The sequence below is a fragment of the Salvelinus fontinalis genome, chromosome 33, assembly GCF_029448725.1.
Source record: "Salvelinus fontinalis isolate EN_2023a chromosome 33, ASM2944872v1, whole genome shotgun sequence".
NCBI lineage: Eukaryota > Metazoa > Chordata > Actinopteri > Salmoniformes > Salmonidae > Salvelinus > Salvelinus fontinalis.
The window spans coordinates 40,140,644-40,202,828 of NC_074697.1; the positions used below are offsets into that span (position 1 = coordinate 40,140,644).

Here is a 62,185-nt window from a genome sequence, read left to right on the forward strand (position 1 = left end):
ATATCTAATATAACCCCTTTTCTTTAATTAAAGCTTTTCTAATGTCAAACATGTAACGTGTGGTGTACCGCAGGGCAGCTCTCTAGGCCCTCTACTCTTTTCTATTTTTACCAATGACCTGCCACTGGCATTAAACATTATTCAACCATACTGTATATACCCATCAGCAACCACAGCTAATGAAGGCACTGAAACCCTTAACAAAGAGTTGCAGTCAGTTTTCGAATGGGGTGGCCAGTAATAAACTGGTCCTGAATATCTTTAAAACTAAGATAATTGCATTTGGTACAAATCATTCCATAAGTTCTAGAACTCAGCTGAATCTGGCAATGAATGGTGTGGCTGTTGAACAAGTTGAAGGGACTAAATGACTTGGTGTTACCTTAGATTGTAAACTGTCATGGTCAAAACATAAGGATTCAATGGTTGTAATGATGTGGAGAAGTCTGTCCGTCATAAAGAGATGCTCTGCTTTATTGAAACCACACTCCACAAAGCAGGTCCTGCAGGCTCAAGTTGTATCTTATCTTGATTATTGTCCAGTCATATGGTCAAATGCTGCAAAGAAAGACCTACAGTAGTTAAGCTGCAGCTGACCCAGAACAGAGCGGCACGTCTTGCTCTTCATTGTAATCAGAGGGTTAATATTAATACTATGCATGCCAGTCTCTCTTGGCTAAGAGATGAGGAAAGACTGACGGCATCACTTCTTGTTTAAAAAAACAACATTAATGTGTTGGAAATTCCAAATTGTTTGCATAATCAACTTATACACAGCACTGACACACACACTTACTCAACCAGACATGCCACCAGGGGTCTTTTCACAGTCCCCAGGTCCAGAACAAATTCAAGGAAATGTACAATACTATACAGAGCCATGATTGCATGGAAATACCTTATATCTCATATTGCGCAAGTGAACAGCAAACTTGATTTAAAAAAACAAATAAAGCAACACCTCACGGCACAACGCCTCTCCCCCACGTGACCTACTTGTTGTGTGTATGTACTGACATGTATGTGTAACTGATAGATGGACACACACACACTACATGTTACTGTTTTTAAATGCATTTTTTGTTATTTGTCGGACCTCAGCAAAACTAGCAGTCGCCATTGGTGTCGGCTAATGAGGATCCTAATAAATCAATCAAATCTAAAGTATACTCAATTTTCTACATTTCATATACATTAACACTTTGTTTCTATGGGGTATTTGGGTATTTAGACATGGCCAATTCCATGAGGAATTTCATCAGTGCAGTGCCCTTAAGACTAAATGGATGAATTTCCTGTATTTAGTCCTTATGTTTGTCTTTCTCCATCTGTGTTGCACTGTCACATTGAAATCCCACAGGGAAAAGTATGTTTATTGTTGACTTCAACACTGTTGTTGGCTAAATCCAACAAGTTGAAGGACCAATCGATATGGCCTGTCACTTGAAATTATATCAACAAATTTGACATCCAAATGTCATGACACCTTGGGACCACAACTTGTCACATAGTTCATAGAACTGCAGAGTCTAATGTGGTGCATTCCTAATCTACATAGCTACAGCTGCTAACATAAATTCATGGTCATTCGTGTTCCAGGCTGTATCACAACCGGCTGTCATTGGGAGTCCCATAGGGTGGCGCACAATTGGCCCAGCTTCGTCAGGGTTTGGCCGGTGTAGGCCGTCATTGTAAATAAGAATTTGTTCTTAACTGACTTGCCTAGTTAAATAAAGGTTACATTTAAACATGTAAAAATTAAAACTCCATCAACAAAGAACAACCAATATTTGCATTGTTTTTCAGTAAGAGGTTATTTAACAGTACAATGGCATTTTGACTTGGTAAAACCTGACAATAAATCAATTTAGGATCTTTGTTTCCATTCGCAGGTATTATATAATGGTGTTTGTTTGCTTTATCCATGGTTTCTTCCAGGGGACGACATGAGAAATGTAAACCATTCTTTACTGTACAAACACAGCTTAATCACCATGAACACTTGAGATTCAGGGTCTAGGAAGGTGCTATAGTTCAATTTCTTTGAATATGAGGCATGAAGGGTAGACATGGCTGGGGAGGCACACAGCACTGCCACTTTATTTGTTTCATGCAGTTGTCCCCCCTGCTTAAGATTTATCACTGTTACTCTGCTCACTGGCTGGTTCCTATAATGGAAACCTCAGGCTCCTCAGTGAGAGGGAAAAGAGAAAGGAAAGGGGATACCTAGTCAGTTGTACAACTGAATGCATTCAAATCAAATCAAATCAAAATCAAATCAAATTTTATTAGTCACATACACATGGTTAGCAGATGTTAATGCGAGTGTAGCGAAATGCTTGTGCTTCTAGTTCCGACAATGCAGTAATAACAACAAGTAATCTAACCTAACAATTCCGCAACTACTACCTTATACACGCAAGTGTAAAGGGATAAAGAATATGTACATAAAGATATATGAATGAGTGATGGTACAGAACGGCATAGGCAATGGTGCAGTACATGGTATAGAGTACGGTATATACCTATGAGATGAGTACTGTAGGGTATGTAAACATAAAGTGGCATAGTTTAAAGTGGCTAGTGGTCCATGTATTACATAAGATGGCAAGATGCAGTAGATGATATAGAGTACAGTATATACATATACATAAGAGATGTGTAATGTAGGGTATGTAAACATTATATTAGGTGGCATTGTTTAAAGTGGCTGGTGGTACATTTTTACATAATTTCCATCAATTCCCATTTTTAAAGTGGCTGGAGTTGAGTCAGTATGTTGGCAGCGGCCGCTAAATGTTAGTGGTGGCTGTTTAACAGTCTGATGGCCTTGAGATAGAAGCTGTTTTTCAGTCTCTCGGTCCCTGCTTGGATGCACCTGTACTGACCTCGCCTTCTGGATGATAGCGGGGTGAACAGGCAGTGGCTTGGGTGGTTGTTGTCCTTGATGATCTTTATGGCCTTCCTGTGACATCGGGTGGTGTAGGTGTCCTGGAGGGCAGGTAGTTTGCCCCGGGTGATGCGTTCTGCCGACCTCACTACCCTCTGGAGAGCCTTACGGTTGTGTGCGGAGCAGTTGCCGTACCAGGCGGTGATACAGCCCGACAGGATGCTCTCGATTGTGCATCTGTAGAAGTTTGTGAGTGCTTTTGGTGACAAGCCGAATTTCTTCAGCCTCCTGAGGTTGAAGAGGCGCTGCTGCGCCTTCTTCACAACGCTGTCTGTGTGGGTGGACCAATTCAGTTTGTCCGTGATGTGTACACCGAGGAACTTAAAACTTTCCACCTTCTCCACTACTGACCCGTCGATGTGGATAGGGGGGTGCTCCCTCTGCTGTTTCCTGAAGTCCACAATCATCTCCTTTGTTTTGTTGACGTTGAGTGTGAGGTTATTTTCCTGACACCACACTCCGAGGGCCCTCACCTCCTCCCTGTAGGCCGTCTCGTCGTTGTTGGTAATCAAGCCTACCACTGTAGTGTCGTCCGCAAACTTGATGATTGAGTTGGAGGCGTGCATGGCCACGCAGTCGTGGGTGAACAGGGAGTACAGGAGAGGGCTCAGAACGCACCCTTGTGGGGCCCCAGTGTTGAGGATCAGCGGGGTGGAGATGTTGTTGCCTACCCTCACCACCTGGGGGCGGCCCGTCAGGAAGTCCAGGACCCAGTTGCACAGGGTGGGGTCGAGACCCAGGGTCTCGAGCTTGATGACGAGTTTGGAGGGTACTATGGTGTTAAATGCTGAGCTGTAGTCGATGAACAGCATTCTCACATAGGTATTCCTCTTGTCCAGATGGGTTAGGGCAGTGTGCAGTGTGGTTGCGATTGCGTCGTCTGTGGACCTATTGGGTCGGTAAGCAAATTGGAGTGGGTCTAGGGTGTCCGGTAGGGTGGAGGTGATATGGTCCTTGACTAGTCTCTCAAAGCACTTCATGATGACGGAAGTGAGTGCTACGGGGCGGTAGTCATTTAGCTCAGTTACCTTAGCTTTCTTGGGAACAGGAACAATGGTGGCCCTCTTGAAGCATGTGGGAACAGCAGACTGGGATAAGGATTGATTGAATATGTCCGTAAACACACCAGCCAGCTGGTCTGCGCATGCTCTGAGGACGCGGCTGGGAATGCCGTCTGGGCCTGCAGCCTTGCGAGGGTTAACACGTTTAAATGTTTTACTCACCTCGGCTGCAGTGAAGGAGAGCCCGCAGGTTTTGGTAGCGGGCCGTGTCAGTGGCACTGTATTGTCCTCAAAGCGGGCAAAAAAGGTATTTAGCCTGTCTGGGAGCCTGTCTTCATTCCTGTCTGGAATGAAATGTGTCTGCCGCATTTAACCCAAGAGGGAGATGCTTTAGTAGTTTTATCTCTGTTGTTAAAGGCAGTCAATCGTCTGGATTCTGAGGATCCAAACAAGAGAAGTACCATATGTCTAATTGGAGAAGAATTGGTTTGTCTTTTTATTTGTCTGAGTTCGACACATGGTTAAGACTTTGAACAAACAGCAGAGAGCGACAGTATGTTCTCATGGGTAATTCATAGATTGTGCTTTGTCTTACATTAGGGGTATTGTATGCCATCGCAATGAATAAGGGATGCACTACACTGGATTGCCATTAGTGTGGCAACGAGACTCATTGGAAAAATGCCTCCCCTGCTGTGTTCTTACAGCAGGGGAGGCAACGAGACCGACTGTATGCTAATGAGGTCATTGTCACCATCTGTTGTGTGCCAGGTAGGATGGGCAGCACTTGTACAAGAGACCCTGAGAGGAGCTTTCCTATCCAATTTCCTTGAATGGATCTGAATCTCGAACATCTAGAGTCCATTTGAATGTATGGCACTCAATCTCATTTCAAATGAGGCAGAAATGGGAGCGGCTGCTGCTGTGTGCTCTTACACTTGCCTCGGAGCCCAAACGCTGTGCAGCCAGCAGTGTGTTTAATCATCTGCAGCCGACATGCTGTTTTATGGGCGAACAGGGGTCAATTGCCCTATCTTTCCCTTGACTATTAAGCATGAGCACTCCTGTACTTCGTTTTGGGACATTTATGAGACAATGTCATTGTAGAACCTTGAATAGAGTCAGTGAGGATAACATACACTTTGTCATGTAGCCATGTCACATAGACAGGATGTCATTTATTCATTAGGTATGATAAATAGATATTCCCTGGATATCTCATGAGCCAGTGGAATAATCAAGTGAAACATTTCTCAAAGAAAACATCAGAAGAACTATAACCACACACCATAAAAGTTGTGTCAACTCCATGACATGTATGATTATGGAGCTGAATATCCCTCTTTGTGTGGTGCATCTAAAAATAACAGTGACTTAACCCTGGCACTTTAAATAGTGGTGACCTCAATTAATCTCATCATAACTCAGTTTAAATACACTTGATTAACAGCTGTATTTATTTTCCTACGAGGCACTGTTGACGGCATAATCTTAAGCAACGCAGTTGCCTCGTTAAGAAAATACTGAAAAGAAAGCGTGAAAAATGTCCGTGTTAAAGGTTTCTTTTAAAACCTCTGATCAAAACACAACTATCCTACTGTCTTTTCCTAGAGCGGGGCTGTCCAACCCTGTTCCTGGAGAGCTACCCTCCTGCAGGTTTTCACTCTAACCCCAGTTGTAACCAGCCTGATTCAGCTTTTCAACCAGCTAATTATTAGAATCAGGTGCGCTAGATGAGGGATGAAGTGAAAACCTACAGGACGATAGCTCTCCGGGAACAAGGTTGGACAACCCTGTCCTAGAGCATTTATCTCCTGCGGCAGAGGTCAAATTCCAGAAAAAGTCTGAGGCATTTTATTTAAGATTGCAATCAATGACAAATGCCACATTTCCCTGTGACAGTACAATCCTGGATTTGCGCGAAACATAAACATTTTGGTCTTCACACAGAGGCATGGTTTATGTTTGGGTTTTCACCTCTCTACCTGTTCCTCCATGAAACACTCTCCATATGATGCTAACTTGGTGATTTTCCCCTCAAATATCAACCAGGCAGTAAATGATGGACCACTCATTAATGTCTGAGCCCTATTTACGAGATATCTGAAGTATGTACTGTGTACATGTACCACGTTGACCTGTGAGTACTGCATTTTCTCACACAGCAATCAATGGTACACATTCCCATCTCCTGCAGGTTTAAAACTTTCCGGAAAGCTGTTATCATACAAGCACTTTACATTTAAATATTCCAGCCATCCACGGTTCAATATGGTTGGGTTGATTACCATTTCTGATAATACCTGACTGCTTTTCCTGATAAAAGTCGATATAATTTCCCCAACACTGACGTCAGTACATTAGTAGAGTCACTGTATTGACGTAAGGTTAGGATTCAAGCTGGTTTAATGCCAGAAAGCGCTTGACAAAAAGGATGGCTATCAGCCAACACATTCATAATCCACCCAACAATCCCCCTGTAGCCAGCTCAAGGACAGCCTTCCAATGATTCCTGATCTGCTGGACTTTACTGCGCTTCAGTGCCTTATTGATTAAGTTGATAATTTACTGAATGTGGTAAAAAGTCACCCTTTAGGACAGGGATCATCCACTAGATTCAGCCACGGGCCAATTTTATTCTTGGGGGCATGGTCAGGGAGCCAGAAAGAACATCATTACCTATAATTAGTAGACTGCAAATTGAAGCCCAAACAGATATAATGTTTGACTAAAACATAATAATTTCAAAACATTCCTACATTTTTATACGATCACGTGTCTCTCTATTATGGTTGGGAATACTTGGGAACGGATTTCGTGAAATTAAAATCACGAGCTGATGTGTTTTTACAGTCTTTCATGTCCAACAACGAAAACTTACTCAGAAAACTTGGGGGGCCAAAAAACTCAGTCCGAGGTCCGCCATTGGTTAACCCTGCTTTAGTTATCCAGGAATGGAACAAGTTCGTCTCAGTCAGGAGGGTGTGAGTTCCTGGAGACAAGAGAAAAACACATGCCGCAAGCCTCAATTCTTTCATTCCAATCACTCATTGAATCATTTGTCTCATGATGGTTGGAGTGGGCCAGATCAGCTTCCTCTCTTGTACTGAGCGTCAGAGGTGTGAATCTGACATACAGTATGCTGGTCTTCCAGCACCTGAGATGGGCATCAGAGCTCCAAAAAAATCTGCTGCTATGAAGCTCATGCATGCAGCAGCTGCCAGACTGCCACTTGCCAGTTGGAGGACTTTGGCCTGCAGCCACACAGCAACATTCAGCCTGCATCCCTAATGATCCCTGACAAATGATCCCGCCCAGCATTGGGACGTTTCCACTTCTGATGTCTGACATGGTTCTATGTTTCTCATGTGTTTCCCTGCATATCCTGATCTTGTCATCTTTCCAGCCAGAGGATATGATATCCTTCTATTACTATGTCTCCCAGTTTGTAATACTGGATCACTCTCAAGGCAACATTTATCGAAGCTTAGTGAGTTATTCAGCTGTCTCCTGTGCTAATTTATAACGTGCTTTCTTGACAAACACTATGACTGGTGTCATGTCAGCTGTCAGCAGCACCAGCCTCAGCAGCAGGAGTAACAAGACACATCTTGTGAAATGCTTGAACCTGAGCATTGTGCCAAGAGGGCTTCTGTGGGCTGCCGTTGTTACAGTGTGTTCAGGCAGAGATTTAGCCACCAAAGTCTCTCCAACTACTGTCGCAGGTCTTGTTTCTTAAACATGCATACTCCACTCGATGTCACAGTATCCAACTCTATGTGTACATAATATCATAATCCTCTCATTATTTCTCTCTTGCTATTTCTCTCTAGCTACCTGCCGCTATTCCCTTCCTTGCACCCCGCCTTCTCTCCCCCTTTCCTTTCTCCTCTAATCTGCAAAGTAAGAACTTGGCAGATCTCTTCTGACCTGGGTGAACCCTCTAAATTGTGATGCACTGGTTCCCTTGGATTGTTGTGCAGACATCTGTGAGGCTCTGTAAATCAGGTCTGACTCATTTTCCCTTGTACTGCTGCAGGATGTGATACTGTAGGTTCCTTTTGCCATGTGATGGTTATGGTGCTGGGAATTGCTACAATGGTTTGTTTCTGTTTATCCTGATACACCCCAAGGTTGCTATTGTTCGAAATTAGAGATGGTGGCTGAATGAGGATTTGGGAAGTAAGCCATGCTGCTTTTGTGCCATCCATAACATTAATTCCCGCACCCCAGCACTGAAAATGATATTTTGAGAGTGTTTCCTCTCTCCTTTCCTCTCCTGACATAGCTATGCTGCTCTTATGTCTCATATTTTAAATATATGGTTTTACACATATAGCATGTTTAACCTTTTATGTGGAGGCTGCTTGTGGGTTTTGATGTATAGGACAGGAATTGGGGGAAAATGCATGGGTAATGAATTCCCAAAGTCTTGACATACATAGTCCTTGATCGATATGCCTGGAGATTAAACAGTGGAGTTACCACTTCACAGTCCTCCCCCCCCCCACCCACCTCTGACCCTTGGGATAATCTGTTTGGGAATGAGTGGGAGTCCCCATCAGATCTGTTTATTTACGATGAATGGACTCGTGCTAAGGGTGAATGATGGCTATTGAAACAAAGCTCAGTCTTTCATTCATCCCCACGAGGAAAAACAAACCAAGAACCAACAGTAGGCTAAGCTTGCAGGGTGGTTAACCGTAATTGACTCGGGGTCCCTTCTCTCCCATACATCCCAATCAGCGTTGGAGCCCCAGAGCAGTGCTGGAACCTGCAGCTGCAATCCATCACTTAACGAAGCGCACTGTATAAACAACAGCAGAGGCCGCTTATCAGAGAATCACCCAGAGGTGTGCTGAGACAAATAATGGCTGTCAGAGATAATGGTGGTCACACACAAAGCATGTTTCCTGGTAGAGGGCTATAGACAGAATACAGGGCAATAGGTTGAATGGATAGATAATGATCTCATTGATAAAGAGAGGGAGTTACTCATATTACTCAGAATACCTGTTGGTAGCTTTTGCTAGTTGGGAGTGTTATGACAACAATTGTGTGCTGGCAAAACAAGCAAGGTTCATGGACTAATTAGTCACTTCTTTACCATGAGGGGTGGAGGGCCAACTTCACAATAAATATCATTCCTTGGCAATACACGGAGGTATCCCTGTATGCCCAAGAATGTGAGGGTGGAAAGTCACCCAACTGTCCATTGTAACCCTGAACGAGTTTGTTGCTGGTATGTTGGGTCTAGTGTGGGCGGTCATGTGGGATTGGAGAGATAGGTTTGGATGTGTAAACAGTCACATTACCTTTGTGTGGTCAAGTGTGCATGAGAACATGAACAAACATCGAAACAATAGGTTGCGAAACAAACAGTGTGATTCTGGCACAGTTAATATTCACTGAATTATGGTTTGTTTAGTAAGACAGTAAAGATTCAAGTATTCTTGATTTTTGACCTCTGAATATCCTTAATCCAGGGTCATTCTCTGATCAATTTAGAATATAAAATACTTCATATAAATGTTTGGTCTTTCCAATTTGTTTTGCTTTGGAAATGAATACTGTAGACCAATCGCTGTACCTTTTAAAGGGGCAATCTGCAGTTACTACATCCATTTTTGGTTAAAATTGTTAAAATGGTTAAAACTATCATTTTCATATCATGGATGGTCAGTCCTTGCATCCATAGCTCGGGCTGTGCATTTGAGTGTGGTTACATTTCTACAGCCAAATATCTTATCCTTTTACCAAAACAGTGAATTGTGAAAATGCTTTGTTATGGTTTCAACTGCGTGAGCGACATAATGTTCCAACTGTATAGTGTTTCGTGCATTTCTGAGCGCCCAGCGCAGTCGATAGGGAGTGGGCGAGCCGTGTGCTAATTTGGTTCAATTCCCTGCAGAGTGGTTTTAAGCTTCACAAGTATTTCAGCGCTACGGGTGGAGGCGCCTCTGTCTCACAAACCTTATTGATTCCTTTACATACCTGTAATTTTGAAATACGCTCTGTATTTGCCGTTTAAAGGCCATTTCACATGCGCACGGGATCTAGACAAGTAACCTTCACTGAAAAAAATGATTCCCAGAACGGTAAGATAATGCTTTCATTATGAATTTCAGTGATAGTGTTTATTAATGGTCTAAATTACATTGGCTGCAACTTTGTAGTCTGCATTGAAAGATGCACTTTTGCGCATAAATGATCTATAATAGATATATTTTTAATGTGGTTTAGCTCAGTGTGAGGCACATGAGCCACTTGCTAATAATTGTACATAATTTGTCCAATTATATGTAACATGATTGTCGTTCAGCGACATCAGGCGTCCAGGATTATGCAATGCTATTTAACATGATCAGAAAGCAGACTTGCGCCTGGAGAAATGTATATTCGGCCTAAATAAAACAATGATTTGATCATTGTCACAGTAACAATTGATTAGAAATAGTAGGCTATATCATTAGTATTATTATTTGTAGTAGTAGTAGCTGTAGTAGTAGTAGTAAACCGAGTGATATTTATATGGTTATTATCCTATTATGTAGAGTAGACTTTATATTTATATGTTATACTTTATATTTTACGCTGCTGCATGTTATTGGTTTTCCTATTAGTCCTTTTCGTTTTGCTTTCCATTAGGCCTATATTTATCTGATATGGTATGGTTACATGTTTGTTTAATTTTCAAACGGACAAGTTTGCAAACGCCAGTAGGCCTGTTGTCACATCAATATTATGATAAGTGCTCGAAAGTTACTACGTTGGAAATAACAAGTCATGGTTGTGCGTGCAGACTGCGGGTGTGTTTCACGTCTGTGCCTTGCGCACAACTAGCGCTCTCTACCCATGACTTTGCTCTTGACAGCTGTAGAGCAGCATGAGGGCGCGCTTCCTGAAAAGAAAATGGAAAGGAAAGGGAAAGGGGGATACCTAGCCAATGGAAGGCGCTAATCTAATGTATTGATAGTTGGGCAAACAGCTGAAATCTTGTTGGTTTGAGGATTAACCTATTTGCTAGGATGCACCTATTTGCTGTCATAGACTGTACAACTATTTGTGTGGCGTGGTAAACAATATTTGAATATGGAGGTCTTTCATCCCATAAAGAACGGAAACCTCCTTTTACGAGAAAGCATATAAAACAATATTGCTCTTCTGAGGTTTGAGGTGAGTTCTGGGGTTATTGAACACAGGACCTCATCAAAAAAACAAATAAGAGTTAATTACAGATGTATTTATGTGATGTGTTCAAAACTGGTTGGTCAAGTTCTCATAGCAAGTAGTCCTATCTACAGGTGAATTATTCTTCAAGAGGCAATGGTGAATTCCTGACAAAAGACAACTGGACACTGACTTGGATCATTTTGATTAGATTAGTTGTTATAAGGCAGCTCCAAAATGCAGGTGTTTCAGCCTAGCTCGGTGCTTTCTGTGGTGGTGGTGGGGCAGCCATCTGAAAATACGGAGCATAGGGGTTGGTAATGTTCTCTAGTTGTGCCGTGTTTGGCTCAGTGTTCTGTCACTCATGGGGACACTATCACCGCAAAATCTACACGGAGAGCAAAAAAATTCAAGCCCCTTGGGAGCTGCCATGGAGTTAAATTAGAAGTGCCCATCCAAGAAGGCTCAAGGTCATTGGCCACAGATAAAATGTCAAATCACGTTATATCTAGAGTAATTTTGATTGGACTGACTTTCAAAATTTTAGCTAGCAAGCTAGTGTAACGGATGTGAAATGGCTAGCTAGTTAGCGGGTACGCGCTGATAGCGTTTCAATCGGTTACGTCACTTGCTCTGAGACTTGAAGTAGGGTTTCCCCTTGCCCTGCAAGGGCCGCGGATTTTGTGGAGCGATGGGTAACAACGCTTCGTGGGTGTCAGTTGTTGATGTGTGCAGAGGGTTCCTGGTTCGCGCCCGTGTCGGGGCGAGGGGACGCTGTAAAGTTATACTGTTACACTAGCAGTCATCATCATGAATCAAGTCGACAATCTACTTGTAGATTATTTTCAACCCTTGTCATATGAAGTGAAATTATTGATAAAACGTATCGGTGCTCATCGGCCTTTGAACATAAACATTGCACAACGAGTTGGAAAGCGCAAATTCAACAATGGAAGGAGGGAATCAGGAATCAGTGGCTAACTGCAAGCATTGCAAAGCAATCACTAGCTTGCTATTCAGTGGAGTGGATGTGTGGTCCAAGTCTGGGTTTAAGGGTCTTTTTTACAAGCTTGGAAGGATAAACATTCAACAATGGCCATGCTGTCAATCCAGCATGACTTCTGTCGCTTTCAAAACAACTGAAAACTCAGAACTGGGAAATCTCAGACCTCAGTGAGTTCAAGACAACAGGGAACTCTGGAAAAAAAAGTGCTCCGACTGGGAAAATCGCTTGTATGCTGCTGCATAAATTATGTAATATGCCAGGGATGTGTGTATACCATAGCTAAGAAAGTAATACTAAGTGTAGCTTGTGTAGTAAGCTGTTAGTAGCCATTTCCCCCTCATACTTTAGCCTACTGTTCTGACTTGGTGGTGCACATGTAGCCTATAGCCTGTTATAGAGAAATGTCATCATTGAATATTGTAAGAGCTTTCATTGTATGCCCTCTTTATTTATCCTACAGTTCTGACTTGGTGTACAGGGAGAATACTGTAAGAATGGCCCATGTTCTAAATTTTGGCGCTGTACATTTCAAAAGTGCTGAACAAATAGTTATATTGACTACGTCCGTCCTAGCTCACTCATTAATGTCTTCATCGAAATTGCCTCTAATCTGCTCGTAGTCCCCTTATGCCATAGTTTGTGACAGACCGCCTTGATCCGGTCTTACGTTGCAACATTTTAAATTTTCTTTTTTTACATTGGATAAAAGCAGAGACACAGAGCTACAAAATGGTATATCATACACTGCATTTGAGGAACAATAATTCTGCTTTGAAAGTTGATAAACTTTTAACCTCACTTTTGAGAAAATGGCCTTTGAATGTTTTGGTGCCTACTTGTCTACACCCATTCAGCATCATTCACACCCTCTTAAGCATTAGTTCACCCAACTCTTTAAGGGTTGATCCGAGCATTCTGTCCTATCAACAACAGTCAAACACCCAAGCTAACTGGCTAACATTGGCTAGCTTGCTAGCTACTTCCAGACACAAATGAAAAAAACGACTCACTGACCATTTTACTCCCCCTAGCAGCTGGTTAGGCTGTTTTTATGTTATCCAGAGCGTTGGTGACTGCAACTGTGCTGCTGGCAACAATGAAAACATTTTTGCCAATGTTTACTGACAAGACACCGGCCATATTCAACGGATGTCAGGCGTTCATAAATTCATCAGTTATTCTGCGCTCTGGCACACTCAGACGAGATTTCTCTGAAATCAGAGTAGATAGCCAGAGCGAATTTACCAGCTACGTCTATCAACAGTTGTGGCAGTGACATTCTATTGAAATGGTTACTTGCATAGTATTTTGTTAAGAAGTGTAGCTAGCTAGCTAGCTAGCTAGGGAAACAATGAATCATAATTCCAACTCATGACGTTACTACCCTGCATGAATCTGCAGGTAGCAAACCAACCAGGTTCAATGTTAGCTAGCTAACATTGGGCTATATCTAGCAAAGCAAATGGCTCTGAGATACAAATAATAAGATCATACACGTAACGTTAGCTAGCGAGCCAGACAGCCATCTAATGTTAGCTAGCTAGCTAACAGTACACTATAACTTGAAATGAAAACGACTTTCTGTCAAAATTAGAAATGGGTAATATCTGAAAATGTAGCTAGCTAGACTGTCTTACACATATACATAATGGATGGACGCATATCCCTGTCACGGATGCCATGGTTGCCCTTAGTTTGAAACAGGTGTCCTCTCCATCTCCTTAGCTATCATACTCTTCCACTGATTTCAAAACTCAGTCCTACAGAAAGTGGAGCAACAATTATGCAGTTCTACTACATGATACATAAAAAAAGCCATGTTAGACAGGATTACCTACACATACCAGCTCCAAACTCATCTCTCGGCATGTCCAGCCCACTCATTATCTCAGCCAATCATGGCTAGCATGGCTAGCGGAAAGGTTGCTGGCTTTTTCTGTGGCTAAACCAACTAAGCTCGTAATTTAACAATTTTATTTGTATATACAGATTGCATACAAGTCTGTTATTAAGGCACATGGAAGTTCACATGTTCCAGAAGGCATTTCTGACAAAAACGCATTTTGATTTAAAAAATGTTTCCGTTCAAACGGCTCTGCTGTGAAGTAGTGACCCGCGACATACGCCTAGTTTCCTGAAACGAGTCACATTTGTTTAAGCAAGTCAGCCATATCAGCTATGGTTTTTAAAAGGCAGTAAATGTTGCTGAATGAACTGTTTCGCTGCCAGACAAGGCTCCGCTGATAGCCAGTTGTAACAGTGGTAAGGTTTTGGAACTGCTGTTGGGACTCTGCTGTTGTGACAGCTTTATGTAGGCCCTAACAGTTTGTGGGCACCGTTTGTCACTGGTATAGTCCAATTAATGTACTATTCAGTGTTGTGTTGTGTAGTGGCTTTGCTGGCATGCATCTAAAAAAAAATGTGAGTTTGCCCCATGAAGATTTACATGCTAAAATTACAACTGATGATCCCTATGATTTATGTTTAGAGATGTTAGTTCGGAGTAAAGTGCCCGTACAGTACTGAGGGCTGATAGGCACTCACAGATTTGGCTGAATGATAATACTGATGGACTGTTACATGTGTTTCCCTTCGCCCTCTGCTCTCCACCCTCCTGTTAGTGGTAGGGGCTTATGCAAACAAAAACCTTGGCTTCCATTGTCACGCTGTACAAAATGATGAACAGTACTGTTCATCATTTTTTTTAGACCCGCGCTGTTTCCTAAACATCATCCCCAATCACCCCACTACCGTTGCCTTCTACTGGTAAAGCATGCAAGCAAGATGACAGTTCTTTTACTTTTTGAACTTGTGAGAAAAAAGCACTGGGTAAGTTCAGCATGGCTTATTGCTTCTTATTTCGTAGCAGGGGCTGTCAGAAAGTTACATGCAGTGCATAGTATACACATATTTGGTACTTGGACATCAAGATGTATTCATATTCACAGAGATTCACCACAGGCTACTCAGACACACATCAGCTTAGCAACTCACACACACATATACTGACTCTCTCTCTCTCTTTCTCTCTCTGTCTCCCTGAGAGACGTGATCACGGAGGCCAGCTGTAGTAACAGACCCGTTACGTAAAATGAGAGCTCTTTCTGCCGGGTGTGTCAGTGTTAATTGGGCCGGCACCTAATGGCTCTGTGTGCTCCTCTGTTAGAGACACAGACAGTTGTGTCGTGTGTCTGTCAATGCACTGGCCCACGCACCTGACACCACTCAGAATGACAGGGGTGTGACATCAGGCACTCCAGGGATGTGGTGCTAATGGGTTCAGTAATCACTGTTTAGAGCAAAGGAATTTTATACCAGCAGGGGCGTCTGGTTGCTGGGATATGCCAAAACTCCTATACTTTACAAGGAGTCCAGGAGTGCATTGCTGTAATGCTTTGGTTGGCTTGGTAAACATCAGTGGCTTGCAATTTGTGTAAAGAGAATCCGCCGCAATACATGCAGACGGACACAGAATGGATGTCGTGTGCAAGTAAAACAGTGTTATCTGAAGTACAAAGTAAAGTGTGTGTGGGCGTTGCCCTAAATGCCCTGAATGAAATAGATTACTGCCTTATTGTGTCCTGACCTATTTGTGCTAACAGTGAGCCAAAAGCCCAATATGTCTTATTTGATTTAATGGATTGTATTAAAATATGTGCACGTAAATTCTTGGAAGATTGGTCAACGCTTGATCAAGGTGTTCTACTTTTGAAGATTATAAAATGTATCTGTCCTTGAATATTATCAATGATCTTCCAAACACGTTTTTCAGGATTTGTTTGTGATTTTCCGTAATGGATAGTGTTTATGTACCGATATGAAGACGGGGATTTTCCTTTTTATCTGTTTGCCGTCTTGAAAATATAAGTAAACAACACAAACATCTTGAAGGTTGTTAATTGATTACTTTCCTATTTTCAATTACACATGCAGTATAACTTTCCATTCAGTCATACCCATAATCTGATCAAGCACTCAGATTTAAAAAATCTCATTTGGTCAATGAGGTCAGCATGAATGGGCAGAAGTCTATGGAGTCCCTAAGTTGTACAGAAAGTTGATCATGGCAGGATAAAGGCCAGTAACACCAACTCTCAGTCACACAGGCATACATAAAGCATCTATGACCATCTTATGAGACACCACCCGGCATAGACAACAAAAAAACAACCCGACAGCAGACAACAGACAACAACAAAAAACAGAAAAGTTGCTTTAAACATCCTATCCTGTCATTCACTATGGGACGTTCGCGTCTCGATTTGAAGGGAATACCTACCATGGCACTTCTACAGTACATGGGAACCCCACGAACAGTTCTCCCCTCATTTCCTTCACCCTCTAACTTAGGTAGACTTCTAAATTGCCTGAGGGGTTTAATTTGTTTCTAATCCTCCTCTATGGGGATGTGCCAAGGCATAGCCCCACTGTAGCTGGGCTGAAGATAGACAGCACATAGAGCTTTTCTTATCTGCTTTGTGTAGAGAGGGACTCTATGAGGACTCTATGAGGTGCAAATATGATATCTGAATCTCTTGACCATTTTAAGGACGATATTGAGATGTGAAGCAACTCGCAAAGGTCCAGAAGTCCAACCTTGGGTTTATTCTTATAAGCTACAGAGTTCTCATGAATGTACTGGGTCTTTTACAACCTATTTTCTTGGGGCACCAATTGTTCATGTTAGATTCTTCTTTGCTATGAGTCTTTGGTCTTGACAGAGTAGGTGAAGTCCTATTTGTTCTGTTTACAGTAAGCAGGCTATTGCATTTATAAGGAAACATTTCTTCTCGTGTTTACTCAGTCCTCCATATTTCACCTTTGAACTTACTGACCTATGATTTTGACAGCCTAAGTTACTTCCAGGGAATGTCTGCTTAATGACTGATTAACTGTCTTGCCAAATCACGGCTGTCATGTCATGTGTTTAATTACTAATTAAAAGGACTAAGGCGCCACTTATGAGGAAATGGGAAAAAATGTGCCTATCATCAAGCATTCACGACAGAGAAAAATAAACTGGGGAATTTAATGACGCCTTCTTCTTTTATTTGGCAATGTTGTTGCCTCGTGATTTATCAGGGAAAGATCGTAACGTAACCTATCTGTTATGAGATGTCAGACATGGCTATTGTTTGTTTTAGCATTATTTTGTGTGTGTGTGTGCGTGTGTGTGTGTGTGTGTGTGTGTGTGTGTGTGTGTGTGTGTGTGTGTGTGTGTGTGTGTGTGTGTGTGTGTGTGTGCATAATAATAATACATGTAATTTGTATAGCGCTTTTAATTACAGAGTTAAGCTCTACTGAGGATATTTTTTACAATTATATAATAAAAACAACATTTAGAATCAAGGCAAGTTAAATAGCGATAGTGGGCTGGGTGCTAAATACATTTTAGATAGGGACAAGGACTATCAAAAATACATAGGCACGGGAGCAGAAGGCTCGGTCCCCCATAGTTCGGAGATGTGTCTTGGGGACTTGAAGCCTTAGGGGAGTGGCTGGAGTGGAGAGTGCGAGGTGGCTCGCTGATTGAGATGAGGTCGTTGATTTAGGTGGGGCTCAATCCACCAAGGCTTTAAATGCAAGCATGAGGATTTTATAGTTGATCCTGTAGTTGACCGGTAGCCAGTGGAATTGTGCCAGGATTGGGGTGATGTGGTCTGACTAGGGCTGTTGCGGTGACCATATTACCGCCACACCGCTGGTCACGAGTCATGAATACAGTCAAATTCCACGTGACCGTTTAGTCACTGTAATTAGCTTCTCCAAGCTCTGATGCTCCTGGCGGTCATTAGTAGCCGACCAAACATTCTAATTACCTAGTACTCAGCACTCTATTGTCCCTCTAATCACTCTGACATCAATGCAAATTGCAAATCTAATCAAACACTTCATGAGAGCCCATGAGCTCTGATGGAGGGTCCCATCAGCTTTCTATAGGCTAGGCCTACTATATTTATTTCTCAACTTTCTGAATATTGAGCACATTGCTTCTCTTTAAAACTGGAGTATAGCCTACCTGGCTGGTATGAAAATTAACCACGGGAAAAGCATCCTCTATTTAAGTGCATTGATGACATTTTCCCGCTGACCCTGTTTCGAGACAGGTACATGATAATGTTCCATTCTAAATCAAAACAAATTTCACACATATATTATTTAGTATATGTAAAGACAAGATTAAGTCAAGAATAGTTTGATGGGTGAAAATATTAGCCTATCACTTGTGAAAGATATATTATCACTTTTTTTTATTTTTTTTAAATATTTTTTTTAAAATACATTTTAGCCCCTTTTTCTCCCCAATTTTCGTGGTATCCAATCGCTAGTAATTACTATCTTGTCTCATCGCTACAACTCCCGTACGTGCTCGGGAGAGACGAAGGTCGAAAGCCATGCGTCCTCCGAGGCACAACCCAACCAAGCCGCACTGCTTCTTTAACACAGCGCGCCTCCAACCCGGAAGCCAGCCGCACCAAATGTGTCGGAGGAAACACCGTGCACCTGGCCCCCTTGGTTAGCGCGCACTGGGCCCAGCCCGCCACAGGAGTCGCTGGAGCGCGATGAGACAAGGAAATCCCTACCGGCCAAACCCTCCCTAACCCAGACGACGCTATCCCAATTGTGCGTCGCCCCACGGACCTCCCGGTCACGGCCGGCTGCGACAGAGCCTGGGGGCGAACCCAGAGACTCTGGTGGCGCAGTTAGCACTGCGATGCAGTGCCCTAGACCACTGCGCCACCCGGGAGGCCCGATATATTATCACTTGATGCCCAGCATAAGGCAAGAAACAATGTCTTTTTTTTGCAACTTTTTTCGAATCATAGTCACACACCTCATGTGGCCTAACCCACAGGCCTATAGGCTTTGATAAGGTTTGTATCACAGCTAAAGTGGTCAAATAACTTCTTAAAATGAAGCACATTAATCTGCTTTACAAGGGGTGTAGAGCATAACTGGCATACATGCATAAGCCGCGCGTGTGTTTCAAGTTTGGGAAAGATAATTTTCCTAATAAAAATGCACCTTTAGCCTCCCGAGTTGCGCAGCAGTCTAGGGCACATCGCAATTGGTGCACAATTGGCCCAGCGTCGTCCAGGTTAGGGGTTGGCTGGCTGTGATTTCCTTGTCCCATGGCACTCTAGTGACTCCTTGTGGCGGCCCGGGTGCCTGCAAGCTGACTCCGGTCACCAGCTGGACGGTGTTTCCTCCACACATTGGTGCGGCTGGCTTCCGGGTTAAGCGAGCAGTGCGGTCGTGGTTTTTGGGGGGGATGCATGGCTCTCGACCTTTGCCTCTCCTGAGTCCGTAGGGGAGCTTCAGCGATGGGCCAAGGCTGTAACTACCAATTGGATATCACGAAAAAGGGGTACAAGTTTTGTATTTTTTATAATGCAACTTGTGGCGAATTCCTGCATGGAGCCTTCACCGTGCGCTGCGACTTTAAGAGCGCATCAGCATTCCGAAAGTAGGAAATAAAGATGGCTCTCCCGGCTCTCTGGGAGGTAGTTTGATTGGGGTGAGCAATGCTGCAGAAGTATTCTCTATTTTCAGCGTGCTGAGTTTGTAAAGTGTTTAACTCATCGGTATTACCTCTCTAGATCGGGGGTGTAATCTTTTGGGAACGCACCAGTTATTGATCGCATGGATTAGTAGTAACATTGTTGCGAAGCTTTGACCTACAAACAAACAAACCATCAGACGGACAGACAGTGCAACTACAAGCCTGTAGTCAACAGCTAAGACCACTCTCTCTCTCTATCTTCCCTCTATCATTCCAGTGCTTTACACTGCAGCAGACTTTCTATTTTTTCAATGTTCTTCGCTTTGATGTTCAGTGTCGCTGGACTATTATTGCCAGAAGTATTTGGGTTTACATTGTAGTTAAAAGGGAGGTTGTGTAAGGCGTCTAGGTGTAGCAGGTAAGGCGGAGTCAGGCGCAGGACTCAGAGATGAGTAATTCACGTAACTTTACTCAAAACAACAAATATTCCAATGAGGAAAATGATCACGCTCACAAATACAGACCAACTTACAACAAACAAACACGCACAAAACCATGGGGGAACCAGAGGGTTAAATAGGGAACATATAATTATGGGAATGGAAACCAGGTGTGTACAATGAAGACAAAACAAATGGATAGTGAAAAGTGGATTGGTGGCGGCTAGAAAACCAGTGACGTAGACCGCCAAATGCCGCCCGAACAAGGAGAAGGACCAACTTCGGCGGAAGTCGTGACAGGTTGCTTGCAAGTTTATGGTGTATTGCGGTTTGAACTGTAGTGATGTGGAGTGATACTATTGACATGTGGCCAAGAAGATTTTGGACATTTTAAGGCCTTTGTTTTGTCTATGAACACCCCCCCCCCCCCCCCCCCCCCCCATTCATACCCTCTGCACTCCTCTATGTTGATTATTGCAAATCCTCTATGTTGATGACTGGGTTCTTTCTTGTAAATTGTTTCTATGAAGTTGCTGTTAAATTGCTCTGCCATTCTTATTGTATTATTGGTTGGGTTACCCCTGTGCTGTGATGTTTGTTTTATATGGTGTGTCTTATCTTTCCTCTCCACTGGCCAACTGGTAAACAGGCTACACTCTAGGCAGTCTCTTCTGCTGATGTGTGTGGGTCTGGTAGTGGTACTCTCTCTATCCTACTCTTTTCCTTTCGGCAGGATTAATACCTGCCTGGCGCAGGTATTTTTACCCCTCTCTATCAATACCGCTACAACCTTTATAATAAGCATTACATGCATAATCGCATGTGTGGTCACTTTTGATAATGGTGTTTTCCCACTAATGTACCATTCGCGCTTATAGCCTACTGCCATGTGCAACATTGCTGCGCTTATAATGTGAAGAAATAGCCTAATACTTTATCAACATTGAAAGCTAAACGTGTTGATCTGTTGTGTCAGCCACATTGCGTAAAACCTTTTTTTTATGGTAGTGTTTGTATTAATTTGGGATCTATCGCATCCCACAACTCTCCCAGACTATGTTTGGAATATTTCTTTCTCACACAGAATAGAATAGGTCAACTTTTATACTATGGGGGATAGTAGATTGACAGGCTAGTGCTTTTCGTGTTTGTTAGGCCTACTCATCTTGTTGGCTTGACGAAAAGTAAATGTGGACAGTTCTTCCAATATCTTCAATATGTACCTTGGAATTGGTTAAGGAAATGCGCAGTTGCGTCCCCAATGTGTCTGTCTTTACTTGTAGCCTGTGAGAAAGAACTGATCACCTTTTGGAGAGCCATTTGAGTGACAGGTGCTTCGGACAGTGCAGCACTCAGGGAGAAGGGCACAAAGCAGCTCTCCGGGCCAAGGGCACAATGGCCACTGGCCGCAAAAGGCATGGATTTTTTTACGGTGCATTACGGCCACACAAAGGGTATGCCGCTGTGAAATTCGAGGGATTATCAAGTGATTGTCAAATTGTGAATGAAAGACTGATGAAGTGTGTACAGCCTGCACAAGAAACAAAGCAGAGATCATGCCTTTCAAGAGCCTTTTTTCAAGTCATCATTAGAGTCGCATCATGCAGCGTTACAAAGTATTAAAAATCAAAACATATAATCCAACGTTTGTAGAACAACTAAAGTTACATTAATAACTCTAAATTAAGCATATAGGAGTACCCATTTCTTTGTTAACCACTCAACAAAGAATAGCCACATGTGCACACTTCCCTCAAATCATTTGGAGAAAATATCCTTTCTATTTTATTAATCTTTGTTCAATTGAATTCTTCAAACTATAGAATAAAATAATGCCAAGGAATTCTAAGCAAATCTTGCCTGCTAAATTATCTAGTGTAGCCCACAGCCATATGGCAAAGCCAGATCAGGGTATGCTATTCTGTTCTTCTGAAATTGACTATTTAAACCTGTCTAAAATAAATCATGGTTTATTGTGAAGGTGTAGGTTATATTTAAATGTAGATGTTCCAAAGGTCTGCATCAGTGGCTTGTAGGTCAGGAGATGCTAAATGTGTTTGTTAATTAACGCTCAATTACCGTGAGACCAACAGTTATTTGCTTGACAATCACTGTCTAATGAAATTTCATGCCCTAGGTCTGACTTTTTGGTCCTGGTCAGGACATTGGCAGCACTCTTCTGGATTAGTTGAATCCTCTGGAGTGATTTGGCTTGGAGGCCCCCAAACAGCGCATTGCCGTAGTCAATCTGAGAGAAGATGAAGGTGTGGATGAGTTTCTCAGCATCTGGCTGGGAGAGTGATGGTATGACCAGGGCAAAAAAACATGTTTTACATTTTGTTGGCATCGAAGGACAGAGAAGGATCAAACTTGACTCCTAAACTGAAGATGACAGAGGACAAGTGGATGGCCTGGCCACTGATTGTAGGGCAGATGTTTCCAGCACTGCTTGGGTGTCCCAATTAGCATAGCCTCAGTCTTGCTACTGTTCAACTGAAGGAAGTTTTGACTTATCCCCAGTGGAGGCTGCTGAGGGCAGGACGGCTCATAAAAATGTCTGGAACGGAGCAAATGGAATGGCATCAAACACATGGTAACCATGCGTTTAATGTATTTGATTCCACTCATTCATTTCCAGCAGTTACCACAAGCCCGTCCTCCCCTATTAAGGTGCCACTAACATCCTGTGATCCATACCCATGCGTGTGTGTGCTTTTGTATGTGTGCCCACATAGCCGCCTATGCGTGTGTGTGTCTACAGTATGTGCGTGGGTGCTTAGCAGCCTACTGTTTGGGTGTGCACAGGACCTCCATGAGATGTAAGGAGAGTTGCATCTTTAGCCATCTTTGTATACATTCTCTTGGAATGTTATCAGCCCTGGTGAACTTTGTGTGGAGACAAGTTTTACAAAAGCAGACAGAGAGGAATCTGTATATGTTACGGCTGTCTAATTCCTCCTCCTCGGATGAGGAGAAGGAGTAAGGGTCGGACCAAAACGCAGCGTTGAATGAAGACATAATGAATATTTATTAACGACAAGACGAACACGAAAAAACACTTGGAAAATACAAAACAACAAAACGACGTAGACAGACCTGCACTTGAGAACTTACATATACACGAAGAATGCACGAACAGGTACAGACTACACAAACGAACGAAAACACGAAACAGTCCCGTGTGGTAGACACAGACACAGGAACAATCACCCACAAACAAACAGTGAGAACAGCCTACCTTAATATGGTTCTCAATCAGAGGAAACGTCAAACACCTGCCTCTAATTGAGAACCATATCAGGCAACACATTTAACCCAACTTAGAAACACATAACATAGAATGCCCACCCCAACTCACGCCCTGACCAACTAAACACGTACAAAAACAAGGAAAACAGGTCAGGAACGTGACAGTATATCACAGTCCAGTTCTTTTTAGCCTACAACCTCTGATGTCTTGCCATCCAGTATAGTTGAAATTGTAATTTAACCACACATTCCTCTTTGGCATTGGGTTGTCTTGTGATTTATCTGGAAAATAATGTAAAGTAGCTTTAATCTATTATGTATGCACAGACACAATAATGATCTCATAATTAGGGCCAGGAGTTTTGGGGCACTTTTTGAGGCACTATGCTTTTACTGGTAATTCCAGCATTGTCCACTAGTGTTGCTGGTTGTGCGTGTACAGTATGTTCGGTAGGAGGGATTGTCTAAGCCAGGGGAAGGCATAGCTCTGCAAACCTTAATCCCACAAAACCTATTATTTGTCAGGGAATACTATTTGTAGATCAGTGATTCTACTTCTCAGTTTGCTCAAGCTGATCCTATCCAACAGACTCAGAAGTTGTAGCTAAAAAATAGGTCAGTTTTGGGCAGTTAAAAAAGATATTAATATATATATTTTTTTATTATAATTATTTTTACCTTTATTTAACTAGGCAAGTCAGTTAAGACCAATTTCTTATTTTCAATGACGGCCTAGGAACAGTGGGTAATTACCTTGTTCAGGGGCAGAAAGACAGATTTTTACCTTGTCAGCTCAGAGATTCGATCTTGCAACCTTTCGGTTACTAGTCCAATGCTCTAACCACTAGGCTACCTGCCGCCCACAGTTAAAGAGGAGAGTCATTGAAACTAACCATGGAAGTACATTGGAGCGAATTCAAGGGGGTAGCCCCGACCGGGACTCGAACCGATGTCCAGTAACTGTCAAGCCAACACCTTAACCATTACAGAACATTTCCTAGGATTTCCTACTAGCAGCTACACGAGTGGACAATGCTGGAAATACCAGTAATAGCACAATGCCTCAAAAGTGGCCCCAAACTTTTTTATGGATGTCAGACACTGTCTTTTATCATTATTGTGTGCCTGTGTGGGTGTGTGCTTGCGTGCCGGTGCATATCTGCATGCATGTCTTTGCCCATTTCTGTGTACTTTGCCATATAGTATACCGGTATGTGTGCGTAAACATGTGGAAATTACAGTGGTTACTATGTGGATCCCCCCCATCCCTCCCTCCCCTCCTCTACACAACAACATGATTGAAGATGGATGTCACACAAGGAGAAGGGCCAACGGGTCCACAGCTTCCTGTAACTTTCCTCTACTCATCAGAGCTCTGATCTGCCTCAGAGATACTACAACAGCAGGAATTCAACAACAATTCCTCTCCTCTTCCCTTGCAAGCTATAGTACTGAATCTGACCCCAGCTTCTGAGTTTCAATGTCTGAATTTTAAAAGGCATGAATTATTCTTATCTCTGTAGCTTACGCCATTCATGCACCACATATTTCATTTTTGAAATATGCTGCCGGCGTGTCAAAGTGCTAATGCATGGAGACCGTTTATTTCCCCCCCCGCTGACTGTGTCTACAGCAGTGGGGACCCCACTGGTTTTTGAGCCCCACCTGTTTAGCTAAATATATATATACAGTACCGGTCAAAAGATTGGACACCTACCCATTCCACGTTTTTTCTTTATTTTATCATTTTCTATGTTGTAGAATAATAGTGAAGACACCACAACTATGAAATAAAACATATGTAATCATGTAGTAACCAAAAAAGTGTTAAACAAATCAAAATATATTTTCTATTTTAGATTCTTCAAAGTAGCCACCCTTTGCCTTGATGATAGCGTTGGAAACTCTTGGCATTCTCTCAACCAGCTTCTCGAGGAATGCTTTTCCAAATGTCTTGAAGGAGTTCCCACATATGCTAAGCACTTGTTTGCTGCTTTTCCTTCACTATGCGGTCCAACTCATCCCAAACCATCTCATTTTGGATGTGGTCATGTGATTGTGGAGGCCAGGTCATCTGATGCAGCACTCCATCACTCTCCTTGGTCAAATAGCCCATACACAGCCTGGATGTGTGTTTTGGGTCATTGTCCTGTTGAAAAATAATTATAGTCCCACTAAGAGCAAACCAGATGGGATGGCGTATTGCTGCAGAATACTGTGGTAGCCATGCTGGTTAAGTGTGTCTTGAATTCTAAGTAAATCACAGACAGCGTCACCAGTAAAGCACCCCCACACCTCCATGCTTCACGGTGGGAACCACACTTGCGGAGATCATCCGTTCACCTACTCTGCGTCTCACAAAGACACGCTGGTTGGAACCAAAAAGCTCAAATTTGGACTCATCAGACCAAAGCACAGATTTCCACCAGTCTAATGTCCATTACTTGTGTTTCTTGGCCCAAGCAAGTCTCTTCTTCTTATCTGTGTCCTTTAATAGGGATTTCTTTGCAGCAATTCGACCATGAAGGCCTGATTCACGCAGTCTTCTCTGAACAGTTGATGTTGAGATGTGTCTGTTATTTGAACTCTTGAAAGCATTTATTTGGACTGCAATTTCTGAGGCTGGTAACTCTAATGAACTTATCTTCTGCAGCAGAGGTAACTCTGGGTCTTCCTTTCATGTGTCGGTCCTCATGAGAACCAGTTTCATCATAGTGCTTCATGATTTTTGCGACTGCACTTGAAGTTCTTGAAATTTTCCGCATTGACTGACCTAGGGGCAATCTTCTATATACCACCTCTACCTTGTCACAACACAACTGATTGGCTCAAACACATTAAGAAGGAAAGAAATTCTGCCAATTAACTTTTAACAAGGCACACATGTCAATTGAAATGCATTCCAGGTGACCACCTCATGAAGCTGTATGCGAGAATGCCAAGAGTGTGCAAAGCTGTCATCAAGGCAAAGGGTGGCTACTTTCAAGAATCTAAAATCTAAAATATATTTTGATTTCTTTAACACTTTTTTGGTTACTATATGATTCCATATGTGTTATTTCAAAGTTGTGATATCTTCACTATTATTCTACAATGTAGAAAATAGTAAAAATAAAGAAAAACCCTTGAATGAGTAGGTGTGTCCAAACTTTTGACTGGTACTGTATATGTCATGCCTGCTCCCGCTCCCCCTCTCTGGCGCTCATTACGCACACCTGTCACCATCGTTTTGCGCATCAACGCTTCATTGGACTCACCTGGACTCCTTCACGTTTTTGATTGCCTCCCCTATATCTGTCTATTCCTGTTTCATCCCTGTGTCAGCAGGTCGTTTTGTTTCCCCTGTTCTGTTTCATGTCCGTTGTTTACTAAATGTTCACTCCCTGTACATGCTTCTCCTCTCCCAGTGTCTGTCCCCACAATATATACAGTGGGGAGAACAAGTATTTGATACACTGCCGATTTTGCAGGTTTTCCTACTTACAAAGCATGTAGAGGTCTGTAATTTTTATCATAGGTACACTTCAACTGTGAGAGACAGAATCTAAAACAAAAATCCAGAAAATCACATTGTATGATTTTTAAGTAATGAATTTGCATACATTATGTAATATGCCAGGGAGATATGTATACTGTAGCTGAGAAAGTAATACTAAGTGTATGTTGTGTAGTAAGCGGTTAGTAGCCCATGTGCCTCACCCTAATAATTTGGTCCCTTTCCTCCTCATAACTTAGCCTACTGTTCCGACTTGGTGGTGCACATGTAGCCTATAGTCTGTTTTAGAGAGATGTCATCATTGAATATTGTCAGAGCTTTCATTATCTGCTTATATGCCCTCTTTTTATCCTATGGTTCTGACTTGGTGTACAGGGAGAATATTGTAAGAATGGCCCATGTTCTGAATTCTATCGCTGTACATTTCAAAAGTACTGAACAAATAGTTTGACTACGTCCGTCTTAGCTCGCTCATTAATGTCTTAATCGCAATTACGGATTGCCTCTTATCCACTCATTGTTCCCTTATGTCATAGCTTGAACAGCTCAACAGTCAGTAGAAACCACATTTGTTAATCAAGTCAGCCATATCAGCTATGTTTTTTAAAAAGGCAGTAAATGAGGCTGAATTAACTGTTTTGTTGCCAGACAAGGCTCTGCTCATAGCCAGGTGTAGCAGTGGTAAGGATTCACTCCATGGAGCTGAAAAGAAAGCCCTGGACAGCATTATGTAGGCCCTAACAGTTTGTGGGCACCGTTTGTCACAGTTATAGTGCAATTAATGTATTGTTTAGTGTTGTGTTGTGTTCTGTAGTGGCTTTGCTGACATGCATCAACCCCCAAAAATTGGGAGTTTGCCCCACCAATATTTACATGCTAAAATTGCCACTGGTCTACAGCACTATAAAGTGAGCAGTGGGTTATGCTGGCTTGCCCCAGCTTGCCGTATAGACGGCCTCTGTCTGTCTAAAACTGGTCGGGTCAGGTCGCACCCGTCCATTGCCCTAATTATGCACATAAACTCAAATGCCCAGTTCTAATCTTTCCCCTGTTTGAAGCTGCCGCACTTCCAGGCCTTAGTGTTATTACCTTAGTCACAGATGATGAGTTGGAGGGGTCACCGAGGGCCGCTGGACTGACCTGAAATAGCCCTGGTGTTAAGGAGATCCAGTAGCCTAGCTCTGATCCTCTTACACCCTCTGTCGAAACAGTTTCCCGTTTGACCAGGGTGGAGAGGGTCACACATCATCCACCCTGTTTTAAAAGCATGTCTGCCCTTGATGACAGAAAAACTGTGACAGCACTGGTCAGAGACAGTCCCTTTACTGCAAGTTACACGCAACCAGAAGCCCTGGCTCATGTGCTTCCTATTACTGTTTGTGATCGGTGAGAGATGCCAGCTTCCATGGACACAAGATTAACTGTGTTGTAGAAGCTTGGGAAATAGGAAAAACACAACCTGAAAAATTGTGGCGCAGTTTAGATAACACAACTGACTAGATATCCTTAAACCTTGTGTTTGGTTGGTGAATTACTTGCAGTTCTCTCTTGTTTTCATTCTCAAAAGACTGTGACTCTACTCTATATCACAAGGTTGGCATTGATACATGAAGTCATTGACATGGTAAGTAGACCTGAAATACAATAAATAAATAACCGTCTAGATCTGTGCACTATAGACACTATATCAGCCAACTCCAGGCTGTCATTGGTGAATATTACTCCACTTCTTGACAGTCCCATTTTACGTCTTTCTTCTTCATCTTCTTCATCTGCTTATATTTTTGTATTTGATTCCAGACGAAGTGCCATTCTGTCCCGAAGCGATATTCTGTTTTTCATGGTCATAGTAATTTGAGCTTAAAATGCGGTGTAGTCTAAGCCTTTTATCATTACAGGGTGACGGAGGTTTGCCAAAGACACATGAATAGAATCCGTTTTCTCCTTCAAAGCGTATCGTCAGTTAAAACCTGAGCCAATGTTTTGAGGGAAGCATAGATGGAGGACATTTCTCACATCATTTCATCTGGTGGATTGAAGCATGTATGTGTTCCTTCACTGGGCCAAGCTTGTCACTGCCGACACGGTACAGGGATGGATTAAACCTACTTAACCTACACACAAATGTCAAAACATTGCTACCTTATCACCCCTCATGAAAGGAGGCATGATGAACATACCATTAATTATTTAAAATACTCTAGATTATATCCCTTTTTGAAAATCACATGTGGTACCTTGATGAATAGTGTCTGTACTGTAGCTTGGTTTTGAAAAGTAATTTCTTTCTTGACATAAGTCATCCGTGCTATGTTGCCTTTCTCCCTATTCCTCATGTCTCACAAACTTTGGCCAAATCTGTTACGGCAGCCCAGGTTGTCTCATGATGCTGCCTCTTACCTGTCTACATTCTGGCGTCAGATAGGTTTGAGTTTGAGTGGTTTACTGCCAGGTATGACTGGCATTGAGGCAGGTAATCCTCATCATCACTCCCAGCTCATGCCAAGAGAGCTCTTTGTATAGATACAGTCTATGTGCATACTGTAGCTGTACATTCCACTGAGAGCCTACAGAAAATACCTCTTTTTCAGATAAGTCTGTAATTGTTTGCCTAAAACCCCAGCAGCTTTAACGGTAGGATCCCCTGGATGTTTTGTGAGATGAATTCCAATAATGAGAATTCAACCCTGAATATTCTGGCAGAACGTAAACTCTCGTGAAAAGTATTGTTTTATTCACCGTGGTGCACTGGAATTGCCTGAGGCCCAAGGCCTCACTAACGAGTTGGGTTTTCATTAGCATTCATTACTGTGCAAATATGACCCACCACATAATGAGCAGGCTCTCACCCAGCAGATGTGCAATCCTTTCCTCATATGTTATAATGTAACGTATTGTCTGTTGGATAATATGGATCTTCCTTTTCTGTTTTGCACGGCCATAGTACGTGTAAGGGGTGGATTAGGGTTCAGTAGCTTGACTGACATGTTGACTGAAACGAAGATATGTTTTTTATGATGAGATGACATGGTAATAATGGCCTGTCGGGCTGTTATATGTCAGTTCTTGGTTTTAGTCCAATACCTTCACGGGTCAAGAAAACCCTCACAGTTCGTCTGCTTGTTCAAGAGTTACTGAATAAATTAATCCAGTGGCATCTCCAGCTTTGAACCTTAATTGTTTTTTTCCCCCAGAGCGTTCTTCTGAAGTGAAGTCGAGGCTTTTCGGGGTGTTTTGAAATGGCTGCTCATAGTTTGTGAAGGAATAAAGTACCGACAGTGTACTTTGGATCACAATCTGTGTTTTGAGTAGCTGCTCTTGATCTTGTGTGTATGCTACAATGTTTGACTGCAGACTTACTGGATTTTCTTTTGTACAGAGGAACAACATGGAGACACCTGCTGGGAATTGGCCCCTGAAAAGAAAAACAAGCTAGATGAAGGCAGGATACTGTGCAACTCCCCCTCAACTCTCTTATGCCCTAAAACTCAAACATGTCATGTTCGATAAATGTACACAGTTGGGGTTATTTTTGTAGATGTAGAACGTTTTTCAAATCATGACATCACAAGAAAAATTGAATTCAGAGAACAATAAGTCTTGTCAATGTGACTGATGTTATGCATACAATTTCCAAATCCCTTGTGCAGGAAACATTCTCCGTCTAAAAAGGATCCTCTGTGTGCATGAAGCATGAACTCTTTGTAAACAAAAGCCCAAACTCTTTGTATAAAATGTTTGATCCCCAACAATGAGGTTAGTACAGTACAACAAATGTACAACAAATGTACATTGAGGGAGTTGCTGTGTAGACCAATTGTGTTCCAGCTCTTTAAGTAACATAGCAGGCACAATGGGAACAATATTTTATGTTCAGTTTTTGTATTATTTTATAAAAAATCCCCCAAAAATCCCCAATTTCGTGGTTTCCACCTGGTAGTTACAGTCTTGTCTCATCGCTGCAACTCCTGTACGGACTCTGGAGAGAAGAAAGTCGAGAGCCAGCCGCAGGAAGGAAACACAGTGTCGGAGGAAACATCGTGGCGTTCGTGTCAGCGTGCATTACGCCCGGCCCGCCACAGGAGTCGCTAGTGCGCGATGGGACAAGAACATCCCTACAGGCCAAACCCTCCCCTAACCTGGACGACGCTGGGCCAATTGTACACCGCCGCATGGGTCTCCCGGCCAGCTGCAACAGAGCCTGGACTCGAACCAGGATCTCTAGTTGCACAGCTAGTGCTGTGATGCAGTACCTTAGACCTCAAAACCACTCGGGAGGCCGTGTTTGTATTTTTATAGATAATTCACACAGTTTTCCACACTGTTTAGCACAACACCCCCCACAAAACATTTTTTAATAATTGACCACAACCCGGTCATACATGACTGAACAGAACACTTTGTCTCTAGATACAGGCATGCAGCTTCCTCAGAGCTATATTTAGAGTTAGGCCAACTTTTAGAATTTTGAGTATTGATCTAATTCTAGACATTCAGTTACATAGCATTATACCATGGCATTGTTGGATGCTCGTTTTTGATTGGCTTGAAGGGAATTCTAGATTGTGCATTATTTTCCCATAACAGTGTATTTGCACGGTAGAATTCAACGGCTATAGTTCCTTCTTACTAGTTTGAGCTACTTTTGAAAGCAGAATTGAAAACGTTATTGGCATTGTTGAATTCAATTTTCTTAATAGCAAGCTAGGACTGATGGTTTGGTTAGCTAAACTAGCAAGTGTGTTTGTTTGGTTACCAAGGCAACTACTGTAGCTATCTAGTAAACTTGCTAGTTACTACAGCAGCCCCTCGTTGATTATCTGTTTCTTGTTTAAAGTTTCCCCATGTAATATTAATGGGGAGCTAACATGGCTGGCATAATTATGTTGTAGTGACATGTAAATGCATCATAATGCAGAAACCTCAATGTCCTAACTCTCTAAATACAGTATATGGCTCTGGACTTCTTTATGTAGATGTTTCTAAGATTACAACGATTGGCCCTCCCATCAGATTGTTAGATAGCACTCTGGTTAGATTTCATTGAGATGTCTTTGGGAGACTTGGATGTGGACATGATTTCAATGCTCAAATTAGCCTACACTTCAGTAGCAACAAAATGGGTGTCTTGTTGTCACAGTGTCATTGGGAAATAGTGGGCCGAAACCTCACATCCTCTAATCAGCTACATGGCCTCATTGGCCTTCATGGATTCATTAATGATTACATGTTGATTGGGCTCATTAACATTTGAACTAAGTGGCTACATCACTTGACGAAAATATACATTTTCATCTGCCACAATTATTGGGCCGGCATCGTTGATCCCGTGCCATTACGTTTTTACTTCCTTTCCACAAATCAAATGCCAAATCCTATTCCCATTGTGGACCACAAGCTTGTTTTAGCGTAATATGTGATAAGAATTGTAACCCAAACCCATATTGTGTGATTGCTCTGTTCTGTACACGGTAGGTCTAACTGATTGTGTGTGTTGTTTTGCAGGGTGTGGGCTATGGGGTGGGGGTCTGAGGCAATGCCTGGTTCTGACCCCCCTGGGTCAAAAACACCCAGCAGCCCTGAGATGATGAGTAGCCCTCCACCCTGGCACTCCTCTAAGTGATGAAGACCCCTGCCATCCTCATCCTGTTTGTCCTGTGCAGAACTGTGGTAGGCACATTTAACTTTGTTTCTGCTCATTACGGCAGTAGTGATTGTACTTCACATTACTTTCCACCTTCAATCCATCCATAGAAGTGTGTCGTGTCATTGGACGCTTCCGTCGTGAGTTTATTTGATTGTCCTCAGGAGCTGTTATGAAATGTAAGTCATGTGAAGATGATTCACCGTTCTGAATCACTGCAGGTAATAATGATCTGTGTGCTTTATAGAACACAATCAGAGTGCTGGGAAGCTGCTCTTAACACCAGTGTCAGTTTAATGTGCTTTGCATCCTCAATCAATGCAGCTGGTTTAGTGAATGTATGTGTCAGCTTTTATGGAGAATTTAAGTTACAACACTACACTAAGCCAAGGTATTAGTGCTTTATATCCAGTCAGGTTTTAAACCCAGTTAGGTATTGTAGGGCTTACCCAGAAGAACCCGCTGGGGTTGACCCCTGACCCTCAATCTTGTGAATTATGACCGGCAGCTTGTGTCAACGAAGACGGTGAAGCACACGGTGGAGGAATGGAACAGATACAGGAACGAGTGCCTGCTGAGAATGAGCACGGACCCCACTCCCCCAGGTAAGACTCAAAAACAGATGCCTGTCCTAATCAGACACACCCCATTATGGGTTTATAAATCGAATAACATCTAAAAACGTTATCGTCTAGAGTAGACAGTAGAATTATGCAGTTGGCTTCACAATTATAATGGCTTCATCACCCCTCTCCCTCAAGCAAATATATATTTCAGAGTCCACAGAATCTACCCAATTCTTAGAATAAGTACCATGAGTCAGGCTTCGACTTAACATCTGACCCAAAGGACTGCATCCATTGCAAGGCAGTATCCTCATCATTGCTACTGTTTTCCCAAGTGTTCTTCATCCAAAAACTAAAGTCTCTATCCTGTTTAGCTTCAGACAAAAAATTAAGGATTCAGGGTCTGCTGTCTGCTTACTTACTTACTTACGGCTTATATCGTCTCTTCTCCCCCCAGGCTTGTTCTGCGGCCGTATGTTTGACATGTATGCCTGCTGGCCGGAGGGTGTCCCCAACAGCACGGTTAAAGTACCCTGCCCGTGGTACCTCCCCTGGTACAACCAAGGTACTGGTGTGGCATTGGTTAGTGCTTTATGGTTCGGTAGGATCATTGAGATTTTGTTTCATCCGACTTCCAGCTAAAGGGTTAATGCTAACACTGTTTCTGTCTAATGCCTACAGAATTAGGCCCCCAGTGCCTGGTCTGGAGCGTGAAATCACAAGCTCTGCTGGTCGGTTGCTGTGTAGCAACCTAGCGGCGCCAAAAGCCCTGGGGCCGTATTTATAACCGTGCCCATTTCTGAAATAATATTGATTTTTATTAACTTGGCGCATGACATATGCGCATGTTTCCCATTATGAATCAGCCTTGTCTTAAAACTGTGGACGCTTGAATGAGCATTAAAACTTTGCCTGGAAAACGCTTCTTTCCCCTTTTATGATGACAATAATGCCCTTTATTTGCAGGATTATTTGGAACTATTGTCAATAGACCACGTCATGCAAAAGACTAATTGTTGTTCAAAAGTTCATCAATAGATTGTTGGGTTTTTGGATTTCCTGCCTTGGTATAGACTCTGAGATGAAATAGGCAATGATGTCGCGCTCCTATCGACACAGCAATACTGTAACCTACATTTACATTTACATTTAAGTCATTTAGCAGACGCTCTTATCCAGAGCGACTTACAAATTGGTGCATTCACCTTAAGATATCCAGTGGAACAGCCACTTTACAATAGTGCATCTAAATCTTTTAAGAGGGGGGGGGGGGGGGGGGGGGGGGGTCAGAAGGATTACTTTATCCTATCCTAGGTATTCCTTAAAGAGGTGGGGTTTCTACTCATACTGTCAAATATTACATAAATATTACATAAGCTACCGGTCTATTTACTGTGTTGGCAGAATGTTTTAATCTTAGCCAGTAATTTATGCTGTATCTGGAACAGGACTGTGTCCGTTTCTGAACAAGAAAACAATGGCAAATTGTCGGGGATCTGTCAGCAGAACATTTGAATTCAACAATGTTTTATGACGGACTGCCCACGCATTCTGGAATATTGTAGGGCTACAAAAAAAAATACAGTGCCTACAGTTCTATTTCTTGTGTGTTTTTGTTCTATTTGGCATTTTATTTATTTATTATAGTACTACTGATTTTCATTACTGCATTGTTTTGAAAGAGCAAGCAAGAAAGGCATTTAGCTGTACGAATCGTGGCCAAAAGTTTTGAGAATGACACAAATATTAAATATTTTCTGCTTCAATGTCTTTAGATATTTTTGTCAGATGCTACTATGGAATACTGAAGTATAATTACAAGCATTTCATAAGTGTCAAAGGCTTTTATTGACAATTACATGAGGTTGATGCAAAGGGTCAATATTTTCAGTGTAGACCCTTCTTTTTCAAGACCTCTGCAGTCCGCCCTGGCATGCTGTCAGTTAACTTCTGGGCCACAACCTGACTGATGGCAGCCCATTCTTGCATAATCAATGCTTGGAGTTTGTCAGAATTTGTGGGGTTTTGTTTGTCCACCTGCCTCTTGAGGATCGACCACAAGTTCTCAATGTGATTAAGGTCTGGGGAGTTTCCTGGCCATGGACCCAAAATATCGATGTTTTGTTCCCCGTGCCACTAAGTTATCATTTTTGCCTTATGGCAAGGTGCTCCATCATGCTGGAAAAGGCATTGTTCGTCACCAAACTGTTCCTGGATGGTTGGGAGAAGTTGCTCTCAGAGGATGTGTTGGTACCATTCTTTATTCATGGCTGTGTTCTTAGGCAAAATTGTGAGTGAGCCCACTCCCTTGGCTGAGAAGCAACCCCACACATGAATGGTCTCAGGATGCTTTACTGTTGGCATGACACAGGACTGATGGTAGCGCTCACCTTGTCTTCTCCGGACAAGCTTTTTCCCGGATGCCCCAAACAATCGGAAAGGGGATTCATCAGAGAAAATGACTTTACCCCAGTCCTCAGCAGTCCAATCCCTGTACCTTTTGCAGAATATCAGTCTGTCCCTGATGTTTTTCCTGGAGAGAAATGGCTTCTTTGTTGCCCTTCTTGACACCAGGCCATCCTCCAAAAGTCTTCGCCTCACTGTGTGTGCAGATGCACTCACACCTGCCTGCTGCCATTCCTGAGCAAGCTCTGTACTGGTGCTGCCCCGATCCCGCAGCTGAATCACCTTTAGAAGACGGTCCTGGCGCTTGCTGGACTTTCTTGGGCGCCCTGAAGCCTTCTTCACAACAATTGAACCGCTCTCCTTGAAGTTCTTGATGATCCGATAAATTCTTGATTTAGGTGCAATCTTACTGGCAGCAATATCCTTGCCTGTGAAGCCCTTTTTGTGCAAAGCAATGATGACAGCACGTGTTTCCTTGCAGGTAACCATGGTTGACCGAAGAAGAACAATGATTCCAAGCACCACCCTCCTTTTGAAACTTCCAGTCTGTTATTCGAACTCAATCAGCATGACAGAGTGGTCTCCAGCCTTGTCCTCGTCAACAATCACACCTGTGTTAACGAGAGAATCACTGACATGATGTCAGCTGGTCCTTTTGTGGCAGGGCTGAAATGCAGTGGAAATGTTTTTTTTGGGATTCAGTTCATTTGCATGGCAAAGAGGAACTTTGCAATTAATTGCAATTCATCTGATCACTCTTCATAACATTCTGGAGTATATGCAAATTGCCATCATACAAACTGAGGCAGCAGAATTTGTAAAAATTCATATTTGTGTCATTCTCAAAACTTTTGGCCACGACTGTACATGTGCAAGTGACAATTAAAATGTGAAACTTGATTCATAGGCCTACTTCAATGTAACCTTTATTTAACTAGGCAAGTTAGTTAAGAAGAAATTCTTATTTACAATGATGGCCTACCATGGCCAAACCAGGACGATGCTAGGCCAATTGTACTCCGCCCTATGGGACTCCCAATCACGGCCAGAAAGATCAGCTGTTAAACTTGACTGTAGCCTATTCCGGTATTATAAACTGTCCTGCCTATAACTATACATATAGCCAGGAGCACAACTTTCACTGGGGACATGTCCCCCCCCCCCCCCCCCCCCCCCCCCCCCACATTATGAAATTTAATTTTTGTTTCCCCCAGTTTTATTATTGTAATGTCATACAAAACAGACAATGATGTGCTTTAGGACCATGCAGATGCCTCCGAGCGGTCGGGTAGGCTGTTTGGAGTGTTTATCCAACTAGATTAAAAAATATATAATAATGATGTCCCCCCAATTCTAAAAGTTGCACCCCTGCATATACAGTTGAAGTCTGAAGTTTACATACACCTTAGCCAAATACATTTAAACTCAGTTTTTCACAATTTCTGACATTTAATCGGTGTAAAAATTCCCTGACTTAGGTCAGTTAAGATCACCACTTTATTTTAAGAATGTGAAATGTCAGAATAATAGTAGAGAGAATGATTTATTTCAGCTTTTATTTCTTTCATCACATTCCCAGTGGGTCAGAAGTTTACATACACTCAATTAGTATTTGGTAGCATTGCCTTTAAATTGTTTAATTTGGGTCAAACATTTCGGGTAGCCTTCCACAAGCTTCCCACAATACGTTGAGTGAATTTTGGCCCATTCCTCCTGACAGAGCTGGTGCAACTGAGTCAGGTTTGTAGGCCTCCTTGCTCACACACACTTTTTCAGTTCTGCCCACAAATTTTCTATAGGATTGAGATCAGGGCTTTGTGATGGCCACTCCAATACCTTGACTTTGTGGTCCATTTCGCCACAACTTTGGAAGTATGCTTGGGGTCATTGTCCATTTGGAAGACCCATTTATGACCAAGCTTTAACTTCCTGACTGACGTCTTGAGATTTTCTTTCCTCATGACGCCATCTATTTTGTGAAGTGCACAAGTCCCTCCTGCCACCCCCATGCTTCACGGTTGGGTTGGTGTTCTTCGCCTTGCAAGCCTCTTCCTTTTTCCTCCAAACATAACAATGGTCATTATGGCCAAACAGTTCTATTTTTGTTTCATCAGACCAGAGGACATTTCTCCAAAATGTGTGATCTTTGTCCAGTTTCAAACCGTAGTCTGGCTTTTTTATGGTGGTTTTGGAGCAGTGGCTTCTTCCTTGCTGAGCTTCCTTTCAGGTTATGTTGATATAGGACTTGTTTTACTGTGGATATAGATATTTTTGTACCTGTTCCTCCAGCATCTTCACAATGTCTTTTGCTGTTGTTCTGGGATTGATTTGCACCAAAGTACGTTCATCTCTAGGAGACAGAACACGTCTCCTTCCTGAGCGGTATAATGGCAGTGTGGTCCCAAACCCATTCTCGTGTCAAGTAAAATTTGAATAAATGCCCACTTTTGTGTGAAAACTGGCGCACACTCATTTTGGACTATATTTTGTACATATGCACGGTTTATAAATGAGGCCTCTGGTCTGCCATAGAAAGCCTACATAAATTACACGATCGGCCACCCCCCCAAAAAAACTGCCGGCCATTTTGTGCTCTAAAATGTGTTTATTATGATCAAGTTTGATCCCCACTGTCAATTATTTTAAAGTCCGCTACAAATCGCAATATTTAATTAAATCGTGATCCATTCTGACTGCTACATACATTTTGTCGTCACACAGGACCACGTGCGGACACAGACTAATCATGGGCGGGCAGGCTACGAGACGGCGCCCGGTGTCTCTCATGCAGGATGAAAACCACTACATCGACCATGATCCTTTGCTAGTTATGCTAGTTACAGATATTTTCACCATGATGCCTAGCAATTTTGGGGTGCCATTCAGTCCTATTCAGCAATATGGCGCGCTTCAAATTCAAATCGTTCCGGCTTCATGCGTCACCTGGGAGTTTTCCATAGGAATACGTGGATGACTTCAGCGCTTTCACCATCTACTGGTTTTAATGTCTATGTACAGAATTTAATTTGTTTCATCTGTTTGACTTCTTCCTTCATCTCTCCCTCCCCATGTCTGTGCAGTTCGTAATGGGTATGTGTTGCGGGAGTGTGGGCCTGATGGCCAGTGGGCCGTTAACAACACCAGTAGCACATGGAGGGACCACTCCCAGTGCAACGCAGACAATAACCAGCAGGTAGCACAGGTAATACCCATCATGCACCATTCCTGAAATAGACCCTCTTCTCAGAATACATAATAACACACATGGCTAAGAGGAGAACAAGATACTTTCAAAGGGTTAATGCTTTTAATTACTGTATGTGATTTTTAGAAAACTTCACCAGTAGCCTCCAAGTAATGACAGATGCTTTGAGAGGTTAACTAATTCATAGCCAAATATCCATTCAAAAAGCAATGAGTAATAGAGTAGGTATTCCAATGGCATACCACCTGTAGGGGACATAGAAATGCAATTACCAGAATGGCCATTCTTTTATGATAATGCCCGAATGCTCTGATTGCTTATGGATGTTGAGGTGGGCTAGCAGCAGCAGTTGCTGTCCCCTCGTGTTGACTTCCAATCATCCCTATCAGCATGCTCAACTCGCGTCCTCCTTACCCTCTCTTAATTTCACATCTAGTGCTGCAGTCCATTACGAGCTCAGTAATGAATGGTCCATTTACTACATCAATAGAAAAGATGTCATTACTTAGTCAGTGTAATGAATACTCAGGAAGAAAAAGGTGTAGATTCATGCGCAGAGCGCGGCAGGTGTTTATTCGCCTTCACAGAAGGCAGGAGTCATGGTCACAGGCAGGCAATGGTCACACACAGGTAGGCAAACAGGCAGGTGAATCAAAACTAGGACTGAAGGCTATAACTGGTTCTCACAAACGAGCTAGGAAAAGGCTTAGTAGAGTCGAAACGAACAATACCTCAGAAAGGCACAAACAGAAGGAACTGAACTAAATAAGGAGCTGATGAGACCAGGTGAGTAACTAACAGGTGAAATCAATGAACACAAATGAAAGACGGGGCTACGTTCAAGAACACAAAGAAACAGAACACAAGGTTGACTAAGAAAATAAATACAGATCCTTACAGTCAGTACTACATCCGGGATTATAGATCTGCCAGGGCTTCAGAGTATGAGGGTGAGCTCTGAGAGACACACAGTCCTCTCTTTATGAAGAGGGAGACAGCCGTCACCTAGGGGTTATGTTTTTGCTGGCAACCAATGATGCAACGCTGCTTTGCCTCATTGGCCCCACAGCTGAAATGTACTCCAGTCTGCAGCCAGACTCCCTGATGATAAGAAAAATAGGTTGGTAAACGCTGATCGCCGTTCGCAGTGAATTAAATAACAGTCCCTATATTTCCAATGCATTTTTCCACGATAGGTGAGTAAATGTGCATTTACACTCCACTTCATCACTGTTTGACACCTGTTACTCTCACATGTTCCAATCTGTGATATTCATAAGCCTGGAGTGTACATGAATGCATTTTTAATAGGAGTTTATTATAGTGTACTGAGCATCATTAAAGTGTTTATGAACATTTTCCAAGGCATAATAGGCAACAAGACAAGAAGACTTTTTGCGGTCAGTGCATCTGCTTTGTCTGTATTTGTCTCTGTTTGCACTCTACCAAAAGGACAGGACATTAGTACAGCACAGCACATCAACAATAGAGTCAGTGAGTTATAGGTGAAAACAGGGTCATGTTCCCTCGTCTACTTGGGATTTGAGTGCAGGTCTTTGTGTGTCCACAGGAGAACCAGATGGTGATCTTGGCCTACTTCCGGGTGATGTACACTGTGGGCTACTCTCTGTCCTTGGCCAGCCTTTCCCTGGCCCTCATCATACTGCTCATCTTCAGGTAAATACTGGCTTTGACCACAGTCATAAACATCATACAGTCCATATTTATATGTCAGGATTTGACTCTGACTATGGGACTGTTTGTTTGGACTAAGGCAATGGCTTCCCTTCTAGTCACCTGATGTGAATTAGGTGAAGGTAAATCATACAGATGTAGGATCTTAATTTGAGCCAGTTTGCTACAGCATGAAGATAATCTTGCAGCAACAGGAAATGTGAATTATGTTGATTATAATTCATGGATATTTCTTGTTATGGCAAATTCTGAAATTTTTAAGTGGAAATTACAAACTTTAGAAGCCTTTTTAAACTTTGAATACACTCCTGCTGTGCATGAAAATTCTCATCAACAAAAGAGTGATCAAATTAAAATCCTACAATTGTACATGACATTTTGTGATACAGTAATCTCATTGTCAAGTGTTGTAACCTAGGAAACTAAGGTGCACCAGGAACTATATCCACACCAATCTGTTTGCGTCCTTCATCCTGCGAGCCATATCCATCCTCACCAGAGATGCTGTTCTCACCAGGGACACCCCAGAGTTCAGAGACAACAGAGACGTGTCCAACGTCCTCAGTGATAAGGTCAGAACCAAAGGCAGTACACACTAATGCACGTTACAGAAACACACACACTCAAGCGTACCGTTTAAAGACACAATTCGTCTCTCATACATTAGACAGCCATCCTTGAACTCCGCCCCTGACAGTTGACCCCTGACCTTTGCCCCCAGGCCCTGTCTGGCTGCCGTGTGGCCCAGGTGCTGATGCAGTACTGTGTGGGGGCTAACTACTACTGGCTGCTGGTGGAGGGCCTGTACCTCCACAACCTGCTGGTGCTCATGGTCTTCTCAGAGAACAGCTACTTCTGCGGATACCTCTTCATCGGCTGGGGTAGATACACACACACACACACACACACACACACACACACACACACACACACACACACACACACACACACACACACACACACACACACACACACATGCACTCACACATGAACACACACACGCATGATAAATAATGTAAATGCTGTTTCCTGACAGTAATGTATGGGTTTATGACACTGTGTGTAGGATCCCCAGTGTTATTTGTGGTCCCCTGGATTATAGTGCGGTACCTGTATGAGAATGCACGGTGAGTCCCTCTCATTTCCATTCAATCTTATTTCCTCATCATCTGTTACTAAAAACAGAATTCCGACTGAGAGATTGTGACATATCTCCTCCCAGGTGCTGGGAGATCAACGAGAACATGGCGTACTGGTGGATCATCCGCACACCCATCCTCCTGGCCATTCTGGTGAGTGTGTGTAACGTGTGTGTGTGTCGACTGTGCTGTGTGCCCTAAAGCAATGGGGGTCCAGGGGTTACTCATTCGTCAACCCACCGCTCCTCTCCTCTTCCCCCTGCAGTCTTGTCTCTTTGAAGTTAGCAGACCGTGACAAGCCTGGGGAAATTGTGCGAATGTGAAAGCTGAGTGGGCATGTTTTGGTTCCGGAATGCACTGTACATTAAAATGAATGGATGACTCATCAACCCAGAAGACGAAATGAATGTCACTTGGTTTCTTTTCTTAGTAACACTTAACATGTTCCTTGAAGCTTGATCTAAAGAGTGTTTAATTAGCGTCTCTCGGTGAAACTCTGAGAGGAAGAAAATATCATTTTTTTCCTACGGTATTTTGCATCAGAAGCAACATGCCAGAAGAGATGAGGATTCTCCTGTCACAGATGATTTGTAATTTGTCCCACAACTCTCACATTTCCTTAAGGACTAAATGCCTGACATGTTTTGACATAGTTAGTAATGTCAGACATAGACTGTGTTTTCTATCTCTGTTTTACTTTTCATATTGTATTGATGTGTATATTTTTATAATTACAAGGCTCATCTGTAAAATAGCATGGCAGCCTGTCAAAATAAAGGTTAAGTAAATAGGAGTAGTTCACACGTAATATGACGTGCAGTTGCACTCTGTCACCTGAACTTTGCAGTTAATACCCCTAACATGTTGCAGTCTGACTTTGGAACTCAAACATTCACCCTGCTTCAACAGTAGCAGTTATCCTTGTTTTCTTTTCTTATATAATACTGAAATGCCAGAGAACAGAACAGACCTTTTTGGATACACATCCTTTTATTCTCTCTGACATTAATAAAGCTAATACTTGGTGGTTTGATGTCGATTGTGTTTTATTGATCTTTATTTTTTATTCCAGGTCAACTTTTTCATATTTATTCGGATCATACAGATCCTTGTCTCCAAATTAAAGGCAAACCAAATGAGGTACACCGATTATAAATTCAGGTAAGAAAGATTTCTAAGCAGCTTCTAATCCATGAATGACATAAAAGCAGATCAAAGTAAAAACACAAAACAAACACTGTCCTATTCACGGAACATTACTGTACCTTTGACAGCGTCGTTGTCACCTATCCTCCAGCCTAAACACACAAGGACTCTACTCTTGTGCGAGTCAGCAGACATTATGATGACATAACACTATCCACACAATTTTTTTTGCTTCAAACTCCGTTGACACCCATCACCTCAATAATCCATCACTAAGTTAACTTGCACTTCTACTAGCCCTTTATGGTATACAGAGTAAAGGGAGCTGTGGAATCATTTGATGTTTCTGTGGTGTTCAAGGGGGCTTCCCATCCTTTGATTGGGAGCCGTGGTCCTTGGAGACGGTATAGACTTTTTTTTAGGAAACCAGCCACATCCAAGAGACCAGTTGCATGCATAATCCTCTGGCCTAAGCCTGGCCTCGAGGCACGCTGGATAACATGAGTCTAATTGGAATCTAAGCACAGGTGCAGCTGATGCACTGATTCTGAGCCACCAAAGAGTCATGGGAAGAGAATGCCTTTCTGATTTCCCAAGATGCTTTGAAGCCGTTACTTAACATTCCTGCTCTGAGTCCAGGTGTGGAAGTTGTGGCTTCCTTTGTTTGGCGTTTTATGTGTTTGTGTGAAAAGTGAACCATCCATTGATGTCATTGATGAAAGCGATTCACCATATAGGACCAAACAGACCTCTAATAGTTGCCCTTGCTTGGCTCTGTAAAGGATGTTCTGTGTGTGCAGGTTGGCAAAGTCCACTCTTACCCTCATCCCTCTCCTCGGCATCCATGAGGTTGTCTTTGCCGTGATGTCAGAGGAACAGACCGAGGGCGTCCTCCGAAATATCAACCTCTTCTTTGAACTTTTCTTCAACTCTTTCCAGGTAATATGATGAGATACAAAAGTTATTCGTCTATATGGGGGGTGTTTGGGTATGCATGCTGTGTGAGTGAGTGTGCATGTGTCCCTTGCTTGTTACTCCATGAACTTTCTCTCTGTGGTGCTTCTGTTTGGTACTGTATGTGTTAGATGGGGAAGATTGATTACCTCTCTCTTCTTCTGATACCTCTCACTCTCTCATCCCACAGGGTCTACTGGTTGCCATCCTGTACTGCTTCGTCAATAAAGAGGTGAGTAAGGAAGTGAAGTGTGCTCTCAACAAAGCCAAGTGCAAAATGAGTGCACTTGAACATCCGTAGCAAACACCTGAGTTTACGACACGTTTGTCTCTGTTTGTTCCTATGAGAAGCCAGCGCTTTCTGTGACCTGCTGGGTATGTCACCCTGTCACTGTGGGTTAGCTGTCACACAGAGAAACTCACTACCTAAGTCCACAGGGCAACGGGGATGTCACTGAGGGGTCCAGCCATGTCTAGAGTCAAGAAGTGGTTAGGCCCCTGTGTGACATGAAAGGTCTGATGTATTTCCTGTTGAGATATGGCCTAGTTTGGTTGAGGTAGCCTACATACTGTAGTGCTTAAAGAGAATAAAGATCAAATTTAGATACAATTTGTATTGTGAAATGTTTTTCCTGGTCAGATCATAAGGTCAGGAAAAACTCATTACCTTCCCTTGTTCATCTCTCTCCATCCCAGGTGCAGTCAGAGATAAAGAAGAAGTGGCAGCGATGGAAGCTGGGCATGACCGTCCTGGACGACCTTCGCAACACCGGCAGCAACACGCCACAGGGGGGCACCGGCGGCGGGCAGTGCCACCACGACCCGCCCTGCCAGCCTGACTGTCCACAGGAGGATACCCACAACCTCTTCTCGGATGCCTCCGCCTCGGGGCCGCATCCTCACCCGCACCCACACCACCACCCAGGGGCCAAGAAGGGCAAGGCCTACTGCTACATTTCCGCCCGCAAGCAGGTGCTGAATGGCCTTGATGGAGCTCCGCTGGGAAACGGGGGTGGAGAGGGAGCCATCAAATACTCTGAGAGCTACTGTTGAGTGGCTCGGTGAGGGGGCTAACGACTAGCTGGCTACCTTTGTAATTTCTAGTGGGTGGAATCCAAAGCAGACAACCTGCCTGCTTCAGTGGTGTACTTCCAGATCTATGTGGCCTACTGTAGTTGGTGTTTCATCGAACCCATGTCTTAATAGCTGTGTGAACATGATCCGGGACTCATTGGATGATTGCCAGAATGTTTTTTCTGCACTGGCCAATCAGGCTGTGTGTTGTGACTCCTATAGGTTTTCAGTGGCAGATAGGATGACCCATCCCAAGTGCAATATCGCCTCAATCGACCTAGATTAACTTTTTACATTTTATTTAACCTTTATTTAACTAGGCAAGTCAGTTATGAACAAATTCTTACTTACAATGACAGCCTACCCCGGCCAAACCCAGACGAGGCTGGGCCAATTGTACGCCGCCCTATGGGACTCCCAGATGTTGAGGAAAGCTACTTCAATAAGGAAATGAACACCGTCCAACCTTGATCTGCTCTGATTCGACTGTTTTGGGGGTTTGCTTCTTTTGTTTTCTACCTCTTGCTCTACTTGTGGACAAAATGGAAACGTTATGTGCCAACCGTGGACCGTCTTTTCATGTGCAATGGATAATTCTAACAATAGTGTGTTTATATGTTGGTATTGGACAAACTCAGTGAGGGACTTAGAGAAGGCAAGAGGTGAGTAAAAAACAATATTGTCTTCCCCAGTGAGCTAGCCACACAAACACTATGGTTTCCCTTGGCAACACTGTATTTTGAATTCTTCTCACCCAATCGTTTAACATCGCTAACTAGTCATACATTTACTGCAACCTTATAGGCCTAACTGAATACAGTGAGCAAAGGAAACGTGTGCTTACGCAATATCGTAGACCTCAAGGCAGGCACATTACTATCATGGTGGTTGCTGTGTGTGAGGCAGACTTCTGCAAATTAGAAAGATGGATTCTATGATTACATGCCCTATGTGGAAGATAACTGGCAAGACACTTATTCTTCAAATGATGTCAGTGGGGGAAGGGGAGTTTCTTTACTGCACTGTCAAAATGGGTTGAATTATTTGTAAGGTCCTATTAACGTAGTTTTCACTATCACAGAATGGAAGGTGAACGTAATCCAGAGGTCTTTTAAGCACTGTATCTACATGCAAATTAAAAGACGATAACTGGAATGGCGTAGTCTGTGGCACCTTCTTCTTTAATCTTCTCGATTTATCACAGGCTTATGCAATCTGAAATGCAAATGATCTCTATCGGGGTGAGTTCTGGTAGCCTGTTACCCTCCACAAATAGTTTTTTCTTGTAGGTTTTCCAGACTAACTATAAATCCCCTTACCACCCAGCTGACAGTTTTATATTCCCCTGAACACAGGTCGTAACATGCCTAGAGGGAATGTCTCTTCTGCTTCTGGGAATTAAGGTCCCAGTCCCCAGTACCCCTGCTGCCATGTGGCCTAAACACTATGGTGCAATAGGAAATGGCTCTCTACATGATAACCCACAGCTACAAATTACACAAGTATTCTACTGTATGTGTGGTGATGGTATGTAGGTCTATGTGTCTGACAGCATGTTTGCAAAGCTAGGATCCATTCTGTTCATCCTGTGTGAAGATGTCTGTTACATTACATATATCTGTGGAAGGATGCAACAAACTCAGTTCTCCAGGCTGGAATCTGTGACAAAATATTTTGCCCTGATTACACACTCACCCTTAGTGAAGATTTGAAATACCAATCACCCAATATGAGTTTCGCTAAAGGCCACTTTTTTTGTGCGAACCCAGCTAACAATCCCCTACTCCTATTTAAAGACTGGTCTCAATCTAAAACACAGCATAACCCTAACTTCTCCAGATATAGCTTGACTACTCGGTGTGTATGGATCTGTCTGAGTGTCCAGAGCCCCTCAACTCATTTTACGGTTTGTCATTTGAGGGTCATATTGCACCTAATGGCTATCCACCGGTTGAACAGTGGTTCTGTAGGCAATTAAACCAGGCAGTTGTCAACTTCCCTGTATTTCTGTCTTCCCATACACTCCAAATGGGACCAACCCATTACCCAAGCATGTCCACCATCCATCTCTCAGTGTCATACAAATGAACTGACATTTTTTTTCACTAGCAGTATTCCTACTAGGGTCATTACTGGTACTTGTCTCGATGCCTCTGGGTGCATAGATCATTACTCGAATGGTGTGTGTGTGTGTGTGTGTGTGTGTGTGTGTGATAATATCTTAATTTCCAAAGTGGCTTGGCTGAACCTCACAAATTCTGAAATAGCATTCACAAACAGAGCGTTGTACTTCACAAATATCTTCTTGTATAATGTACCTTTGGCAACAGCACATGTCATTTCTTTGGCCATCATTACAACATATTGTGTTGTTTGTAAAACTGCTTATGTCAGACATGGACTCTTCAATAAAAAAACACGATCAGATGTAGCATAGAGTTAGTTAGCATTGCTAGTATGTGTTACAGTGGTGCCGTGACCTGGATCTAGAGAGTGGACAGTAAAACTGTGGTCAAGGGGTGGTGGATTCCATGAATGCCTACGTTAGAACCATGCAGTGAGTTAGTACTGGACTGTCACCCTGGACCCATAATGCATTGGGTCCATTGTGGCATGGGTGGAACGTATTACATAAACGGACAAGACCTTCTGACTTAACTCGACATGTTCTATATACTGTACCTGTCAACAGGTAAACTGGGTGCACTGACACTCAAGTGATACTTCACTGTGTGTGAATATGTTACCACGGGGCAATTACAGTACAAAGAACAGCACCAAATCTCACATACTGTATAAGGCTATGTAACATGAATGGACACTATTTTTATTCACTTTTTATGTACATGTTTGTTATTTTCACAAGTAATTTAAATTAAATTATTCTTAATCTGCCAGTTTAAGTATTTGTCTGTTTTTGTTGTTGTTGTATCGAACAAGAAAATAGACATTAATAATGACAGATATGACCACTTTGCTGTTGAGCCTCCTTATTCAGAAAATAAATCACATTGAATTTCATCAAGATTAAAAGTTGTTTGATCAATTAAATATTTGCTGTCCTGAGTTTGACATAGCAGGTGTAGGGGCGCGCCAGGCGGCCAATAAAGTAGGATACTACAGTATCGTCAATTTCCTCTGGAGGTTTTGTGCCCCTGAAGGTGAAGCGCTGAAGAAGGGAAGTAAAGAATAGGAAGAGCACCATCCTGGGAATCCCCATTCCATCTCCCAGACAGGACCGCTTTCCTGAGGGACAATAAGAGAGGTTACCTTCAGTACTCAACCTACAATCCTGGGACTGAAACCTACACATATATATTTCACTGTTCATCCCCAAAGCCAACACCTGCTTTGGCCGCCTTTCCTTCCAGTTCTCTGCTACGAATGACTGGAACGAATTGCAAAAATCACTGAAGTTGGAGACTTCTATCTCCCTCACTAACTTTAAGCATCTGCTGTCAGAGCAGCTTACCGATCGCTGCAGCTATACACAGCCCATATGTAAATAGCCCATCCAACCAACTACCTACCTCATCCCCATATTTGTTTTTGTTTTTCTGCTCTTTTGCAAACTAGTATTTCTACCTGCACATCCTCATCTGCACATATCACTCCAGTGTAAATTGCTAAATTGTAATTACTTCGCCACTATTGGCCTATTTATTGCCTTACCTCCTTACTTCATTTGCACACACTGTATACAGATTTTTATATTTTGTTATTGACTGTACGATTGTTTATCCCATGTGTAACTCTGTGTTGTTTTTGTCGCACTGCTATGCTTTATCTTGGCCAGGTCGCAGTTGTAAATGAGAACTTGTTCTCAACAGGCCTACCTGGTTAAATAAAGGTGAAATAAAAAATCAATCAATCAAATAAACACATTGGCCTTGTTTTATGTGCAAAACATATCAAACAAGATGTTAGCAATGTGTATGTATATTGTGTGATGATGAGGCTTTTTCTCTGAGAGCTACTACGGAGTGGTTCTTGTTTTCACAGTCTCATATTATTTTATTAGCCACTTGTAGCATGATCTTACCCAGTCCAAAAGCAAGAAATCCATTGTTTTCCTTAAAGCGTCCATTTTCATCCAGGAAGTTCTCTGGGTCAAACTCATCTGGCTTCTTGAACAGTTTGGGGTCAAACAGCACAGAGGACAACAGTGGAAACACCGTGGTACCCTGGAAGAATTACAAAAGAGCACTTACATAAAACGATTGGCGGTTTAACAAGTCAAAATAATAGACGTTTGGGATAAGTTTTCAGAAATGGTGGTCACCTTTGGGATGTGGTAGTTGTGGGACGTTGTGTCTCGGGTCATTTGGTGAGGGACAGCAGTGGGAGCTCATACTTCTCTGAATTTTGTGGATGACAGCGTCGGTGTAGGGCATCTTACGTCTGTCGTCAGCCGTGGAGACTCTGTTCGAGCCAATCAACTCGTCTATCTCCTTCTGAACTTTCTCTGAGGAGGAGAGACAGTCATAGACGTTCATAGCATTTGGGTTATGTCATGTATGTTTATATACAGTGTTTATAGTGTATTGGGAATGAAGAAATGCCAGCATGTATGTGCTGCTTACATGCTCTGTAATGTAAACTCTGTTTCAGCTCTTATTTGGCTGGTTTTTCAGACCCATATTATTCCTCTGACTAAAAACATGTTCGATAGGGAATCTCCATTCATTATAGTGCTTTTTAGTCCAGGAAAAGGCTTAATCTGCGTCCTGTAAACTGGCCCATTAAGTTGGGTTGCAGTATTATTTGCTATATTTGCAATAACTTAGTATAACTTCAATAACAGTGATACAGAAGAGAGGATACCTTGGATGTCAGGGTACTTGATCATCATCAGACAGGCGTGTGATAGGGTGGAGGACAGGGTCTCTGTGCTGGCAGCAAACAGATCCCACACACACGGAAACAAGTTGTCATAGTTGAACTCAGTCCCGGGCTGATCTTTCTCCTAAGGAAATTTGGAAGATACCTCTAAATCATACACTGATAGGAGATTTATGAGAAGGTTTGTGAGAACGTTAGACTTTGCAAAAAGATTCAGACACGAGTAATCATTGATCATATATTTAGGAAAACAGTGCCTTCTGGTGGCTAGTTGGTGCTATTACATATTTTTGATACTGTAAGAGGTTTAACATTAAATTCCACTGTTTTACCTCCAGCATTTTAACCAAGAATACATCAAAGTAGTCCTGGGGGTTAGAGGTGTCCAGGCTTTTAAGGCGACGATCTGCTTCCAGTCGTATGTAAGCTTTGGCCTTGTCTATGGCCTTAAACAGCTCTTGGTGTTTTCCTGGAAAGCACTCAACGATTCTGGGGGAAATGTTGTACAGCTGGAAGAGGAGCAACATAGGAAACATGGGAAGGAAAGGGTGGTTGTTATACTTTTGTTATCATTATCCATTTTGGCAGGCAAGCTTATAAGACACAATCAACCCATGCTTTGGAAGAGCAGGTGTAGATAAATAACAGGCCTATGGTGCATATCACAAGAAATCACCCCCCTTGGATTTCTTCACATTTTGTTGCATTACAAAGTGGGATTGAAATGGATACAATTGTGATTTCTTTGTCACTGACCTACACAAAATACCTCATAATGTCAAAGTGAAAAGAACATTCAATAAATGTTTTCATAATAATAAAAAATAAAGAACTAAAATGTCTAAGTTAGAAAAGTATTCACCCTTTGTTATGGCAAGCCTGATTAGGTTCAGGAGTCCAAATTTGCCTAACAAATCATATAATAAGTTGCATGGACAATAATAGTGTTTAACATGATTTTTGAATGACTACACCATCTTTGTACCCCACACACACAATTATCTGTAAGGTCCCTCGGTTGGAAAACCTACCTGGTCTTTGTGGTTGAATCTGTGTTTAAAATTCATTGCTCGACTGAGGGACCTTACAGATAATTGTATGCGGGGGGTACAGAGATGAGGTAGTCATTCAAAAATCATGTTAAACACTATTATTGCACACAAGTGTGTACATGCAACTTATTATGTGACTTGTTGAGCACATTTTTATTCTTGAAACATATTTAGGCTTTTGAATACTTGACTCAAGACATTTCAGCTTTTAATGTTTAACCTCAAATGTAATGGCAAAATGTAGGTTTCCGCCTAAATAGACATACCCAAAAGTAACTGCTATTCATATGTAATTACACGATTCTGACATGCCAAAACGTGGTATATTTGGAAAGAAGACATCTGGGAGATTATGAGGAAATTATCAGAAGATAGATAAGAGTTATAGTTCAGCATACACAAGATCAAGCACATATAAAATAACAGTTTTTTTTTTTATATATATATATTGAAAGTCATCTTTCATTGACAAGCTATAAGTGAATTATTGATGCCCAGAGCTGGAAAGACATCAGACGGCTTCCACAATATGTGAACAATATCAGAAAAAAAATGTGATTGATAGACCTAACAACTAGAAATGGGCAGATGTTTTAGTAAGTGGTGTCAGTTGTGGTCACGGGTCGTTTCCAAGTGTACCTAAACCTCTCCAAAATGGTATATGTCTGTAAATTAGATTATACCAGTGCTATTACATATTTGCAATCCCTAAATGCTATTTGTTCAGTATAAAAACAATTTCTACCATGTCAACCTCACTCAAACATTGTGGTGGTGTTATGGGGTATCCAGACCACTCCAAAGTGTCCGAATGTGGTAATTGCACTGTTTTTGCACACTGGATGTGCCTAAAAGTTATTGTTCACTATAAAAACTAAATTTCTACAACATCAGCCTCTCTCAAACATTGTGTTGGTGTCCGGGGACATACAGGGGATATCCAAGTGTTTTTTCAACCTCTCCAAAGTGCCTGAACGTTTAGCCTAGGCATATCCAATGTATTGGTCCCACATACAAATGAACTGTTTACAAAAACAATATAAAATTAAAAGATATACACAAAAAATATATAAAATGTTCTTATGGCTGCCTCGACAACATTCCGCTGAAAAGGCAGCGCACGGAATTCAAAAATATTTTGGGGAAATGTGTAACTTTCATACATTCACAAGTGCAATACACAAAATTAAAGCTTAACTTCTTGTTAATCTACCCATCGTGTCCGATTTCAAAAATACTTTACAGCGAAAGCACACCATATGATTATGTTAGGTCAGAGCCTAGTCACAAAAACACACACAGCCATTTTCCAGCCAAAGCAGAAATACAAAAAGCAGAAATATAGATAAAATTAATCACTAACCTTTGATGATATTCATCAGATGACACTCATAGGACTTCATGTTACACAATACATGTATGTTTTGTTCAATAAAGTTCATATTTATATCCAAAAATCTCAGTTTACATTGGTGCTTTATGGTCAGTAATGTTGTGCCTCGAAAACATCCGGCGAATTTTCAGAGAGCCACATCAATTTACAGAAATACTCATAATAAACTTTGATAAAAGATACAAGTATTATATACAGAATTATAGATATACTTCTCCTTAATGCAACCGCTGTGTCAGATATCAAAAATGCTTTACGGAAAAAGCAAACCATGCAATAAACTGAGTACGCGGCTCAGACAAAAACAAGCAATGCAGATACCCTCCATATTGTGGAGTCAACAGAAGTCAGAAATAGCATTATAAATATTCACGTACCTTTGATGATCTTCATCAGAATGCACTCCCAGGATTCCCAGTTCCACAATAAACGTTTGATTTGTTCGATAAAGCCCATCATTTATGTCCAAATACCTCCTTTTGTTAGCGCGTTCAGTTCACAATCCAAACTCACGAGGCACGGGCAAGTCCAGGCGAAAGTTCAGACGAAAAGATCAAAAAGTTATATTACAGTTTGTAGAAACATGTCAAATGATGTATAGAATCAATTTTTAGGATGTTTTTAACATAAATCTGAAAATAATGTTCCAACCGGAGAATTCCTTTGTCTTTAGAATTGCAATGGAACGCAGGTCGCTCTCACGTGTGCACGCGTGATCAGCTCATGGCACTCTGGCAGGCCTATGGTTGATTTAGCTCTCATTCGCCTCCACTTCACAGTAGAAGCCTCAAACAAGGTTCTAACGACTGTTGACATCTAGTGGAAGCCTTAGGAAGTGCAATAAGACCCCATAGACACTGTATATTCGATAGGCAATGAGTTGAAAAACTACAAACCTCAGATTTCCCACTTCCTGGTTGGATTGTTCTCAGGTTTTCGCCTGCCAAATGAGTTCTGTCTACTAGACCAAATCGAAGCATAACTTGTAAGATGTTTGGTGAAAAGGTTGTGTAAAATAAACATTTTGACTCTCGGGGCTGGTGATCAATAACGGTAGGTCACAGGCAGACAAAGAATATATCTTCATGATCTGTGGAATCCCGGCTTTCGGTGTGAATCGACGTATTCCGTGTTTATTTTGTTTATGCTCCACAACGCTAACCAGAATGTAGGTGGCAGCCATCTTGAAATTAGGTCATTGGCTCAGCCTGCCCTTATACATTCGCATACCCATATTTTAAGGACCAGATCAATAGCCAATATATTCAGCTTTCCGCAGACACCCTGCTTTTGCAGATAGGGGCTACCGTTCTCATATCAGACTGAATTTAATACAAAATCTAATAGGGTCCCCAAATATGGGTACTTTACATTTAAGAGGTTAATTAATTTGTAGAAATGTATAAAACATAATTCCACTTTTGACATTATGGGGTATGGTGTGTTAATTCAGGCTGTAACACAAAAAAAATGTGGAAGAAGTCATGAAGTGTGAATACTTTCTGAAGGCACTGCATGTGCTACCATACCGTTGACACTTTGCTTTTTAGCATGTCGAAGTATGTATAAACAGGCTTGTAGAAGATGTGAAACTCTGGGGCGTTGTATTCAAACATGCGCCCAAAGACTATGGACCAGAATAGGTTGATGATAGTATGGAACAGGAGCTCTTTGGGGTTCACAGTGGAATCTGGAAGAGACAGCAGACAAGCATAAATACGCATGCATGCACACCACAGGAGGTTGGTGGCACCTTAATTGGGGAGGACAGGCTCGTGGTAATGGCTGGAGCGGAATTAGTGGAACAGTATCAAATACACTAAACAGATGGTTTCCATGTCTTTGATGCAGTTCCATTTATTCTGTTCCAGCCATTATTATTAGCCGTCCTCCCCTCAGCAGCCTCTTTTGATGCACACACACACACAAACAGATGTCACAGACAAAAACAACATACCTCCATATTCACTGAAGGCTTTCACTAGACTCTTAGCTTCCTCTTGGACCCTCTCCTCGAGGCTCCTGCATCCTATTCCGAGGTTTTTCAGGGACATCAAGGAGAAGCTGCAAAGAGTTTTCCATCTCTGCCCATTACTTGATCCCACCCCTAGATTAATGAGTACGACAAGACAAAGGCACAGACAGATAGGATGAATATAGCACAGTAGTACCCTCTTTAAAGCAAAGTCAATTTTCACACAGATTGACTATGACACATGTATGTCACACCATCCCTCTTCCATTCATTTCACTCACCGTGCTCGTTAAGGAGTTTCAGGGTAATGGCAGGGTTGGCTCTTCCATTGAACTCTTCTCCTTGGTCTACCAGAGCTTCCTTGATGGCCTGATAGCCAGAGACCACCACTACAGGTTTGGGGCCCAACCACACAGTAAACACTGAGCCGTATTTCTTACTGAGCTGATGAGAGGAGGTGAGAGGAAACCATTGATTCTTGAAGAATATAACTTATAACTGCTTCATGATCTTAGTACAACTGTCTTATCCTCTCACAACCCCAAATAAGGCTATTTAATCCCATTGTCTCTAAACAAACAATCAGGGTTGGGTAGGTTACTTTCTGAATGTTGCTAGTTACCTGCCCCAAATTATAATCAGTAATGTAACTTTTGGAATACACAAACTCAGTAACATAATCTGATTACTTTCAGTTACATTTTGGATTACTTGCCCCTTTAAGAGGCAATAGAAACATATAAAAATTTGGTGTGTCATCATATTGGTCTCTGATTGTTCCACTTGCTCAGGTGGAACATACTTAAACTTTTGCCTTTTTTAAACGCTGAATTTAATGTCATTGGGGGGGGAACAAATGTAATTTTTTTCTCGCATTTATCCTTTCTGAATTTAAAAGTAAACCAATAATTAATCTGCTCGTTTTTCAAAAATTGCTCTAATCTGATTACAATAATTTGGGTGGTAACGTAACTGATTACAGTTGGTTTTTGTTGTAATCAGACGACATGTAACTGAAAACAGCACATGTAATCAGTTACTCCCCAACCCTGCAAACAATGTATACTGCAGCTTCAAATTATTAAAACTATCATATTGATCTATGACTGTAGTGCTTGCCTCCATAGCTCCATCTATGACTGAGAAAATCAGACAGCTTGTGGCTTTTAACTGACCTCCATGTAGGACTTGTCCGGTCGTTTCAGATCCATTTGTAACAAGTTACCAAGAAGAGGAATTAGTGAAGGACCCGGTGGCAAATGTCCATAACTGCTCTGTGTAACGGTTCTCTAAATCTTCCTCCTCCTCAGACGAGGAGAGGAGAGAGGGATCTGAAGACCAATGTGCAGCGAGGTATGATGCCATAATATATTTATTTACAAGACGAAAAACGAACACGAACTACACTTGAAATGATACAAAATAACAAACGACGTAGACTGACCTAAACATGAGAACTTACATAGACACGAAGAACGCACGAACAGGAACAGACTACATACACACCGCAACAGTCCCGTGTGGTACGAAATAACATACTGACACGGAAGACAACCACCCACAAACAAACAGTGTGAAAACACCTACCTTAATATGGCTCTCAATCAGAGGAAATGAAAACCACCTGCCTCTAATTGAGAGCCATATCAGGTCACCCTTAAACCAACATAGAAACAGAAAACATAGACTGCCCACCCAAACTCACGTCCTGACCAGCTAACACATACACAAACTAAGAAAACAGGTCAGGACCGTGACATAACCCCCCCCTCAAGGTGCGTACTCCGAACGCACCACCAAAAGTCTAGGGGAGGGTCTGGGTGGGCATCTGACCACGGTGGTGGCTCCGGCTCCGGACGCTGTCCCAATCCCACCATAATAAATCCCCGCTTCTGTGTCTTCCTCAAAGTGGCGACCCTCGCCACCGACCTTGGACTGGGAACCCTAGACATGGGTCCCGCTGGATTTAGGGGCCGCCCCGGACTGAGGGACGGCAGCTCCGGACTGAGGGACAACACCGGACTGGCTGGCGGATCCTGGCTGGCTGGCTCTGGCGGATCCTGGCTCGCTGACGGCTCTGAAGACTGGTCCTGGCTGGACGGCTCTGAAGGCTGGTCCTGGCTGGACGGCTCTGAAGGCTGGTCCTGGCTGGCGGAAGGCTCTGGCTGATCCGGTCTGGCGGAAGGCTCTGGCTGATCCGGTCTGGCGGAAGGCTCTGGCTGATCCGGTCTGGCGGAAGGCTCTAGCGGCTCCGGTCTGGCGGACGGCTCTAGCGGCTCCGGTCTGGCGGACGGCTCTAGCGGCTCCGGTCTGGCGGACGGCTCTGTAGGCTCTTGGCAGACGGGCGGCTTTGCAGGCTCATGGCAGACGGGCAGCTTTGCAGGCTCATGGCAGACGGGCAGTTCAGGCGCCGCTGGGCAGACGGGCAGTTCAGGCGACGCTGGGCAGACGGGCAGTTCAGGCACCGCTGGGCAGACGGGCACACCTGTAGGGAGGAGACGGAGAGACAGCCTGGTGCGTGGGGCTGCCACAGGACCCACCAGGCTGGAGAGACCTACAGGAGGCTTGATGTTAAAAGGCACCTGAAGGACCGGGCTGTGGGGGAGCACTGGAGCTCTGGTGCGCAGCCTTGGCACCACTCCCCCAGGCTGGCATACTACTCCAGCCCGTACCCTCCAGAGTGCAGGCACAGGTTGAACCGGGCTGTGGATGAGCACTGGAGATCTAGTGCCTACTACGCGCACTTCTCCCTTAGGCTCCACTCCCACATTTGCCCGGTACGAGCGGAGCGTAGGCATAGGACGCACTGCACCCTCCCAGCGCCCCGGAGACACAGCACGCAGAGCCGGCGCAGGATACCCTGGACCGAAACTGCGTACCGGAGACCAGACGCGCTGAGCAGGCACAATACGCCCCGGCTGGATGCCCACACTCACTTGACACTTTCGGGGGGCTGCCCTATAGCGCACCAGGCTATGGGCACGCACTGGCGACACCGTGCGCTTAACCGCATAACACGGTGCCTGACCAGTGACGCGTTGCTTATAATAAGCCCGAGGAGTGCGCTCAGGTCTGCTACCTGGCTTAGCCACACTCCTCTCTATCCCCCCCCCAAAAAAATTCTGGGGTTGCCTCTCGTACCTGTCCCGCTGCCGTGCTGCCTCCTCATATCGCCGCCGCTCAGCTTTCGCTTCCTCCAGCTCAGCTTTGGGGCGGCGATACTCCCCAGCCTGTGCCCAGGGTCCTTCTCCGTTCAACTCTTCCTCCCAAGTCCACAAATCCTGGGATTTCTGCGGTTGCTTTCGCTGCCCTTTTCCCCGCTGCTTGGTTCTGGTAATTTGGTGGGTGGTTCTGTAACGGTTCTCTAAATCTTCCTCCTCCTCAGACGAGGAGAGGAGAGAGGGATCTGAAGACCAATGTGCAGCGAGGTATGATGCCATAATATATTTATTTACAAGACGAAAAACGAACACGAACTACACTTGAAATGATACAAAATAACAAACGACGTAGACTGACCTAAACATGAGAACTTACATAGACACGAAGAACGCACGAACAGGAACAGACTACATACACACCGCAACAGTCCCGTGTGGTACGAAATAACATACTGACACGGAAGACAACCACCCACAAACAAACAGTGTGAAAACACCTACCTTAATATGGCTCTCAATCAGAGGAAATGAAAACCACCTGCCTCTAATTGAGAGCCATATCAGGTCACCCTTAAACCAACATAGAAACAGAAAACATAGACTGCCCACCCAAACTCACGTCCTGACCAGCTAACACATACACAAACTAAGAAAACAGGTCAGGACCGTGACACTCTGTTTCCCCATGTACTTCCAAAGTAAAATAATAACCGCTATGGACATTATTATGGACAAAATGACACTCTGCAATACATGTTGTAAATCCATGTTCAAGTCACTTGAGGATTAAGATGTGTCAGAGAAACGTGGCAGTTACTCTTAGCTATGTAGGCAGAGAGAGAAAGACCACATGAAACCTAATTCATTAAAAGAAAAGCTGCTACAGGTTAGCTGTGGTTGGAACCTGAACAAGAAAGACGTCTTCCCACAATACCCTTAGGGTATGTACACCCTCCTGCACTGTATATAGCCTATTTTAACAGACGACTTGCATAACTGTTTTGTAAACATTTTATGCAGACAAAATCATTGAAGAAAATACCCGCACAATAGACAGCTTCAAATCTAATTGTATTGGTTGCCTACGCATATTTTGCAGATGTTATCACAGATGCAGCGAAATGCTTATGTTTGTAGCTCCAAAAGTGCAGTAGAACCTAACAATACAAAACAATACAAACAAATACAAAAGATAAAAATAAAGTAATTAAAAAACATCGTAACGAGCAATATCAGACTCCAGAATATGAATGTATATGTATGTGATTGTGTGTATAGAGATTATGGACAGTCATAGAAAAAGTGTGTAGTTGTAGTTATATAGGAAATAGGAGCCTTAGGAGTCTAGGAGACTAGGATACATTAAATACATATGAGGTGGGTAAAACAGTATGCAAACATAATTAAAATGACCAGTGTTAAATGACTATATATAAAGGGCAGCAGTTTATAAGGTGCAGAGTAGTACTGGTTGGAGCTGGCTAGTAACAGTGACTAAGTTCAGGGCAGGGTACTGGGCGGAGGCCAGCTAGTGGTATCTATTTAGGAGGCCAGCTAGTGGTATCTGTGTGAAAAAGTAATTGCCCCTTACACTCAATAACTGGTTGTGCCACCTTTAGCTGCAATGACTGCAACCAAATGCTTCCTGTAGTTGTTGATCAGTCTCTCAAATTGCTGTGGAGGATGTTGGCCCACTTTTGCATGCAGAACTGCTTTAACTCAGCAACATTTGTGAGTTTTCAAGCATGACCTGCTCGTTTCAAGTCCTGACACATCTCAATTGGGATTGGGTCTGTATTTTGACTAGGCCATTCCACAACTTAAAATGTCTTGCTTTTAAACCATTTTCATGAAGACTTGATTATGTGTTTTGGATCATTGTCATGCTGCATGACCCAGCTGCACTTCAGCCAGACCCAACCACAAATATTCCAGTAACAGAGTTCTGATTCTGTGGATAGGGCTGTGCCATCATGAAATTTTGTCAACCGGTGATTGTCAAGCATATAACTGCCAGTCTCATGGTAATTGACAGTTAATTAACATAAACACATTTAGCATCTCCTATCTTCCACGCATAGCCTACTAGCCACTGATGTGAACCTTTGGAACATTGTCACGGATTCCCCCGGTACACTGCTGCTCATTCCATTCACCAGCTCCGGAGGTCTAAGTCACCGGCCTTCTAGGAGTCACTGAACTGGATCATTACCACCAACCCTGGACTGTCTTGTCTCATTACGCACACCTGGTTCCCATTCCCCCTGATTTGTTCCACAGACATGTGACTAAAAGAAATTGAATAATGTGAACAAAGGGAGGGTCAAAATCAAAAGTAAGTCAGTGTCTGGTGTGGCCACCAGCTGCATTAAGTACTGCAGTGCATCTCCTCCTCATGGACTGCACCAGATTTTACAGTTCTTGCTGTGAGATGTTACCCCACTCTTCCACCAAGGCAGCTGCAAGTTCCCTGACATTTCTGGGGGTAATGGCCCTAGCCCTCACGCTCCGATCCAACAAGTCCCAGACGTGCTCAATGGGATTGAGATCTGGGCTCTTCGCTGGCCATGGCAGAACACTGACATTCCTGTCTTGCAGGAAATCACGCACAGAACGAGCAGTATGGCTGATGGCATCGTCATGCTGGAGGGTCATGTTAGGATGAGCCTGCAGGAAGGGTTCAACATGAGGGAGGAGGATGTCTTCCCTGTAACGCACAGCGTTGAGATTGCCTGCAATGACAACAAGCTCAGTCCGATGATGCTGTGACACACCGCCCCAGACCATGACGGACCCTCCACCTCCAAATTGATCCTGCTCCAGAGTACAGGCCTCGGTGTAACGCTCATTCCTTCGACGATAAACGCGAATCCGAACATCACCCCTGGTGAGACAAAACCGCGACTTGTCAGTGAAGAGCACTTTTTGCTTGTTCTGTCTGGTCCAGCGACGGTGGGTTTGTGCCCATAGGTGACGCTGTTGCTGGTGATGTCTGTTGAGGACCTGCCTTACAACAGGCCTACAAGCCCTCAGTCCAGCCTCTCTCAGCCTATTGCGGACAGTCTGAGCACTGATGGAGGGATTGTGCGTTCCTGGTGTAACTCGAGCAGTTGTTGTTGCCATCCTGTACCTGTCCCGCAGGTGTGATGTTCGGATGTACCAATCCTGTGCAGATGTTGTTACACGTGGTCTGCCACTGCGAGGACGATCAGCTGTCCGTCCTGTCTCCCTGTAGCGCTTAGGCATCTCACAGAGCGGACATTGCAATTTATTGCCCTGGCCACATTTGCAGTCCTCATGCCTCCTTGCAGCATGCCTAAGGCACGTTCACGCAGATGAGCAGGGACCCTGGGCATCTTTCTTTTGGTGTTTTTCAGTCAGTAGAAAGGCCTCTTTAGAGTACCAAGTTTTCATAACTGTGACCTTAATTGCCTACTGTCTGTAAGCTGTTAGTGTCTTAACGACCGTTTCACAGGTGCATGTTCATTAATTGTTTATGGTTCATTGAACAAGCATGAGAAACTGTGTTTAAAACCTTTACAATGAAGATCTGTGAAGTTATTTGGATTTTTACAAAATAAGTCCTGAAAAAGGGACTTTTCTTTTTTTGCTTAGTTTAGTTGCGGAGTCCCTGTAATCCTAGAATCAGATCATTCAGGCGAGAAAAAACATCACCCAGATAGGCCAGTCATTTGAGAAAACTTTTTAATCATGCAATGCTGTTAGATAAGCGAAAACATTTTTTTTTTTTTTTTTTACTTTTCAATACTTTGCCCCTTGTTAACCAGCGCACTTCTGTATGTTGTAAAAGCGTTACATGGTCGCTGCCCATATCATTGCATAGTGCAGAGAATACATGAGAGTTCAGCGGCCTTGCCATAACAAAGTTAACAATTTTCCCTGTAGTGTTCAAAACATCTTTCAAGCTGTCAGGCATTCCCTTGGTAGCAAGAGCCTCTCGGTGGATGCTGCAGTGTACCCAAGTGGCGTCGGGAGCAACTGCTTGCACGCGCATTACCACTCCACTATGTTTCCCTGTCATGGCTTTTGCGCCATCAGTACAGATACCAAACATCACAATGTCACAAAGCTGTCCAGTACTTTAAAAATATGCTCTCCTGTTGTCCTGGTTTCCAGTGGTTTGCAGAAGAGGATGTCTTCCTTAATTGATCCCCCATAAACATAACAGACATATACCAGGAGCTGTGCCAGGCCACCACGGCTGTTGACTCATCCAGCTGTAACACATAGAATTCACTGGCTTGTATGCGAAGTAGTAATTGTTTCAAAACATCTCCTTCCATGTCACTGATGCCCGTGAAACAGTGTTGTTTGATGAGGAAATTGTCTGTATAGTTTTTGGGGCCTTTTCCCCAACAAGCTCACCATATAAGATGCTTCTAGCCCCTTCATATTAATGGTATCTGTTGCTTTTATACATGTCTTACTACTCAAAGGTCGTCTTAATTCTCACTCAAAAAACTCCCATGGTTTATTTTTCAAATTGGCATGTTTTGTTTTTAAATGTCTGCGCAAGAGTGAAAGTTTCATCGAGTTGTAAGATTGTACTTTTGCACATATAACACACTGCGGCTGAGGAAAGGCCCTACTCCCAAAATAAGCCAACCCCAAAACAATGTAGTTCTCATCATATTTGCGCCTCTTCGATGGTCCAACATCCCTGTCTGTTGTTCGGTGCTTTCCTGTGTAAGGGGGCAGGCAGTAGCTCTTCGGCTGCATCAGATTTACAACTGTCAGTGTCAATGCTAGCTGGGCTAACAACAAATGTAGAATTACTGATGCTAGCATTGGATGTCCTCGTGGAAACATTACAACTTGTGTCGTCGACAGGTACAGGTGTAGTACTGCTGTAGAGCTGGTACTACACCTTTTACGCATTTTAAGAAAATAAATTGTAGAAATGGGCGAGGTTTATGACTTTGTGGCAGTGGTAACTAGTGACGATCATATATATATATATATATACATATTTAAAGTAGAGCTGGTATGTGTCTCTTACTTTTTTAACCATTTATCAATTTTCGAGCAAACGGAATGAGCAGCAGCTACGTTTGGCTACATATGGACCATCAGTGGAATTCCCGCAAGACAGGTAA

General features: G+C 42.9%; 1 protein-coding gene and 1 pseudogene across 1 annotated transcript; one reads left to right on the forward strand and one right to left on the reverse strand.

Annotated features, from left to right (window-relative positions):
- The first annotated feature begins 9,765 nt into the window (after positions 1-9,765).
- Positions 9,766-47,542, forward strand: LOC129832241 (glucagon receptor-like). The gene is made up of 14 exons (XM_055896166.1): positions 9,766-10,049; positions 32,322-32,486; positions 32,969-33,065; positions 33,484-33,591; positions 38,513-38,634; positions 40,208-40,314; positions 40,751-40,904; positions 41,054-41,213; positions 41,399-41,459; positions 41,555-41,624; positions 42,544-42,632; positions 43,418-43,556; positions 43,762-43,803; positions 44,268-47,542. The coding sequence occupies exons 2-14, from the start codon at positions 32,439-32,441 to the stop codon at positions 44,622-44,624; spliced, it is 1,554 nt and encodes a 517-aa protein (XP_055752141.1). The 5' UTR covers positions 9,766-10,049; positions 32,322-32,438; the 3' UTR covers positions 44,625-47,542.
- Positions 47,543-47,691: 149 nt separating this feature from the next.
- LOC129832249 (cytochrome P450 2M1-like) lies at positions 47,692-57,848 on the reverse strand (annotated as a pseudogene).
- Positions 57,849-62,185: the final 4,337 nt, after the last annotated feature.

Excerpts from the sequence above, each read along its gene's own strand:
- LOC129832241 (XM_055896166.1), top strand. The coding sequence starts at position 32,439 with ATGAAGACCCCTGCCATCCTCATCCTGTTTGTCCTGTGCAGAACTGTG. Across the intron at positions 40,905-41,053 it reads CCAACGTCCTCAGTGATAAG|GCCCTGTCTGGCTGCCGTGT; the intron begins GTCAGAACCAAA and ends CTTTGCCCCCAG. Across the intron at positions 43,557-43,761 it reads TTTTCTTCAACTCTTTCCAG|GGTCTACTGGTTGCCATCCT; the intron begins GTAATATGATGA and ends CTCATCCCACAG.